General features: G+C 36.7%; 3 protein-coding genes across 4 annotated transcripts; 1 reads left to right on the forward strand and 2 right to left on the reverse strand.

The window, feature by feature from the left end:
• The first annotated feature begins 3,455 nt into the window (after window positions 1-3,455).
• LOC149833836 (endo-1,3;1,4-beta-D-glucanase-like) lies at window positions 3,456-9,295 on the forward strand. Its single transcript, XM_090011051.1, has 7 exons — window positions 3,456-3,685; window positions 4,571-4,592; window positions 6,468-6,588; window positions 7,232-7,322; window positions 7,411-7,500; window positions 7,628-7,728; window positions 9,052-9,295. Exons 1-7 carry the CDS (start codon window positions 3,538-3,540, stop codon window positions 9,190-9,192), a joined length of 714 nt encoding a protein of 237 aa, XP_089867177.1. The 5' UTR covers window positions 3,456-3,537; the 3' UTR covers window positions 9,193-9,295.
• A 7,306-nt stretch (window positions 9,296-16,601) lies between these two features.
• On the reverse strand, window positions 16,602-24,292 carry LOC149833837 (sm-like protein LSM2). The gene is made up of 3 exons (XM_090011054.1): window positions 24,160-24,292; window positions 23,913-24,071; window positions 16,602-16,924 (listed from the first exon to the last, which is right to left on the reverse strand). The coding sequence occupies exons 1-3, from the start codon at window positions 24,160-24,162 to the stop codon at window positions 16,805-16,807; spliced, it is 282 nt and encodes a 93-aa protein (XP_089867180.1). The 5' UTR covers window positions 24,163-24,292; the 3' UTR covers window positions 16,602-16,804.
• Window positions 24,293-42,585: 18,293 nt separating this feature from the next.
• On the reverse strand, window positions 42,586-50,418 carry LOC149833838 (BTB/POZ and MATH domain-containing protein 2-like). 2 transcript variants are annotated; one of them, XM_090011052.1, is made up of 4 exons: window positions 49,621-50,377; window positions 44,500-44,848; window positions 43,393-43,669; window positions 42,586-43,084 (listed from the first exon to the last, which is right to left on the reverse strand). In XM_090011052.1, exons 1-4 carry the CDS (start codon window positions 50,028-50,030, stop codon window positions 42,909-42,911), a joined length of 1,212 nt encoding a protein of 403 aa, XP_089867178.1. In that variant the 5' UTR covers window positions 50,031-50,377; the 3' UTR covers window positions 42,586-42,908. The 2 variants fall into 2 exon arrangements, with proteins under 2 accessions (XP_089867178.1, XP_089867179.1); XM_090011053.1 differs by lacking the exon at window positions 42,586-43,084 and adding an exon at window positions 43,802-43,854 and having other exon boundaries at window positions 43,474-43,669; window positions 49,621-50,418.
• Window positions 50,419-72,089: the final 21,671 nt, after the last annotated feature.

The raw sequence follows: 72,089 nt of genomic DNA on the forward strand, positions 1-72,089 counted from the left end.
CCATAATGATTTTCTTTGTTGGTTCATATCGCCGACCCCAATTGTTTTGGGATGAAGGCGTAGTTATTGTTGTTGTATACTTAAAATATATATTTTATATAATAAACTTAATAATTCATATTTTACATATATAATTCATGGATTTTTTATATATATTGTTTGCATCTTTTTCTTTATTTATTAAACTTAAACCATATATATATATTATTTATCCTTGTGTTTGAGTTCAATCAAATTTGAATAATATGTAGGGTGACCACAAGGCAATTTCATTTTTAGTTGCTCACTTTATTCGATGATGATTGTGATTTGATGGCACTATTGCGTTAAAGGATCAGGTGCAACATGAATGCGCAAATATTTGTGCATCAAGCACCTTATCACCCTTCGTCTTGATGACAGGGCTTGTCAGGTGTGGAACCCTAGACCTGATAGACTGCGATCAGGTGCTTAATGTTCAAATTTTTGTGCTATCATATTGCACCCGATCCGGACTCAACTATTGCATGCCAAAAAGGCCTCAAGTATTAAGAACATGAGTGATGGTGCCAAAAAGAGGTGTTGAAAAGGAAAACAAAGCTTTTGAGAAAAAATATCTACCAAAAAAGTGATACCAATGTCGGTGGTATGGATCTGCAGTTTTTTTTTTTAGAAAAAGAAAACATATATTGATTTGCATTCATCCTTTATCAGCAGCCATTATTGGTAGGCAAGTGGTGATTAAAGATTTCAGTGGATTCAACATGGGGGGTGATACCACAGAGGTGGTATCCCATGTGGTAAGCGGGGTCCTGTGCCAAGCTGAGGTCTCAAGTTCGAATCCTTCTGCTACATAGGGCTTAAGAGATATTTGGTAGGAGTCCGCTTAACCACAGCTTGCCTTTAAAAAAATAAAAAAGCTTCGTGGGCCCCCCACCCAAAGTTTTCCTTATCCTAACAAATATTTGAATTTAATAACTAGCCATCAAGTTATTAAAAAAAAAGAAATTTCATATATAATTTTAGTCACTATATATGCTGGGCAGAGTGCTTATTGGATTTGTGCTTGGTAATGAATCTTATAAGAAATATAAGAAAGACATTGAAAATGGGGCCTTCCACCTTCTACAGGAAAAAAAATCTCAAAACATTGAACCTTCTAACGATGAAAATGATAGATCCAAAAAAGCCCCTTACTTTACAACTGCCAGCAGGGCATGACGTGACTTGATTAGTGAACCACTTTCAAAGAGTCTAACTGTCATAATTGCTATTGCTATTGTTATTGTCACAATGATTCGTGGACTCAAGGATGTCGGATTCGGGTTCAACTTGAAAGTTCTTTTTTTTTTTAAAATGGGGCACGAGGGCACATATTTTTTTTTAAAATTTTAATTAATAAAAAACTATTATTAAATATTTTAACATTAAATTGTTTTTTTGTTGAAATAAAATTAATATATAATATAATATTATTTAAAAAATTAAGATAAGGCCATAGTTGTCAGTGTTTGAGCGTGTCCGCTCATGTCATTAAGGGCTTGACGTGACTTGATTAGTGAACCACTTTCAAAGAGTCTAACTGTCAATGATTCGTGGACTCGAGGATGTGGGATTCGGGTTCAACTTGAAAGTTCTATTTTTTTCTAAAAAAATGGGGCACGAGGGCACATCATTATTTAAAAATTTTAATTAATAAAAAACTATTTTATTTTAACATTAAAATGATTTTTTGTTGAAATAAAATTAATATATAATATAATATTATTAAAAAAATAAAGATAAAACCATAGTTGTCAGTGTTTGATCGTGTCCACTCATGTCATTAAGCACCCGCAGTCAAAATGGTGTGTACCTGTGACATAGCATAATTGTATGTTATACCTAAGAACACGAAACTAAAATTTCCCCCATGTATTGCCGATGAAGGGCATGAAACGGGGATGAAGGTTAAAATCTATCCCCACTTACTCTTTTCCCCACCCCGTCCCCAATCCTTTAAGGAATGACTATAGACTAAGGGGAAACGAGACCCGCCTCGCTCCTGTTTGGACCGGGGATGGAGGACATGAAATGGGGATGAAGGTTAAAATCCATCCTCGTGCAGGAATGGAGGCAGGAGTGGAAGTTTGGATTTTGAAACGGGGCGGGGGTGGAGACCTTGTCTCCCGCCCCCGCACTGGTCCACTGCCATCCCTACTCATAGGTTGGTATGAGCGAACATTGTGGTAGCCTCAAAAGCCATGTAACAAGGACATGTGGACACGAGGAACAGTGACGAAAATTCGACTGGAAAGTTCAAAAAAAAAAATTGGGAAAGGGGAGACAATGTCATGGATTTTTTTTTTAATTTTTAATTAATAAGAAAGCTATTTTTTGATATTTTAATGTTAAAAATACATTTTTATTAAAATAAAATTTAAAATATTAAAATAAAAATGTGAATATTAAAATAATATTTAAATATGGACCTTATGTGTCAGTATCCATGTCCAAGTGTCAAAGCGTGTCTGCTTGTGTCACTAGGGACACTGACCTAGATCAAAAGATGGTAAATACCAAAGAATGCTATATTTCTTATTTTCATCACAAATATTAATACGACAAAACTACATTTTAATATTGTACAGTTTTTATTTTTCTATGTTTTATGTTTTGTTACTTTTTTTATGTTTCTATTCATTTTTTTTTTTATGATTGAAGGGAAAAATCCCTTATCACCGACTGCACATTGGCTGGTGTTCGGTTATCCCCTATGGTCAGGGATTACACCCAGCTTCAACGTTACAACAAGGGACACCACTCGTGGATTTTGAACTTGTGACGGCTCTTCAACTTGGTGACATTCACAGGCTGCTCTTACCAGATGAGTGAAGCTTTTTTAAGCTTTTTATTTTTAGAAAAACTGATTTTTTCTTAAAAAAAGAAACCACAGAATTTTTATTTGTGACGTTTGTGTTTGAGTGCCACAGGCTCATAGAGCCAGCAACACGTAAGGTGATGAAGGGTTTTGAAAGGCGCCAGCAGCGAGCTGGCAGGACTTGTTATACGCTGCGGGCACGATGATTATAGGATTGGTTGAGCCAGAGGTCTTTGTGCCGAGTGCGGTTTTTTCAGGTTATAAATCCAAAAAAGTTAAGGGATGTCAATGAATCAGATTTTACCCGATATTACTGAATCTTATAAAAGAATTTGGTAAGCTAAAATGATGGCTGATTGTAATCGGATGCCAATATCGTTTTGATTTTTTTGCTAATGAATCCGGCAAATATTAGGGTTTGATGAATACCCAAATGATGCAGTATGAGCCTTTCACCAACGGAATCCGATTAACCAACATACGATTAGTCGAATCTAGTGTTTGACCACATTCGATCCGAATCCGAACCGTTACTGTTTAAAATGAAGTGATCATTTACGTCATCCCCATAAACCTAGATCGTTGGGGTCATTGTCATACAAAAGTATGACAATGGAGGGATGGGAGGCCTCTGAGAATCGGTGACTCTGTGACTAATTGCAGCCGAACAAGAAGTTTGGCTGGTTTTGAGAGAGAGGATGGCAGGCCCTCAGTGTTGTGAGAACCCACCTGCTCTCAACCCAAGCTGTGGGCAGGGGAGTGTGGAGTGCCTGGGGAGCATCAAGGCCTATGTTACTGGTTCCCCAAGCTCAAAAAAGGCAATCATCTTGGTTTCTGATGTCTTTGGCAAGTACCCATCTCTCCTACATTCTTATATGCATGTTTTCTCTCTCTTCTTTCCTCTTTGTTTGGCTTTGGTTTAGGCCTGGTCTCATTTGTGTTGATCTTTTTCACCTTTATTGTTTTTTTAACTGTTGTTGTCTGACCACTCATTTGATCGATACCCATGTCCTTGTTTCTTTAAAAACCACACCCACCCTTATTTTTCTTTTAAAGATTTTGTCTCATTGATATTTATGAATGTTATGAAAGCTGTGCTTTTGCTTACAACATGGTGAGATGTATGTGGATTTTATACGAAGATGGTTCCAGTTTGTTGCTTGAGACACTGGTCTGATTGTAGATGCAAACACAAGATGTAATTGATATTAGCATTTGTTTTTCCTCAATAAAGCTGGTTTGTGCCCACTGAAAAGTTGGGGACTTCCCCTTTGTGAGTGCAGTGGGAATCTTCTTGTGCTTATATTGTAAAAACAGCGTTCAACATATCATCTGCTAACAGCGCCATTATTTGTTGACCATGCCCGTGTTTGCTGGACATAGTACAACGTTTGTTGTGTTTCTGATCCTCTAATAAAGGTCAAGATTACGCTTCCTTAGAAGGGTATCACTGGTCCTTGGTTCAGGGTTATGTTGCTGAATGTAGGGAACCTTGATACTGAGATTGAAGATGCAGCTCTATTATGAGCAACGTTGGAGGGGTATCTACAGATTTTCTAGGCGAAGAAAAATTTAGTGAATAAAATATTGCAAAAGGATTATTGATACAGTAGAACATAATTTTGTCTTCTATTGGATGTGTGTATGCATTTTGATTATGTTTTCCATGACATTTTGTCTGACTGAATATCGACTTTGTTTCATTTCATGGTTTCCTGCTCATGCTCACAGGATTTGAAGCGCCTAACTTGAGGTATACCAAATTCTTTGTCTTTCTGCCCCGGGGAACTAGTAATGAACTTGTAGGAATTGGTACCTGCTGGGATTGGAAAATGTTCATTTTCATACATTTATATTAATTCTGTCATTTAGTTATTTTCTTCAACCTGAAATTATTGTGTGATATTGGGATGAGTGTTTTTTCAATTAAGATTATAGCACTGTAACCTACCTCAGTGTTCCCCCGTCACTGAAACATTACTGTTGAACATTCAATTGCAAAGCTTGTAATGATCATGCTGTTATGATGGTTAAACCGGAATGTGTGATTCTCCAATTTGTGACTTATTCTATGATTGGTTTATACTTGCAATTCTGCTCATGTTATAGTTGCTAACTTCATCCACAATTAAATTTCAAACAAACATGTATTCAAGTGTTTGAACTGGGTTCTCAGTTTAATACACAAAATCTGACCACTCATGCAAAACAAAAGAGGACAAATAAAGAGGGAGAAAACCATGTTCATGACTCAGCAGAATTGTTTGAGTTGATGATATTTTTTATGTGTTACATGAAGTGTTTTGTAGATTTACTATTCAGACCTTTTTTTCAATAGCAGGTACTAAGAAATGTTGGTTCAATTACCCTTATTCATCATTTTCCTATAAGATTGTTAAAGCAGAATATCATAGACTTTCTGGGTTAAGATGCAACATTATGAACATATCAATGATAACTATACATTTAAAATCTTGATTGGTGACAAGTAGGTGATCAGGGAATGTAGAATTACCATCTTTCTTTGCTTGATACTTAGTTATGATGATCTTGGTAAGCTAGTGACCTTAGTTAAGGAAATGCTTAGAGTTTTTCCTTCATTTTGCTTGCAACCTATGTCACATGGGTGCGGGTGCAACACGGGTGCGGAGCAATTTCAAAAATTTTGGACACGGGGACACGACTATATATATATATATAAAGATCACTTTTTTTAGTTTTTATACATCTTTTTTCCTAAAAAATGGACAAAAATAGACTCGGTCAAAGTTGACCGAGTTCAAAATGTGGACGGACTTGGCCCCGGTGCGTTGAACGAGTCCGACACTTGCCGTGTCCGCTCCGTGTCCGAAGCCGCACCCGTGTCGGAGCGTGTCGACACGGGTGCGTCGACCTCCTAGCCGAGTCCGTGTGACATAGCTTGCAACTGATAGCTTCTCTATGCAAGAAAACATTAGTCCTGTTTGTTAGGACTTTTATGTAAGAAAACATCAGTCCTGTTTTAGATCAAATGAGAGCTGTACGGTAAAGTAGGACCTTCATAAGCAAGGGATCTCAGGCCCGAATGCTGTGGGGCACAGCTTGCCTATTAAAAAAACTTTTTGCTTGTGTTTTACATTTGATTGGTGTAAATTCCAAATATGCTGGAGACTTCAACAAACTGTTCCCAAAAGAACAGGTTGACTAGTTAGCTGTGTATATGCATTATGTTAATAGTCAACCGTTTCGAATGAAAGAGTATATAAATGGATGCAAAAGGAGAAAAAGGCATGACTCTCCCCAAACACAATGAGTTCCAACTTCCATATTATACAAGTCTGCCTTATTCTTTGGTAAAGGCTGACATCTTTTATTCTACATTTTTCAATGCATTTATGCACCTATGAAACCCATCATTAAAGAGTACATTCTTTCTATTTGTCTTATTTAGGTAGTTGGCAAATTTGTTGCATGCTGAATTTCTTTCAAAACATAAAAGTAACATAACATATTATATTCCACACAGTTTCTTATCCATCAATAGATACTGCTCTCTGTTAATTTACTGAGAATTCACTTGGCATTCTGTTATTATCATGATGTCCTATTCCGACCATAATACTTGCTATATATGTGGTGGTGTTAAAAGGAAGCTTGCTGACAAAGTTGCTGCAACTGGATTCTTCGCGGTGGTTCCTGACTACTTCTATGGAGATCCCTACATACGAGAAAAGTCTCCTATTCATGAATGGTTCAAGATTCATGGTGCAGTAAGTTTTTATTATTTTCATCTACCCATAGGATGTGCACTTTGTCATCACTATTTTTTTTCTGTATATTTAAATCTAATTGTTGAGAAGGTCTCATCAGTTGGATATGTGCATTTTCTTCTGTTCTATTGTCATTCATCATTAACTACACACACTTCTTAGTATGCGTGAATGGGAGAAATTCGGCTTGGTTAGAGAGACAAGGTTGCATGGAGATACTGTTATGGTTGCTGATATATTGGATTCATGTGTTGGCATAAGCTTGAGACACCAACATGATTTATGTGATGGTGTTTCACCAGTTTCTTGGAAAGATTGATGACCTGATGGCTAAGGACGGCAACAAGTTCTGCAGATCAATGATTTAGGAAAAGACTAAACTGAACCACTCAATCCTTTCCTGGTCCTGGTGTCTTCATAGTTAGGCTTGGGAAGACTCTCAGATTAGTCTTTGACCTTGCCAGGTATTTGGGCCTTCAGGCTTGCAACTTGACCTTACCATGAGTCAGGTTTGATTTTCTGGAGAGGTGCTCATCATTAAACAATGTGTTTCATTGAGCTTGTAAAGTACTGCTATTGCCAGTCTTTGCTTTTCAAGTGGACCTGCATCATTAAATACAAATTTCAACTCCTGTTCTTACAGGACAAAGGATTTGAAGACACCAAACCTATCATTGCAGATTTGAGAAGTAAAGGGATATCATCCATTGGTGTTTCAGGTTTTTGCTGGGGTGGTAAGTTAATACTTTCAAATTAGATTCAGCTATAACTTATGCTTATGCTTGTTTATAGTATACAGTGTTAATGTTTAATGATTTTCAGCAAAGGTGGTCGCAGAATTAGCAAAGACTTGCGAGATCCAAGCTGCAGTCATGTTGCACCCATCACTTGTTAGTATAGATGATTTCAAGGGTAAGCATCACTAATTCTCCATTCAACTTCATTTTAATTTTTTGTTTTTGCAAACAGATACTTGGGAAATTTTATTGCTCTTTATGGGTGCCAACTTTGACATGAATGATGCATTTTTCTGCTGCAGAGGTTAAAGCTCCTATTGCAATTCTGGCAGCAGAAATTGATAATATCTCACCACCTGAACTGGTGAAACAGTTTGAGGAGATTCTGTCTGCAAAAGATGAGGTGAGAGTTATGTGTAGAACTTTCTTGACTAGGACTTCTACTTGTCTTACTAGGAAGTTTTAGTTGGATAATTAATTAGATTTCCCTTTTTCTTTTTAATATTTAATTACAAAGATTTCTAACTACATGAGGTATTTGTGAATTGTGATCATATGGTTATACCAATTTTCTACCGTAGAGTGCAACCAAGCATATTGGATTAGGGGAAAGATTGACTCAGTGTTTCTTCATTCTTTGTTTTACCTTTTGTCTACTTTACTTTTATTAAAAGAGAACTCCTTACCCTGGTTTGCTATATTGTACAAATAGCAATTGCGTGGGATTTTTTGAAACTTAAGAATGCTCCAGATGCTGGGGATGAGGCAATGATTACAACAACGGGATTTAGTTATTTCATATCTGAGAGATTTGTGGGCTCGAAATTCGTTCCAGTGAACTGAAATGTGTTCATTTTCATTTATTCTCTAAATTCATTTTCACTTATAGTATACCATACACAGATTTCATATAACTGAAGTTTTGTGTACTATAATAATTGTAATTTTATGGTATGGAATTTCTTTATAAACAAGATTTTTTTGTTTTCCTTGAACAATCTATAGCCATATGTTTAAGTAATAGTATTAGTAGTTACTAGTGATTTTCATTCTAGTTAGAATTATAGAAAACACAACTTCCTTATCATGCATCAGTTTAGGCAACTCTTAATAGAGCAACTAGATCTGCCATTTTCAAAAATGTGTTTTTGTTTGAGAATATGATCTTTTGGGAACTGTCCATACCTGGCCCACCCTTTGGAAGCATGTCACATCAAACTTCAATGAGCAAAAGGGTTCATAAACTTCACAAAAGTCTTGCTTAGTTTAGAATGACCAATAATTAATGGTTCAATAACTTTACAATTCAGTGCTTGAAACCTTACTAGTACGCTTAGAAGAATGGTGTCCAGCATGATTTAATGCATGATATGAGTGAATCTAGTGGCCACATAAATGTCCGATCACGTGTGCCTTTATGCAAATGTTCAAAGTATGGTTCCAGCATTATCTTTTACCCGCTGTAGATGCCACACCTTGCTGATGGTGCCACTTTCAGAGAGTTCATGAGAATACCACCAATTCGTACTTGTATTCTCACAAATTTTACATCCACCCACATGTTACCTTTCATTGCTTGCCCATGTCTATGCTCCTCTATTTGCTATGGGCACTGCATTGAATTTGTTATTTGTAATAACTTGATTCTTCCAGTACCATCTCTTTGAATACTCATTTTCATTTGTTTGAGAAAATCAAGATGCTAACCTCTTATCCTCATCTGCAGGTCAACAGTTTTGTCAAGATATTCCCAGGTGTGGCCCATGGCTGGACAGTGAGATACAGTACTGATGATGAAGCTGCTGTAAGTAGTGCGGAAGAAGCACATAAACACATGATTGAATGGTTCACTAAATATGTAAACTGAATGTCTGCTCAAGAGACCAACATAAAAAGATCTTGGATGCTATCTGAAGTAAAGCATGCTTGAGGATATGGTACTACTATTCATACACTGTCATGTTCTCTGAGTGCTATGGTTTCTTTTGTTGTCTAGGCCACCTTGGCTTCTCTTCCATGTGCAAAAATGATCTTGCATTAGACTGCAAACTATGAATTACATAAGCTTCTCTGCTAAAAATTGAGAACAAACTCTTTTGTAAGATGACAAAATGATCTTAAATTTCCGTCTGTCCACACTGAACCCAAATCACTCCAAAAACCTGACAGAAGTCCTATCTGATCCTTAGCTGATCCGATTTGGTCCTTACGATAACCATGCTCTCAACCTAAGCTCACCGTACTGCATAGGCTGAACAAACCTAGCTATCCCTTCCCATTGCCATTTCTACCAATGCTAGAGCTTGTGCCCTCGTCTGATCCTAAACCGGTAACCCAGTTAGACTGACTGGACCCATTTTGGCATTGGACTAACTCCCTTCACCCCCAATTCAGCCTATCTGATCTAACCCTAACTTGTCACTCCCTCCTTCTAAACCTGCCCAATTCTTTCCTACCATTGGGCAAAAACCGGTCCCTCCCTAACCAGGACCCATTCTCTAGGTTCGGAATTGGGGAAGACCTGCACCAAACCTAGTGATCCTAGATAGCAGATCCGACCCGTATGGACCGCTTGTATCAGATATTCAAAATCTGGCCTATTTCCAATATGTCGTGATTTTACTGCGATTTTCAATATTTTTATTTTAAAAGTTTGTAATCTAAATGTTATGTGGAATGAGATTTTCTTGATATTTTTCAAAAAGAAAATATTTAAATGCCTTCTGTGTTTTTGTATTGTTAAGAAAATGTGACTTGTGAGAATAGTTAAAAATATTGACCTTGACAAGGTAGAATCAGGCATAGCAGCAAAGATCAGATATGGGAAGGCGTCATGTTTAAAGTTGGGAACTTTGAGGACCTGTTTGTTTCATTTCCATGAAATGGAAGGATCTTTCACAAGAAATGACACGCTTCTAAAAAATCCTACCAGCTCAGCTTTCTCATGAAAGTTTCATGGGGGCGGAGATATGATGCGTCAGTTTAGACATAATTTCTTAAGGAAGCAAATAGATCTGCCATGTCCTGAAATCTCCCTTCTAGTTCAAAGTAACGGTGCAGCATGTATTTGCCAAAACTGTAATTCCACATGTATCCTGCTTTATTCTGGTCATAAGAATAGATGGAATAAATCACAAAAGTTTCATGGGGGCGGAGATATGATGCAACGGCTAGTCTAGTTGGCTAGCCCCTCTACTTTGTTGCAAATATGAGATCTCTCTCTCATATTGTCTACATGCTTTCTTAAGCATTGCTAGTGAATAAATTTATCTTTTTTAAGTTTTTTTTTGGCTCTTGTGCTTGCTCATTAGTGGCTATAGTAAGTGTATTTTGAACTCTTGTATTTGACCTTAAGTGGTTTGTGTATTGTCCTTTGGTGAATTAGTGCTTTGACACATTATTTTGTTTTTTGATTGCCCTTAATGGCTTTGTCATTTTACTCTTTCTTGTTTCATTATATGGTATTAGTGCCTTAAACTCTTAAGATTTTATTGTGCTTATCTAAAGCTCGTGATTGCAGTAAAGACATATTTTTTTTCTCTTCCAAAGATGGCCGAGAAGGAACCTATGATGGTGATCACTTTCAAACTCAACGAATCAAACTACATTATGTGGGTTGTTGTCATGGAAAATCACTTCAAAGGAAGGAAGCTTTAAGGGTACATGAGTGACTACTTGTGAGTCACAACTCATACTTATGGAGACCAAATTAGAGATCTTGATGACGATGAATGAGAGAAAGCTCTTAAAGATTATCATACTAGAATGAAAGATTGAGAAGATGAGAACACTCAAATTTTATCTTGGTTCTTAAATAACATAGAACTCAAAATAGCTGCCAACATTGTCAAGTTTAAAAAGGTTTGCGATGTTTGGGTTTTTATTAAAAGTATATTTGTGCAAAGAAACATATCACGACAATATTTTCTTCAAAAAAAGATTGAGACCACAAAACAAGGAGACAAGAGTGTGAGAGACTATTATGACTCTCTCCTCTCTATGGGATGAATTGACCTTGTTTGAACCTAAATGGGAGGGCTTGACCATTAAAATGAGGCAAAAATAATTAAAAAAAAATACCTTTTTCAATTTTCTAATCATGTTAAGACCTGAATTTTAGCAAATTAGACCTCTATATTGCATAGGACTATTGTTACCTCTCTTGATGAGGCATTTGCCTAAATATACCAAGTGGAAGTACAACTTGGCAAATCCAAATGAAGAGAGGATGTTTTCATGTCTAGGCCCTACAACAATATTAGAACATATAAGTCTCCTCAGTTTGGAAGAAACAAAAATGGTAGAGAAGAATCATATCATTTTTGTAATGAACTGGAGCATGTCAAATCAAAATGTTCCAAACTCAAGAAGAAGAAGACGACCGTTGAAAAAACATTCAAAAAGACTGATAAGACAAACAAGAAAGGAGAAGATATTAAGGATACCATTAACCAACTTATGAAGGCTCTTCAACAATTCACTAAGTCGTCTTCAACTCATACTTTCAAGACCGCCATGTCCACATCTTTTTCTCTTGGTATGCATTGTTAGATACATGATTTTGGTGCCTCTTTTCACATGATCCTCTTAGAGTCCCTTCTATCCGAGTACGCAAAAACTTTTACAGCTCTTGCACTTCTACCGTGGATGAAACCAATTTAAAAATTAAAAGCATTAGGACTTTTAAAAATATTTTAAAAGATTTTCAAGTTCTTAAAGTTAGAGTTGTTCCCAAACTTATGAGAATCGGCTCCCATCATATCCAAATGAGGTTTCTCTTATTATGTTATATTTATTGATGATTGCATTCAATACACTTGAATTTATTTTCTTAAGCTAAAATCCGAAGTATTTTTCTGTTTTAAAGAATTTCATAAGCTTGTGAAAAATCAATTTCAAACAAATATTATCATTTTTCAATCTGACTGAGGAGGACATTTATTTAATGATTTTAAAAACTATTTAAAAGAAAATAACATTACCCATCAAAGATCTTGTTCAAACACTCTGCAACAAAATGATTTGGTTGAAAGAAAACATCGTCATATTATTAAAACTACAAGAACTTTTTTTATTTTAAAAAATATTTCAAAAAGCTTTTGGGTTGAAGTTATACTTATCGCAGTGTACCTTATAAACCAAATGTTTTCATCTTCTTTACAAAATATTTTTTCATTAGAAAAACTCTACCAAACCATTACGACTTAAGTAGAATAAGAGCTTTTGGATGTAAATGCTTTGTACTTATTGAAAGAAATGATAAGCTCCCACATAAAGTCATTGAATGCTTGTTTCTTGGTTATGCGGAAAATAAAAAAGAATATAGATGTTGCGATTTAGAAAAAATGACAAATTGTATGTTTCAAGAAACATAATTTTTTAAAAAGAAAATGATTTTTGTATAGATAAGCCTAAGGACGACACCAAGTATTCTTTTTTATTTGATTTGTTGCCAAAGAATGATAGATCTAATGATAATTATGAATTAAAAATTGAGCATGATAATGATGAAATTTTACATATTTGTCGGTTTGTGATGTTCAAACTTATTATAGAAGAACGATTGAGAATCCTCTATGTGCATTTGACAGATATACTCAAAACCAATTATGTGAAAAACCCATTATTAAAAAAATCCAAACAAACTTCTAGGTCTCTCGATAGATTTGTATCCTATGAGTTTTTTTCACCTAGGTATAGAGTGTGCCTTTTGTCTATTCACTCATTTTATAAACCTTCCCCCTACACTAAGGCCAAGGTTATTATTGAATGAGGTGGATAGCATAAACCTAAAATTAGAAGGCTCATAAAAAAAAACTTACAAAATTCAATCTCTACCTAAATGAAAAAAGACTATAAGATATAGGTGAATTTATAAGGTTAAAACTAAGGATAATGAATCTTTAGAAAAATATAAGGCTAGGTTAGTGGCCAACGGTTACTCTCAAGAGTATGGTATTGAATATGAGGAAGCATTTGCACTTGTAACACGTATAACTAGTGTAAGGACTCTCATTGCCTTAACATCTATTAGAAAATAACTTGTCTACCTACTAGATGTTAAGAATGCTTTCTTGAATGGTGACATAAATGGTGAAGTGTACATGGATTCTCCTCTTAGTCTTGAGATAGAGAGAAATAAAAAATTTTCTTTGAGAAAAACTTTATATGGACTTATGCAAGCTCCTAAAGTTTGATATGATAGATTTAACAAGGTTATAAATCTTATTATAGTAGTAATGCTCTTTTTGTAAAAAAATAAAGGTTCTAACATTGTCATTCTTTTATTGTACGTGAATGATATGATCATTATAGAAAGTGACAAAAAGGGAGTCGATAAAATTAAAATAATTATTAAAAATAATTTAACATGTCTGATTTTGGTTATTTGAGATAGTTTTTCGGTATAAAAGTGACTTACACTCTCATAGGATATATTTTATTTCATTACAAGACCAGACACTCCTCGTGTTGTTTATTCAGCAAGTGAGTTTCATGATGCACCAACCATAGTGCATATGAGTGTCATCTTGAGGATAGTCAGATACAACAAATATACTATATCCAAAGAACTTCTTATCTTCATCTTTCTTAGAGTTAATCGCTTATACTAATAAAAATTGGATAGAAACTTCTAATGATAAAGTCTTAACTATTGATTTTTGTATATTTTTAAGAGACTCTCTAATATCTTGGAAGCGCAAAAAGCAACAAAAGAACTTATTATGTTCAACAAAAGATGAATACCAAATTATGGTAACAACAACTATGAAGATTATTTGGTTAAGAAGTATCCTCAAAGATATATGGGTCATCTCTAATCCAATGAAGATGTATTACAATAACAAGAGTGCTATCTATAATGCGAGCAACCACATTTTCTATGAACAAACAAAGTATATAGAGATGGATTGCCTATGTTAGAGAAGAATGCTCGAGCGAAACAATTGAGTTGCCCTACATAACTTCTGAATGTTAGGTGACAAACTTTTTCACAAAGGTCTTACCTTCATTTCATTTTATTTCTCTTATTGTCAAACTTTTGATTATCACATTGTAATTTTGAAGAGAAGTGTTAAATTATATAGGTATATATGTATGTATATATAGGAAAATGGGTCCGTGTAAACCATTTTGGTGCTAAACCGCATGTTAAATGGGTTTTTGGGGCTTCTCCGGTGCTTTTTATACGACTCCGGCCTCATAAATGCGTTGGGCATGGTTGATTTACTAAGAATCCACACTTGAATCATGTGTTTTCAATGAAAAAAATTATGTTTGGAGCCTAAAAAATTTACAAAGTTTTGGGACCGTTGATTTTTTGAACTTTATGAAAACCCACCAATGTGTACATAGAGCACATCTGTACGGTCAACATTTAAAAATAAAATGAAAAAAGCCCAAAAAACCCATTTAGCATGCAGTTTAGCACCAAATTGGTTTAGCACGGACCCATTACTCTCTCTATATATACTATATATAAATATATTTTATCGATTTGCATATGTAATAGGTTATGCCCATTAGGGGGCATTTTTGTTTTTTCACTATCATGTAATATGCAATGTTGTTGATATATATCGGCCCTGAATCGTTGGGTTGCCGACTGATACCAATACTCAGCTGAATTGTTTTGTATCGGCCAAAACATAATAAAAAGTTATTACGTGATACATGTTAAAACCATTAAAATAATTTTAAAATAATATTAAAAATACTTTCTGATATTTTTTATATTTATTAAAAATTAGCCGAATTGGCCCTGCAGCATATAAAAATTCTGCTGATATGATGCGTATCGACCGATAAAGGCCGATACGAGCATATCAAAGCATATCATCCTACTACCGATACTAATAACTTTGATAGGTGGTGTCCATTAGAAACACTTTTGTACATTTTTTTTTTAATTTTTATATTTTTTATTATTTCTTTCTAGCCGAGCCCATAGTGCTGCTAGTCAAACTACCCAACTGCTAATTGGCTAGCCCCTTTACTTTGTTGTAACCTCTATAAATATGGGATCTCTCCTATATTGTATACATGTTTTTACTTAAGCATTGTTAGTGAATAAATTTATATTAGCCGGCCCTGCAGCGTATTGAAATTCTGCCGATATGATGCAAAGGCCAATCCGATACGACCGATACTGATAACTTTGATAGGTGGTATCCATTAGAAACACTTTCGTACATTTTTTTTTTATTTCTTTCTATCCGAGCCCATAGTGCTGCTAGTCAAACTACCCAACTGCTAATTGGCTAGCCCCTCTACTTTGTTGTAACCTTTATAAATATGGGATCTCTCCTATATTGTCTACATGTTTTTTCTTAAGCATTGTTAATGAATAAATTTATATTAGCCGAATAGGCCCTGCAGCGTATCGAAATTCTGCCGATATGATGCATATCGACGGATAAGGCCGATACAAGCATATCAGCCTATACGACTGATACTGATAACTTTGATAGGTGGTATCCATTAGAAACACTTTTGTAGATATATATTTTATTTTTTATATTTTTTATTATTTATTTCTAGCCGAGCCCATAGTGCTGCTAGTCAAACTACCCAACTGCTAATTGGCTAGCCACTCTACTTTGTTGTAAGTTTGTAATCTCTATAAATATAGGATCTCTCCTATATTGTCTACATGTTTTTTCTTAAGCATTGTTAGTGAATAAATTTATATCTTTTATGTTGTTTTTGCACTTTCGTGCTTGCCCTTAGTGGCTTTGTCACTGTACTCTTTCTTGTTTCATTACAAAGAGAAACACATATTCATCTTCAACAGATCAGGGCCAACTTCTGCAAAATGAATCTTTGGTTTAAACTCAACAGGGTTGAGCGATTTGAACTAGTTTTTAGGTGTTATCGACGGTCTCTGAACGTTCAAACACATGATCCCAGTTACTAAACGGCCCATGGTGATACAACCTGTTGCTCCAATCAACGACAATCTTTAGATTGATAATAGTCTTGATTAGACAGTAGAGATGGCTTGAAATTATCACAAACAGATGCCAAAACATGCAATCCATAAAAATAAGAATTTGGACCTATGGACCATAGTCTGTGCAACCAATTAATGACAGTTACGTGCAATCTAGTACGGTAGAGATGGTTCCAAATTTATTCAGGAACACATGCAGAGTTGCATTTATAGATGGACATACATATGAAATGGTCTTTGGCTAAGAAGTCTGGCTACAACAATGACCAATCAATTCAACCCAGCAACCAGATTCATTCATTCAGTTATGGTGACTTTGATCATGGACAAAACCAATCTAATCTATTCATCTGTGAAAAAATCTCACCAAGTACAATTCTAAAACCTGAACAAAATTTCATCGGAAAAGGATCATAATCAATTGGAGTCATTAGCAAGAACAAAACGCTGATTACACAACTAAACCGAGTCCATCAATATATGGATACAAAGTCAGAGAAAGTGTTTGGAAAAATGGGGGAAAAAATCAACCACCCCGAGCTTCCCTCCTTGTGGCATCATGCAGGATATCAATGTCCACTCCATCTGGGGGAAGTTGAACATATCTCACCACAGACCCACGGATGAAACAATTCCTCACAGAGAGCTGCAAAAACACAAAAAGTAAAAAGTTAATTAGAAAACTCTTGGTTGCACATGATACAATTTTATCTTGTTAAATGCCTATGAAATTTTGGATTTACAGAAACCATACAAGATGTTGCAATCCTTGAAATGCAAGAAAGAATGTTATATATACAAGCAAACCCAAATGCTAGAGGATGAGCTTTACAGACCAACCAATGCTCTTGAACAAATAACAGAATAAATTTCATAAACACAGGTTAGTCAACCGGCTTTTCTGGTCCAACTCAGAAATCATAAGTAAAATATTTCCCTTTATTTTTCTTCTCTGGCTTTGAACAGCCTATAAAAACGAAATATCAAGGTATACCAAGTATTTTCCAATTTATTGGATAAGCTTCAACTCATAGCTGGGATGAAGCAAACTGAACCAGCCTGTAAACAGAAGCAGCATGCATGAAGAACCCTCATGAAAAAGAAAATGAGAGAAAGAGAGATGAAAAACAAGGAATAGTCACCATCAATTCTTCATAAAAAAGCAGTTGACTTGGCATAAAATAATAGGGAAGATGTCATAATGCATTAGAGGAGGCTCACACACATACAGCATGGTCAGACATTTTACACTTCATTGGAACTATATTTGCTTTATGTCTACTCACTTCATTGGTACTATCCAAAATATACATGAAAGTGTTAAGACAAGGAAGCTGTACACGATAACTCACGTACAAGATTTTTGAATTTCAGCTAAGGCAATGAAGAAAGATGAAGAGAATTGAAGAATTCGTTGAAGAATCTGTGAAGACAAGTGTGTAAATGTAAATTTCTTTAAAAGTCTTAGATTCTTGTAAGAGCCTTACTTTGATTGCATATCTTACTTGCATTTCACCTAAAAATACTTAGAAAAAAACTTTTCTAAAAGAACCCTTAACGAAAATCCTTTTAAAAAGATCTTTACTTATGTTTTCAGGTTTATCAGTCGACCAATAGACTCATCAGTCGACTAATTTTTTCGCGTCAGTTTTTTAAAGCAAAACGTCAACTTTTTGATTAGTCGACTAATCGACTCTTAGTCGATCAGACAGAATATTCGATTTTTGAAAAATTTGGCAGAGACGACTGAAAGTTTTTTCAATCTACTGATGATTTTCATCAGTCGACTAATTTTCCTTTAGTCAACTAAGTTTAAAAACCAGAATTTAAATATGTTTGGCTAAACACAGTAATCGAGTGACTTTAACTGTCAGTCTGCTAATATTTTATTTCAGTCGACTAATATAGTCGTTTTCTGAAACTTTTTAAAGGTACGTCTTTTCAATTTTTCAAATGATTTGACGGTTCAAAACTTTAAAACTGACTGTTTTGACACCCTTTCGTACCTCCAACGTATGGAATTCCTCAGCTATAAATAAGAGTGTGATCTATATTCAAAACAATCGAATTGAATCAAATTACATTGATTTGAAAGATTGAATTTCTTGTTTTTTACTCTTATTCATTCAAGTATTTGTTTTCTCACTCACTGAGTATTTTCACTCTGGTTTTTCACTCCAATTCTTTTTGTGAGTTAGTGAAATTGTGACTTGAGCATTTCAGCAACCTTAGAAGCCTATTTCACTCCATTTGCATTCATAAGAAAAGCTCGTAGGTTGATTATAAGTTGATTATTTTTTTCTGTAAAAGGAAAAAGGTCTCCTTGGTTTAAATGAGGTGTTTGCTTTCAGCAGGGTTGTTGTTGAAAGTGAGACCGGTTTTGGTCGGTTTGTTCTTGTGGTGACACAAGTGTGATAGTGGAAATCTCAAGCAGATTTTGCTTGGGGACCGGATGTAGGTCTGGAAGACTGAACCAAGATAAAATTCTTGTGTTCTTTGTGTGTGATTGCTTTGCAGTATTTAAGTTCCTTAAAAATTCAAAAACGAAGATTAAAAGCACTATTTACCCCCCCTCTAGTGCTTGTTGTATCGATCCTACAACACTTTCAGAAAGGAACTCTCCATGTTCTTGCAATAGATGAAAACTTAGATCCAGGTTCATACTTTAAGCCTACAGTGTGCGAATGGCAAAAACGACAAAACTAGAGTAGCTAGGGTAGAAGGAAAAAAATGTTAAAAGAGTTTAGAAACTTAGAAAGAAACATGTGCACTTGTGATAAAGTTCTTGGCTGTTTAACATTAGAGATATATTTGCATTTTGTAATCAAAATCCTTTGTCTCCAAGGAAGGTCAAAAACTTCTTTACGCATCTCCTGATATTAAGGACCTAAGTCAATAAAAAACTTACACATCTCCTGAGATTAAGGGTCTAAGGCAATAATCAACAAGGTTGAGTCTAAAAAAATGGCAGTCACTGAGACCTCCTGTTATCACTAATTTTATCAACATGGAGATCGCTAAGAAATTCTTGAAACCATTAAGTCTAAAAAACACATCAACAAAGAGCTTAATCAGTATTCAAAAGCGAAGGTACAAGGAATTCTAGGCAACTCTGTTCCATGTCAACATCTATCAAAAGGTTACAATATTTAAACTTTAAAGAACACTTCTATTCAGACTAAGAAAGGAAGCAGCTGTGTAAGTTTTACACTAACTAATACAATAGCCTCAATATCAGTTGTATAAATTTCACACTATCTAATACAATAGCCTCAATAATCTCGGTAAAAAATTCATTTTTAACAGAACTTGTACGCTACCAAACTCAAGACATATACTAGCATAAGAATTAACTCCAATCATGCTCCACTAGAAAAATATGCCAAAAGTGAATTCTAATGATTCAAAATATGCATCCAAAACCCAACATATTGCAAAAGACATCTAAACGAATTGAAGGATAATGCACAGAAATGTAACTTAAAATTTGAAGGAAAATGAGAAAAGGTGGTAGATGACTTTCCACCCTAAGCACAGAACTAGGGGCTACTGATTCAAAATCATATTAATATTCATAATAAATTGTATGTTCATCAGGATTCAGATATTTTCAAGAACACATGCATATGTGGGCTGGGCAGCCCACAGACCACGTGCTGCATGGCCTGGTCCAGATTTAAGTGTAACAGTTAACCAACTCATCCACACAACACATACATGCACCCGCACCCACACACAATAACACATACAATCAGTCCCTGATGTGCCCTAACCCCAAGCTACCGAAGCTTTGAGCATGGCACATCTGATTTAGCAACTAGTGGGTATAAAGAGCATAAAGGGCGAGCCATGGACCGGCTCATTGGCCAGCCCTATGTGTATACAAAGAAAGCCAAAGGTGAATCATAGTCACACCAGAAGGATTAGCCTCACATGCATGCACCACTCCTATAGATAAGTCACAACCAATTAAGTCTAAGCATGGTGGCAAACAATGCCACAAGCATCCTAAAAGATGCAGTGATGAAATTAGTCTACCCCTCTATATATGACACACTTGCTAAAATAAGCTAACAACAATTACCATTTTATCAAATCCGAAGCAATGAAGTTGCAGACGTCATGAGTTGAAGCCTGAAGGCCTAGTGTAACAACCCATAAGCACAAGTGGCCTTATAAATCTAAGAAATTGTAGGTAATTGAGTGATCACACTCTTCGTATTACTTATAGATATGTGATAGATATCTGTGATATTTTGAAAATAGTGTGATTTTATTGCAATGCATGATATTTTCAAAGATTGGTATTTTTTTAAAAATATCATGTTTTTACCCGACATTAACACAATAAAACAAGGAATGTTTGTAGAGCGGGTAGTTAAAGAAGTTGATTGGTGTCTCGAGGAGGATTCATAATCTATGTGGAATAAGATAACGGGTGACATGAGAAAGGTGGCTAAGGAGGTATTGGGTGAGTCTAAAGGCAGTGCACCGCTAGGTAAGGATACATCGTGGTGGAACGAGGATGTCAAATTAGCTATTAAGGTTAAAAGAGAGTGTTATAGAAATCTAAGTAAAAGTCGTGATAATGAGAATTTGAAGAAGTATATGATAGCAAAGAAGGAAGCTAAAAAAGTAGTTCGGAACGCGAGGGATAAGGTATATAAGGAGGTTTATGACAAGTTGGATACCAAAGAGGGCGAGAAGGATATTTATAGGCTTGCAAAGATGAGAGATAGGAAATCAAGGGATCTGGGTATGGTTAGATGTATCAAAGATGAACGCAAAAGGTTTTAGTCAAAGATGAGGAGATTAAGGAGAGATGGAAAGATTATTTTGATAAGCTATTTAATGAAAGTCATGCTCAGGATCTTGGAGACTTTTCCATTCCTTTTCATGAGATGAATCGTGACTTCATGCGCAAGATTCAAAAGAAAGAAATTGCAGAGGCTTTGAAGAAAATGAAATCAAGAAGGGCAGTTGGCCCAGATGGTATACCTATCGAGGCTTGGAAATGCTTGAGAGGGAAAGGTTTAGAATGGTTGACAAATCTTTTTAACAAGATTTGGCGGACAAATAAGATGCCTAATGAGTGGAGAAAGAGTACTTTGGTGCCTCTATATAAGAATAAGGGTGATATACAAGATTGCACAAACTATCGTGGTATAAAACTCATGAGTCATACTATGAAACTTTGGGAGAGGGTGATTGAGTCTAGGTTGAGGAAGGTTGTCATGATATTGGAGAATCAATTTGGTTTTATGCCCGGAAGATCAACTATGGAAGCTATACATCTTCTTAGACAACTTATTGAGAGAAATAGAGAGAGGAACAAAGATTTGCATATGGTTTTATTGATTTGGAGAAGGCTTACGATAGAGTACCTAGGGACATTCTCTGGTGGACAATGATGAAGAAAGGTGTTTCTCTCAAGTGCATTAGTATAATTAAAGATATGTATGAAAGAGTAGTAACCAATGTCCGCACTTGTGGAGGGGTGACAACCAATTTTCCTATAACGGTTGGGTTACATCAAGGATCTGCTTTAAGCCCTTTCCTATTTGCTATAGTGATGGATGAGCTTACGAGATCAATTCAAGAAAATGTGTCGTGGTGTATGTTGTTTGCTGATGATATTGTTTTGATTGATGAGTCTAGAGCTGGGGTTAATGCTAAGTTAGAATTATGGAGACAGACATTGGAAGCAAGAGGTTTTAAGTTGAGTAAGAGTAAAACAGAATACATGGAATGTCGATTTAGTAAGCAACGAAGTAGTGATGGGAGTGTAGTGAAGTTTGGTGAGCAAGAAATATCGGTGGATGATTCTTTCAAATATTTGGTATCTATCATTCAAAAGTATGGAGAAATTGATGGAGATGTAAATCATAGGATAAAGGTTGGGTGGATGAAATGGAAGAGTGCAACTGGAGTGTTGTGCGATCGTAGAATGCCATTGCGGTTGAAGGGAAAGTTTTATAGGACGACTATTAGGCTCGCTTTACTATATAATACGGAATGTTGGGCTGCCAAGAGACATCATATTCAAAAAATGAGTGTAGTTGAGATGCGTATGCTGAGATGGATGTGTGGAAATACAATAAAAGATAAGATTCGGAACGAGGAGATACGTAAGAAGGTAGGCATTGCACCCATTGAAAATAAGATGAGAGAGAATCGTTTACGGTGGTTTGGACATATTCGACGAAGGCCTAATGATGCTCCAGTTAGAAGGATGGAGAAATGGGAAAATATATTAGTTAAAAGAGGTCGGGGTAGGCCTAGGAAGACATGGATGGAGGTGATAGGAAAGGATATGAATGCTTTGAACCTCACCGAGGACATGGCATTGGATAGAAATGAATGGAGGAGAAGGAATCATGTGGAAGACCCAGAATGATTTTCTTTGTTGGTTTATATCGCCGACCCCAATTGTTTTGGGATGAAGGCGTAGTTGTTGTTGTTATTAACACAATAAAACACCCTTTTACTAATGTTTATATTTAATATTTTCACACACACACATTCTTATGTTTTTCAAATTTTGACATACAATGATATTTTCTGAGAAAAAAAATAATTTTAATTTATCATGAGATCTTCCTCGCCAAGATTTTCACAAAAACAAGATTTGTGAATTGACCTATACAGCATTGCCTATGATTTTTCATGTACAAAATACAAACTTCGCCTGTAATTACCAACTTGCAGAAAAGAACCTGAAGGAGCTAGTTCCAAATAATATAGAAAACTAGTAAAAATATGCATACGCACAAAATAAAGCACGGAAACACTGAAGGATCTTTGTTTTTATGCACAAAGAAGACCTTTTCTTATTTCCAGATATTCCCTACATGTAGTAACTGATGTCACTGACTTCAAGTAGTGACTTCTTAAAGCCATCAACAGAACCATAAACTAGGCACAACCGAGAACCACCCAACCCCACAATCACAAACTTCTTCCTGATGATAATAAGCACAAAACACAAGCTTCGAGGTTTGTAAAGTACCTAACAAAAAACTGATGCCATGTGCCAGAGAAGAGTTAATACAAAAATAAAAAAGGAAGAAAAAGTAAAAGAAAACAGTTCATTACCAACAATGCCAAATTCATCAAGAGAACAAAATAAAAAGAATAAAATCCAATGAAGAAAAGAAAAAAAAATATTTTTTTCCACAAAAGAGTAACTGGTTCAGAAACCAAAAAACGCAAGAAAACTCTAGCGCCAAGTCACAATAAGATCAACACATAAATGCCACAGAATCTCATTTAGAAGGCAAAACAGTCGACTGGCTCCACCGGAACACGAATAGTAGAAAATGCTAAACCCTAGTTCTCGACCAAGCAACAAAACCCTACACAACAAACATCAATTCCATTCATCCCGTCTTCGCTCACATAGAGCAACAAAGAATCCCTAAAAGGTTCTCTCAAACACCACAACCTACTGAGAAAAACCAAAAGGAAGAACCCTCATCATAATTCGATCAAAACTCTAAACACTAAACCCCAATTCTCCCCAAAAAAACAGACCCCCAAACCCAAAATTCTCCTTAAACCGATGCAAAAAAATCTTCATTTACACCATAAAATTCAAAAAACAAGAGGGGGGCAGGAAATAGGGGAAGAATTACCATGTGGGGATACTTCTCCTGATCCACAACCCTAGTATTCTCCAACTTGATATTGAGATATTGGTCCACGGAGTGCATGGTCCCTCTGATGGCGAGGTCATTCTTCAGCTCCACTGTCACCTCTTTGCCCACCAACTCCTTGAAGTATGAGAAGAACAACTGCAACATATACCCGATCAAACCCAGGGAACAAACCCCAGAAAACACAAAAGAAAGGACGAAATTCGAGAAATCAAAAGATGGGTACCATAGTTTCCTCGGTGGAGAACAAAACCCAGAAGGGGAATTTCTTGGCTTGAAACGATCGGATTTATATGAGGAGTTCTTCGATCGCTCTGATCTTCCTTTCCGCCGAGGGAAGGTAAAAGGAGGAGGGAAAATTCTTTTTGATCTTTTTTCTTTTCAAAATATAAATAATAACTCACTTTTCCAAAATGACTAAAATGTCATGAAAAGTTGCAACATTAACACCAGCCTCGGACTCACTGATAGGGGTGCAAACGGACTCGGGCCGGATCTTGCCAGATCCGAATCCGAATCCAGATCTGAATCAGATCCGAGGAGGTAAGGTTGATTCCGAATCCAAAATACATGTGATAATATTGGATCTAGAAAAAACAGAACAAGAACAAGTTATTTATATGTAAAAAAAATGCAATCAGGTCGGATTTTGAATCATAGCAATTTGAGATTAGAATCCAACCTGATTCTAAAAGTGATCGGATTGAACAGATTCAAATCCAATCGGAATGTACATTCAGATCTTAATTAAAAGATCTATATTTAAAAAAACATGGTAGACTGAGATCAAATATCCTACCATATCCAATCCGTTTGCTGCCCTACTCACTGACTTAGCCACACGGCTGGTCTTAGGTTAGCTTAGGAGATGTAATTTGGTCGATATAGCATACCTACTTGAGAAGTAGGTCTGCTTTTGCATCCTCTCAACTAGAATCACAAAGTTGAATTTCAGATGACATGAAGAAAAACACCAGTTTTTTTTTCATGTTTTTCTAATTTTTTGGTAGATAAAACCTTACAAATGTGTTCTACATAGACTACATGGTTTGCTTAATAGAAAACCCCGGTTCTTAATCATGTGATTATGACGTGCAAGTAGGTTTTAGAAGAGCTTCAAAAACAACTTGATTTTTTTTTCCTTTCACGTTTGACTGCCTTAGACTTATGGTTTTAGCTACTTGGAGGTGGTCCTTGGGAGGGGAAATGTGCTTTTCTCAAAGAGGGAAAATTCACTTTTTTTTTTTTTTTGGAAAGTCTAGCTGAGGTTAGGTAGACCTTATCAGATTTCATTCAATTTGTAAAATCTTCTTACAGTAATTTATCTCACTCTTTTCAGGGAACTAATCAGGGGGGTGATCTTTCCACTAATTTTGAATTCTCCCTTTAGCTAATTTTGCAAGAAACCATGCTATAAGATATGAGTTAAACCTAAATTTCTGTACAACTAGTTTGTTGAATCTGTACAGAAAAACACTCACCTCTAGTGGAATGTTTTGGAGAGGATCCTTCCCTTCCAAAACCTTGGGTACTCTAGCCACCAGGTCAGCCCTACCAGATTCCAAAACGACCTTGGCATTTTTGTCAGCCAAAGTCAGAATATTTGCCCAGCCACACCACTTTTTGTCCCCCAAGCCCCTTCTTTTAGGGCACTTTTGGAAGAGAGAAAAACACATAGAAAAAGAAAGTTTTGCCTATAAAAGTTTTTTATATGAAAAGTTTTCCAAAAAACAGTTTTTTTCTTGTTTGTGTAGCATGAGAAAAACAGAGTTAGAAAATGTGAAAAATAAGAGAGAGGAGGAGGAGGGTGATGGTGATGGTGAGATGGGTGGTGGAGAGTGTAAAATTATTTTTTTTCTTGGTAGAAAACATTCCTCCACCTCCCTGAGTAATGTTTTTTATAAAAAAAGTGTACTTTTTAGAAAAAATTCCCTCAGCAAAAAAGTCTCTCTCGTTTCAAAGGGTCAAAAATTTTGTATGAATTTTTCTTTTTGCATAACTTTTCCTACATCTTTCTCGCTTTCAAATGTGCTCTTAGCTAAGCATCCTGGTGCAAACAAAATACCCTATATGATTCCGGATTGTATTGCCAAAATTCTATGAATTCAGAAAGATGCCACATATGTTGATCTGAATCCATTCAGGATGGGGAGGGAACCAATAGGCCAGGCACCTCTATCGCGTCGCTACAACATCCTCCGAGTTATTAAGTACACATATAACATGTTCTCTTACTGTGGTAATTCCTTACCGTAGAATCTGTTGCATTGTTTTCTTTTCGACACCAAAAATCTGAGTGTTCTGCATCCTCCACGTAATTCAAATGATAATTTGGAATGTTCTTCCCCCAACTGCCTAACTGCCTTCCACTCACTTTAGCTGCAAACCACGATTTAATGTTATTGATACGATTATCAGATGGTCTCCATTGAATCTCGTATAGATTGATTGTCATTCTCCATATACCTGTGATAAAGGACACATCAAAAACAGATGTGTGGCTTCTTCACCAGCTGACGCACATAACTCACAACGACTGGAAAATTGATAACTGTCAGTGTAGTCTATCATCATGGGTGAGAAGTCTGTCCTCCAAGGCCCATCTAAGGGTTATTGTGATCCTTGGGAAGGCCTTTTTAACCCAAACATAGTCTAAAATATGATTATTTTGCCCATGTGATCTGGTGACTTCCCATGCAGATTTAACTGGGAATTTGTTACTATCCATCCAAATGAGCCGGTCAGGCACTCATGGACACCATTTTTTATTATTGACGATTTGATTTATCGAGTCTGGAAACTTTTTGTCTCAATATAGCACCAATGAGGATCTTGGATACATAACATGTTTGGTGTTTGTGGTCGGGAGATTCACAAGAGGGCCTTAGGAGTAGCATGGGTCAAACAAAAATTCAACTTGATACACCCCACTGATCTCCCACTCACTACAAGAAAAATGTTATTTAGCGACAAAAAATTGTGACGAAAATAATCTGTCGTAAAGTTGCGACAATAATAATCCATCGCAAAGTTGTGACGGATTAGCGAGAGAAAATTATTGGTCCTTAAAATTGGAATTAGCGATGGAAAAATTCTATCGCAAACGCCATCGCAAATTTGCGATGAATTAGCGACAAAAAAAATCTGTCTTACACTCCATCGCAACTTCGCGATGGATGAGCGACACCATTTTTCCATCGCTAAATTTTTTGTAAAACCTTAATGTGATGGCGTTTGCGACGAAATTTTGCCATCACTAATCCGTCGCTAAATTTCTGGTAAAACCCTAATGCGAGCCCCCTTTCTTTTCTCTTTCTGTTTCATTCATCGCACACCCCCATCCTTTCTCTCGCCCCGTTTCTCACCCTCCCTTCTCTCCTTTTCGGCGATCGCCTCCCTCTTTGGCAGCTTTGTCGGCGACCTTTCTCTCGCTTCCTCTTGCTCGTCTCCTCTCTCCTTCCCTCTTGCTCGTATGCCGACGTCGGTGACCTCCTCCCCCAAGTACGTCGCCTCCCTTCCCTTCCCTTCTTCTTTTCCCTCATCTCTCTCTCTCTCTCTCTCTCTCTCTCTCTCTCTCTCTCTCCCAGCGGACCGACGAAAGGGTTTGGGACCTCCCCCCCCCCCCTTTTTTTCTTCTTGGTCTGGCAGGGACCATCGGCCCCTACCCCTCTTTTATTTTCGGTAGGGGTCGATGCCCCTGTCCCTCTTTTTATTTTCGACAAGGGTTGATGCCCCCGCCCCTCTCTTGCCCCCGCCCTTTCTTGCACCCTTTCTCACCTTGCTTGCTCGATGTAACCCCAACCTCTGTCTTGCTTCGCAGCCGACCTGCGATCGGATCCCCTTCGCCAATGAGTCTACGGGTATACCGCCTCTCGCTCTGTCAGTTGGTGGTGGAGCCCCTGCTGCCTCTTGATGGGTTGCTACCCCTGTCGTATATAAATGTGCTTTGCAGGTGCGTAGCTGAGGTAATTGCGCGATGCTTAGTGTTAAGCATCGCATGCGGCTAAAAATGAAATGCAAAAAGAAATAAGAGAAAATGCAAAGGCAATAGCATGCAAATCAGGTAAATACCTGTGGTGAGTAAGTGATACAAGCGCATCACAGGTTATTTAATTTCTTGGATGCAATAATTTTTAGTTCACACACTCACTTAGTTGTGGATATCTAGGACTGCTTTGATGGAGTTCAGAGATCATGTTGAGCATGATTTTAATGTATGAAAATAGAAGTGCTCTTATTTTTGGAATTCAGATTCCATACTAGTCATGGTAGTAGTTAGCGGGACATTGGATTGCGTTTGCTGCATGTACACGTTTGATATTCTTTTGATATGAATGATTTGAATGTATTGTAATATTTAGTGTGACTGTATTCATGCTTACATAAAGTCATTTTCAATTTGATTATGCCTTCCATGTAAAATTGTATCATCAAAACATGCTTCAAATGAATGTATCGTGTTATGAATGGATTTGAACATAAAAATGAATGATAAGTTATCAATATTTTAAACATACTTCAAATGAATGGTTTTGCACATAAAAATATTAAGTTATCAATGCATGCATCATAGTTCTTGTGATTGAATGACATCATATATATATATATATGTGTGTGTGTGTGTGTGATATATATCGAATCATTACATCTACCATGAATGCATGATAAATTAGATATTTTCTTTATCATAGCATTCTTATGATTTTATTTTAACTGGTTAGGATAATATTTGTAACATCATAGGACAAAATGACTGCAAACCGTGAATGTATGTACCATAGAATAGTTGATAATGTGGTATCACTTGAATATATAGATGGTGTTGACAGTTTTATTGAATTTGCAATGACAAGTGTCAGTACAGTGGATCTCACAGGTCGGATCAGGTGCCTCTGCACGATGTGTAAAAACAATCAATTTGTAGAACCTCATGGCCTTAGACATCACCTATACAGGAAGGATTCTGTGAGTGATTATAAGAATTTGACGCTTCGTGGTGAAGAATTTTGGAATAATTTTGACGCATAGATGGATGTGATGCATGATAATTCATATGTGAATTTGATATTTGTTGTCGCAGGACCAGAACTGGGTTCTACTATGGGTCCTAATGATATACCAATCAGGGTAGAGAAAGAAGCAGCAAACGATGCATCTAGTAGATTTTATTATTTGCATAGAGATACTGATGAGCCACTTTGGAATGGTTGCGAGAGTCACACTATCTTGTCTGCAGTTCTTCAACTACTGAATTTGAAGTCCAAGTATAATTTGAGTCAATCATGTTTTGACCGTCTCTGCTCTATTGTGAAGAGTATGTTACCCAAAGATGAGAAATTGCCACAAAATTTCTATCGTGTGAAGGTTATGGTCAACGCTTTAGGTATGGGGTATCAAAAGATAGATGCTTGTCCAAATCACTGCATGTTGTATTTCAAAGATCAAGAAAATAACAGATCATGTTCGTCATGTGGGCATCCTCGGTTTAAGCCAAAGACAAGAGGTAATGGTAGCACGAGGTCAAAAGAAGTGTCATATAAGTCATTCTGTTACTTTCCTCTCACCCTTAGATTGCAATGATTGTATAAGTCTTCGAAGAAAGCTAAACACATGAGATGACATACAAATAAAGTTCGACATGATGAAGATAAGATCACGCATCTTGTTGACACAGAAGCTTGGAAGTACTTTGATCGTACTCATCAGACCTTCATAATGAAAGTGAGAAATGTTAGACTCGGTTTATGTACAGATGGATTTAATCCATTTTCGGGTAGATCAACTTCATACTGGTGTTGGCTAGTATTTGTCACCCCATACAACCTTCCTCCAAGCTTGTGTATAAAGCGTCGAAATCTTTTCTTGTCTTTATTGATCCCTAGTCTGACCTCTCCGGGCTAAAATCTTGATGTATATTTAAGGTCATTGATTGATGAACTAAAAATACTATGGGATGACGGTATTCTCACGTACGATGCCCATAAAAAACAAAACTTTAATATGAAGGTTGTTGTTCTATGGGCAATATGTGACTTCCCTACATATGGTATGTTATCTGATTGGAGCACATGAGAGGTTGACATGTCTGTACTGCATGAATGATATAAAATCTTTTAGATTGACGCATGGAGGAAGCCGTACTGGTTTGATTGTCACCATCGATTTCTACTCAGCGACCATTTGTTCTGACAACAAAAAAATATGTTCCGAGTAGGCACAAATGAAATGGAATGTCCACCTACACAGTTGTCTGGCATAGAGATTTTAAAATGATTGTGATACTTTCCATATGGACTGACAGATGCCCGTAGTCTGATGCTCTTCCTTGGATTTGAGAAGGATCACAATTGGACAAAGAAATCTATATTTTTTGGAACTACCATATTGGCCGACCTTATTGATACGACATAATTTGGATGTGATGCATCTGAAGAAAAATGTGGTTGATAATGTGTTCAATACGGTAATAAATGTCAAAAAGAAAATGAAGGATAATTCGAAGGCCCGTATGGATTTAAAAGTAATATGTAAAGACCAGAATTGGAACTCAAAGAGTACAATGGCAAAGTACTGAAACCAAAGGCAAGGTATGTGCTTGGACCAGATCAAGTAAAGCAGATATGTCAATAGTTGAGACAGTTGAGATTTTCAGATGGATACGTCTCTAACATTGCTCAGGCTGTGAAGATAGCCGAGAGACAATTATATAGGTTAAAGAGCCATGATTGTCATGTCATTATGCAACGATTGATTCTCCTAGAATTTCATGATATGTTAGACAAACCTATATGGGGTATTATCCGAGTTGAGTAGATTTTTTAGAACATTGTGTGTATCGAAAGTTGTAGCAACTGAGGTAAAGAATCTCGAGGATTCTATCGTCACTACTATTTGTCAGCTAGAGAAGATATTTTCGCCAGTATTTTTTGATGTTTTGGAACATGTGATCATACGTTTTGCCATATGAACTTAGGGTTGGTGGTCCTGTGCAATATTGATGGATATACCCATTCGAAAGGTATAAGTTTTTTTATATTTTTCTCTTCAATTCCATTAAGAATTTATTATATTACGAGATGTATATTGTTGACAGATGCATGTTTGACCTCAAAAAAAAAGTTTGAAATAAAGCAAGAGTGGAGGGTTCTATTTGTGATGTGTACACTTTATAAGAGATTTCAAATTTCTCATCTATGTACTTTGAACCTCACATTCCAATACGTTACACTTGCCCACCTCGTAATGATGATGAAAAAAAATTATTGAGCTGAAAAACTGTTGATATTTCAACTACTTGGGCATGCCTTTGGCAGTTGCCGGTCAAGACTCTTGGAAAATCGAGAGTAAGATGCAGCACAAATCTATATCCTTTTTAATTGCTCAGTGATCGACCCCTACATTGAGTAAGTATATTTAATATGTAACCCTAAGTTCTATACGCGCGTACATGGTTCGGTAACATAAATATTTGTTAAGTGCAGACGATTTGATCTGAAGTTGTGAAGCGAACTTCCACATCTCACTGATTCAAAAGTATAAAAAGAACATGAAAATAAGTTTGTGTCATGGTTGAAAGAGTTAGTAATGATGATGACATACATTCTTTTTTGTGTAAACAATAATAAGTTACTTAATTGATCGTGATCATAGTCATTCTTTATGCTTATAGGTCCATCATGGTGATGTTAATGACCAAGGAATATGTGATTTACAAAATGGCCCGACCAAAGTTGTGCAATATTACAACGGGTACATTATAAATGGTTATCGATTTCATACAAAAGACTATGGTGTAAACAAGTCAATGATGAATAGTGGCATGTGTGTCAAAGGTAACAGCTACGGTGAAAATGAATATGACTACTACGGTGTTATAGAAGAAATAATGAAGTTGACTTACTTAGGCATAAATAATAGGGTAACTTTATTCAAGTGTCATTGGTTTGATCTCACAGCAACAAGAGTCGACAAAGTATCAAGCATTGTGGAGGTGAATTATAAATCAAGGTTTGGAACATATGAACAATTCATATTAGCCTTGCAAGCTCAACAAGTTTACTATACTTCATATCTGAATACAAGGAATTCAGATAGAAATGAATGGTGGGCAGTTTGCAAGGTGAAGTCTAAACTATACCTCGAGTATGATCAGTTATAAGAAGACAAGATTGTTGAAGAGGGTGATTACTACCAATCAGATGATATGTATGACTTTTCTTATGGTCATAATGTCGCACATGGTATGCATGTCATACCTCCATTGTCCAATGACACACGTATGGAAGAATGTGATCCAAATGATATACCAAGTAGATGAGCGTCCAATGAAGAAGAAGAGGACAAAGAAGAGGAGGAGGAAGAAGAAGAATATGAAAGTCAAACAAGTGATGATGAAGCATACTCGAGCTAGTGAAATAGATCTTGTAATACATGCCTTATGTTTGAATATATTGCAATATTTGATGTAAATGATTTGAATGTATTGAAATGTATTACAATGATTTCAATGATTTGAATGAATTGAATAAATTGCAATGTTTGATATGAATGATTTGAATGTATTGCAATGATTTGAATGCATTGCAATATTTGAATGTATTGCATGAAGTTATTTTCGATTTGATTATGTATTCATGAAGATATAGAGTTGTGTAACTGATCCAAATAAAATTTTTATTTGTTAGAATATGGTTCGTGGAGGTCACAGTGGTCGAGCACTCAGTGGTAGCGAGTCTTAGCCTTCATCTTCAAGGGCTGCTTTGATAGGTATATCATTTAACTAATTATATACTTGATTAGTTTAAATGTGAATTGTATGAATTTCTAACTCATTTTTCTATAAATGATGTTTCATCTGCACATGACCCACCTATACCAGCTATTTATACACTTCACGAGACACCGTCGGATGCAGGATCTTCTCAGTCTGACACACGATGATTGATTCAAATAGTGTATATCGATCAACCGTAAGTATTTTATTTTCACTTATCCAATACTTATCTTATAAATAATGTATATCGATAGTTAATGTGTACCAATTCATGTGCAGCGCGAAGTTCGAGCCACAAAAAGTAATACGAGAAGTTAGGCAGTCACTAGTTCAGCATCTTCTAGGACCGGTCACTCAATGGAAAGAATACCTGAAGGAGGTGTTGGACAGATTGTGGTCCTTATTAATGGTATATAATCGTTTATCATAACTAATGTGTTTCATATTTAATTTTTTGTTACAGTCATGTGTACTAACTTTCTAAAATTATTTGTAGGCTTTGAATTGCTCCGCGACTATGAATAAGGAGCAAAGCATGAGACGAGTGTGGCAGAAGGTGACTATCAGTCAATTTGCAGACATGCTGAACAATATGAAGACTGCAACAATAAAGGCATCTGGTGGGATAGATGATCCACTGCAGTGAAAGGGCAATGACCCTCCTACTATCAGGTCAGATTATTGGGATGCTATGTGCGACAAGTGGGCGTGCTATGAATTTTGAAACCACTCAACAAAGACCTCACAAAATTGAGCGAAGATGCCTATCTACACACAGATGGATTCAGGACTTTTGAGAGCCACCTGAAGAAAATGGTAACTCATCAATATATATTGTCAAATTTATAGGTATTGTTGCATACTTTGTAATTGATTTTTTTATCATTTAACCTCACAGAAAGCAGAAAAATGAGGCATTGCGCCTTACAAGGATGTGTTTGTTGAAACACATAAACGTAAGAGCACGAGAGAGTTCGTATCAGAGAAGGCGAGAGCGACAACGGTATGTATTTATTGTATTAATAAACATTATAATAGACAAGTTACCATGAATATTGTAATTCTTAATTATTAATTCATACTGTAATCATTACTTTGTAGGAGTCATACGAGTAATAGATGGTAGAGCAATATGACGATGACTTCACTCAGCATCCGCCTTTTGATCCTGCAACATGGGTGACAACAATCGGTGAACCAAAAAAGGGTCATGTGTTTGAGTTTGGGAGTAATATGAACATCACACTAGTCGTTGCCTCCTCTAGCTAGGGCACTCAGAGTTCTCTTGCCAGCATCAACTCCCAACGTCCGATTGACCTTGTTAATTCTTGGGATGGTGTCCGCTAGCTTATTAAGAACACAGTGTATGACTATTTACATTAAGCCATTTCCGACATTGTTCATAATGAGTTGTGCAAATTTTTCTGGGACAGGGGAACTTCGTCTGCAGGTGCCCGTCAGGTATAAAAGTTTCATGTCATTTGTTTCATGTCGTTAGATTTCAAGCTAGTATATGCATGATTTCATCACATATGAGCATGATTTCATTATTATAAAAGTTTTTTTACTGCCTTATAACACATATATGTATGATAGAATCACTATGAAAGTTTTTTTACAACCTTAGAACATATATATATAAGCATGATTTCATCATTATGAAAGTTTTTTTTTACTGCCTTAGAACACATATAAGCATGCTTGAATCACTATGAAAGTTTTTTGACAACCTTATAACACATATATGCATGATTGAATCACTATGAGCATTTTTTGACAACATTAGAACACATACAAGCATGATTTCATCACTATAAAAGTTTTTGACAACCTTATAACACATATATGCATGCTTGAATCACTATGAAAGTTTTTTGACAACCTTAGAACACATATATGCTTGATTGAAGCACTATGAGAGTTTTTTGACAACATTAAAACACATATAAGCATGATTTCATCACTATGAAAGTTTTTGACTGCCTTATAACACATATATGCATGATTGAATCACTATAAAAGTTTTTTGACAACATTAGAACACATATAAGCATGATTCCATCACTATGAAAGTTTTTTTACTGCATTATAACACATATATGCATGATTGAATCACTATGAAAGTTTTTTGACAACCTTTGAACACATATATGCATGATTGAATCACTATGAGAGTTTTTTTGACAACATTAAAACACATATAAGCATGATTTCATCATTATAAAAGTTTTTGACAATCTTAGAACACAAATATGCATGCTTAAATCACTATGAGAGTTTTTTGACAAACTTAGAGCACATATACGCTTGATTGAGGCACTATGGGAGTTTTTTGACAACATTAAAACACATATAAGCATGATTTCATCATTATAAAAGTTTTTGACAATCTTAGAACACAAATATGCATGCTTAAATCACTATGAGAGTTTTTTGACAAACTTAGAGCACACATACGCTTGATTGAGGCACTATGAGAGTTTTTTGACAACATTAGAATACATATAAGCATGATTTCATCACTATGAAAGTTTTTGACTGTCTTATAACACATATATGCCTTATTGAATCATTATGAAAGTTTTTTGACAACATTAGAACACATATAAGCATGATTTCATCACTATGAAAGTTTTTTCACTGCCTTATAACACATATATGCATGATTGAATCACTATAAATTTCTTTTGACAACCTTAGAACACATATAAGCATGATTCCATCACTATTAAAGTTTTTTGACTGCCTTATAACACATATATGCATGATTGAATTGCTATGAAAGTTTTTTAACAACCTTAGAACACATATAAGCATGATTCCATCACTATGAAAGTTTTTTTACTGCCTTATAATACATATATGCATGATTAAATCACTATGAAAGTTTTTTGACAACCTTAGAACACACACACATATATATATATATATATATATATATATATATATATATATATATATATATATATATATGCATGATTGAATCAGTATGAAAGTTTTTTGACAACCTTAAAACACATATATAAGCATGATTTCATCACTATGAAATTGTTTGACTACCTTGGAACATATATATGCATGCTTGAATCACTATGAAAGTTTTTTGACAACCTTAGAACACATATATGCATAATTGAATCACTATGAGAGTTTTTTGACAACATTAGAACACATATAAGCATGATTGTGATACAAAAGATATTTATTTGATAGCCTTATAACACATATATGCATGCTTGAATCACTATGATATTTTTTTGACAACCTTAGAACACATATCTGCATGATTGAATCACTATGAATTTTTTTCTGTCAGTCTTCGGACACATATCTGAATTCTGTTAATGTCCTTCACTTTATTGCTAGCTAGTCTATGTGTAATTCATTCATGTTACTTTGATTGCCTTAGATTAAGTGCATTGCATATAATTTATTTCATTATATTTTGTTTATCAATACTAACATTTCTTTTCTCTTATAGGATGCTGAAGATAATCAGCGTAGAGGAGCTGATGGAGGCATGGATGAAGGGGCAGATCGAGACAATAAAGAAGATCATGCCCATAATCTTGGCGATGATTAGATTCATGTGTTGAATTTGTTGCACCTTCTTGTTATTTTAAAAGAAACTCTTTGTAAATGTTTACTTGTAAATAATTAGATCTCGTGGAGGATTATAGTGGATCGATAAATTTTTTTACCTTGTATCTTGTGTTAAATTTGTTTCAGCTGCTTTGTATATGTATTTTTTATGTGTACTTTATTTTTTATACACAGGATATATAAATTGTATAACGAGGAAATTTTCTTAAAATTTATATTTAAATTTTTTTTATTTTTTGTGATGGATTAGCGATGGATATTATCTGTCGCTAATTAGTATCAGCCTTCAATTTAACGATGAATTAGGGACGGATATTTATCCATCAAAAAATTGAATCGGCCGATGTTTTGTGACGGATTGTAATCCATCGCAATTTCATCACTACATTAGCTACAGAATTAGTGATGGATGCGTATCTGTCACAAAACCAAATCTCTGCAGATTAATGACCACCTTACGATGAATCATGACATTCGCTAATTCATCATAAATTAGTGACAGAAGTAGCAACAAATATTTTCCGTCGCTAATTAGCGACTAAAAACTTATGATGAAAGTTATTCATCGCTAATCCATCGTTAGTCTGTCGCTAAACTATTTAGCGACGGATTACAATCGTCGCTAATACCCAAATTTCTTGTAGTGTCTCCATAATAGCAACAACTCCCATCTTCACTCCCTTCAACAGATATGAGCCCCGCCTATATTTATATGATGTGAATGTCTTTGGTATGTCGAGCCTTGCCAAAATAAATTACAAATGATTTTCTCAATAGACTTGGAGATGTTCACTGAAAGGAGAAAAGCCCCCATCCAATACAAGGGAAAGGATGGGAGGACCGATCAAATTAGCACCGTTCTGGCTGCCACTGACAGTTGCTTTCCATTCCACGACTCCATTTACATTGAAACTTGTTTAAGAGAGGTTCACACATCACCCTCTTTAGCCTACCTTTGAACATCGACAACCCTTAATATGTGATTGGTAGTTTCTTTTGCTGTCACCCACTTCTTCTAGCTATAGAGCATCAGCCCTATTAAGAGCAATGTTGCAAGTGGCCGTTATAGATTTTTTTTTGCTCACAGGGAGGCCTGATGTTTTCTTGAACAATGCCCTGTTATCAAGAAAGTGGTGAATTCAGTGGGTGCAGCCACACAAGAAGAACAACGCATCATCTACGTAGAAAGAGTGGTGCCATTAGATATTAAGTGGTTTAAGTGTCACGTAAGTCTTTCCATAATCAGCAAAAACAAGTATGGGGGACATGGGATCTCCTTGGTGGGTCCCCCTACTTCCCCAAAACTGGTGACTTGTTTCCCCCCGTTGATAATCACAACATATGATTGAGTTCTGACACACCTCATAAACTTATCCGTCCAACTCTATCAAAACCGAAGAAAAGGAGCATACTTTCGAGGAAGTCCCAATCCATGATCTATCGTATGCTTTAGCAAGGTTCATTTTGAAGATAACAGCTTCTTCTTTTTTTGGTTGAGAACATAGAGTCAACCGTTTCATGAGCCTCAAGAATACTTTCTTGTTTACTGCGACCATTCATGAAAGCTTGTTGGTTGTGGCTTATAGTGCAGTCTAGTATCCCTTTCAGCCTATTAACCATGATCTTTGTTACGACTTTTTACACAAAATTGCACAAACCGATAAGCCAGAATTGAGAGAGTTTGTTCGCTCCTTCAGTCTTGAGAATAAGAGCTATGTGAGCACAATTTACTCTCTTTAAAAGTTTTTCAGTTTGAAAAAAATTCCTAACTGCTTTTGTGACATGTTTCCTCACAATAAGCCAAATTTTTTTTATAGAAAAAACCCGGGAGACCATTTGGGCCCAGTGCACTGTTGGCATCTAATTCAAAAATTGTGCTCTTGATTTCGTCCCCTAATACCTCTTTGATTAGCAGTTCATTTTCTTTAGTTTTAACCCTCGGTTCCAACTCTCCCAAGAATGAATTTGGGTAGGTGGTGGTTTTCTGAAAGAGGCTTGTGAAGTATTTGATTGCCTCTGCCTTGAGTCCCTCTTGATCTTGCACTGAAGAACCATCCTCCAAGATATGGGAGGTGAGACAATTACTCTTTATATTCATGTTGTATAGAGAGTGAAAGAAGGATAGTTTCCCCCTTCCAGGAGCTTTCCTGAAGGTCCATTATCACCTCACCTCCATCCCTCCCTTCATCAGACTGTTGTTGTTGGCCCTCCTCTGGCCTTTCCTTTTTGCCTGCAAAGCTTCAAACTGATTGTCGTGGAGTTGACTGTCTGGTACGACGTGCAACCTTCGCTAAGGTCCATCCTGACTGAGCAACCTCGTCATTTTCCTCTCTTGCAGACGGTTCAAGATTGCAATGGTCTGATATATGGGAGATAGATCCACATGCCGAGCAGTATCTAATACTTATCTCGTAAATGATTTCTTGAAAGTAGTGTTGTGGCCTGTGCAGAAGTGAGACGAAACATACATGAAGTGGCCATGTTTGTCTGATAATGGCCGTAGAGTGAAACCTGTCACGAGTGGTCTCTATGATGTTTGTCTCCTCAGCCGGTCGCAGCCCTCAATGAGTGCAGGCCCTTCAGTGACGGTGAGCAGGATCGGATCCCAGGGAGAGATAATGACTTGATTAAGCTTTAATTAGCTTGATTTTCTTGACTTACTTGGGGTCTCTCATCAATATCTCTTTTATATCATTAACCCTCATTAGGAAACAGTTAAGACAATTGTTCCCTCCAAAATGATGATGTTTGTATGATCTTGAGTCCCATGTTACCTTCACCAGCAGAGACGTAATTTTTCATGAACACGTTTTTTCTATTTTAATTTGATACATATGCACCACCTAATGATGGAGATGTTACCCATTCCTTTCTTTGATTCCACCCCAAATGGTCCACTTTCACTCCAAGAAATTGACGTTGCCATTCATAATGACACTACACCAGACTCTCTAAATCAAAGCATGTCAAGTTCACATGATTCTATTAATCCATCTGAACCTATTCCTCCATTCTCAGTCAATCCAACTCCTTCTAGTTTGCTCCAGCCCGAACCACCTGTTTTTGTTTCAATCAAACGATACTCTAGGGAGAGAACTCAACCTCCTTATTTCAAGGATTATAAATGTTACGCTGCATTTTGTCTACCCACATTGAACGCTCAGAGTGACAACCAGAAAGGTACAAGGTATCCCCTTATTCATTACCTCACATGTGAAAATTTCTCTCTGTCTCACAGTGCTTTCCTTGTAGCCATTAAAAATACCCCGAACCTGAGACTTTTGCCCAAGCTATAGGGTGTGCTCATTGACGGGAAGCGAAGCCAGCCGCAATTCGAGCCCTAGAAAACAATCAAACTTGGATGGTTATACATCTTCTACCAGGTAAATGTTCTATCGATTGCAAATGGGTTTACAAAGTAAAGTATAAATCTGACAAAATCATTGAGCGTTATAAAGCATATCTTGTTGCAAAAGAATATACACAGATAGAGGGCCTTGACTACCATGAAACATTTGCTCCCGTGGCTAAGTTAGTCATTGTTTGGTGCCTTTTGGCAATACCCGCCGCCAAAAATTGGGTCATTAATCAATTTGATGTCAATAATGCATTTTTACACGGTGACCTTGATGAAGAAATTTATATGAATTTGCCTCATGGTTTTAGTCGATAGGAAAAACAACGAGTTTGTCAGCTTAACAAATCTCTTTATGGCCTCAAACAGTCATCTTAAAACTGGTTTGCAAAATTTGTGAGTTTTTTTTAAGGGGATTGGCTTTACCCAATCTAAGGTTGACTATTCATTGTTTTCTTGCTTCACAAAGCATGAATGCATTTTTGTTCTCGTATATGTCAATGACATTATCATTGTTGAAGACGAAACTGCAAAAAATGGTCAAATAAGGGTCCTCATCAATAATGCATTTCGCATTAAGGACTTGGGAGTACTTAAATATTTTTTGAGAATCGAAGTGGCAAGATCTAGCAAGGCCATTTTTTTATCACAGCATAAGTACACATTGTACATAATCGAAGATCATAGCTACTTGGGGGCTAAGCTGTTGAATTTTCCCATGGAGCAACATAAGAAACTTAATTCAGAGGAAGGAGAGCAATTGAATGATCCAAGCAATTATCGTTGACTAGTAGTAGGTCGACTGATATACGTTACTATAACATGCCCTGATATAGCTTATTGTGTCAATATCTTAAGCCAGTTTATGCACACACCAAGGAGGCTACATCTTGAAGTAGCACAGAGACTTTTACGATATCTCAAGTCTGTGTTGGGCCAAGGCATAATGTTGTCATCCAATAGTGAGCTCTAATTATCTATTTATTGTGATTTAGATTGGGAGTCATGCTCAGAAACTCGAAGATCTACTTCGGGGTATTGCACGATGTCAAGAAAAAGTCCAATATCTTAGAAAACAAAGAAGCAGATAACCATATCAAGATCGTCAGCTGAGGCAGAATACAGATTGATGACTCTTGCTAGTTGTGAGTTAACATGGTTGAAATATTTATTGAATGACTTAGGAATCAAGCATCTTCAACCTATGTTAATGTTATGTAAAGGCAGCCTTGTATATTGTGGCAAATCCAGTGTTTCATGAGCGTACTAAGCACATAGAGATTGATTGCCATGTTATAAGGAAAAGAATTCAAAATGACTATCAAAACTCAGTTTGTTAACACAAATCTGCAGTGTGCATATATGTTTACCAAACCTTTGGGACGAGATCAGTTTCTTTAGCTTAAGTGCAAGTTTGGCATCATTAATCCCCACGCTCTAACTTGAGGGGAGCATGTTAGAGATAAACCAAATCTGCTGGAGATCTTATCAAGATCCCACATAATTGGTTAAGATCAAATGGATAAACCAAATCTTCAAGCTACGTGAATGCTGTTTTTTATAAACCAAATGCACAGTATGTGGATTCTGGTGAGCTATGTAAAGTTGTTAGATTAGAGTTATCCAAAGGTCAAGCTCATACTATATAAAGCATCGTAAGTGATAAGCAAACACATACAAAATATTTCCTCTCACAAATTTTATTTTTTTCTCTTTTTCTCAATCGTTATTTCACAGTTCTCCGGTGACCATTCGATGGTGGCTGCCTATGTATGTAGGACAGCACAAGGTTGAAAAGAGTGCCACAAGGGGAGGAGGGTCGGCAGCGTCTGGGGTGGAGGCTGGGCATCGGGTGGAGAGAGAAAGGTACAGATCAATTTGGACCATCTAGTTGGACTGTCCTCTCTCTCTCTCTCTCTCTCTCTCTCTATATATATATATATATATAGAGAGAGAGAGAGAGAGAGAGAGAGAGAGAGAGAGATAAAACTGAACATATTAGACCGCATTTCGTATTTTGCCTCATAGTTTTGAAGTGTCTTATGATATATCTGAACCGTTAGATGTGTTTAACATGCTCTATTTAGTGAAAATCGACTCTTGAGTCATGTTTTTTCGATGAAAAAATATGTTTTCATGATCGGAGAAAAACTGATACCTTCATAGCCATTGATTTTGAATCACTGGAAAAACCTGTACACAGGTCAGATTCCGGTGATCCCAAAGCCGGTTCTCACTAAACAAAACCTAGAGATCACATCTGTAGTGTTAGATGTCAGAAAAAACACAAAAAAACTGATTTTGAAGGTGCAGAACGAGAAAGTGAGCAAAACCAGCACATTATATATATATATATATATATATATATATATATATATATATATATATATATATATCATGTTTTCATGTTTCACATGGATTTTAGAAAGCCTCATTCCCAGTTTCCGTTTTCCATCCTGGCAACCTTGTGTTGAATGCTTCCCCGGAACCCAGAATGAACACATTTCTTCCACATTGGGGAGGCCTAAAAGACATTTTGACACAACCACTTAAAAGATCCAATATCCCTGCCCTAATGCACTTCTCCCAAACACAGGCTAAGGGGTCATTTGAACCCCTCGGATCGATCTTGAGGTGTGTGCAAGCCCCATGACAAGATCCACGAGCCTCAACCGCAGTGGGGGTTGGACGAGAGATCCTCGGATAATCGGAGGATCTGAGATTAGAGGGATTCAAACTCGCCTTAAGAGATAAAAACAAAACAAACGTTTACAACCATGCACCAGTCACCAATGGCTGCAACAACACACCCGGTAGGAAACGCTTGCACAGTAATACCGCAGCAGGATCAAACCAATTCTAAGTAGTCAGTCACGTCCAAAGATATTCAAGTTCCTCGAGTTCACACGAACTCCATGAGCTGCTTGAGTAGGGCCAGAAATGTTGCAAATATGTCGAGTTTGCGTGTCTATACAAATCCAAGCCAGATACCAGTATTGATTAAGGCGTCAGATGTTCTACCATATACAATCACTAGTTTAGTAATAAATGGTGAAGGACAACATTCTACTATTCTGTAAAGGCATACACCAGATGGCAGTAAAAGATTCCATGAAAATTTTCCACTTTTCATGAAACCTCACACTACATTGTTCATGTTAAGGACAAATTTTACACATGAAAGAACAAAAGAAGGCGTCAAGAAGCACCGGGCTTGGAACAGCAGGTGGGCATTCTTACAAGTCTAAGTCCGTTGCTTCACCCTTCTTCCATTGTTATCGCTCCCATCCAATGCTTCACTGTCATGCCTACAGCTGATGATTGAATGCTCCCCAATTTTTGCGACATACTCCAAGAGCTCGGTTAAAACAGATGGGCAACTCTCCCTCAAATACTTGTAACCCTCATTTTGCATAACAGCTGCAACATTACGACAGAAACCCTGTTAATATAATGGAGACCACAGTTCTTGATAGAAATAAATTATGGTTCATCCAGAACCTCTTTTTAAGCTTCCCTTTTTTGGTAGGGAGAATCGAAATCTCATTACAAAATCATATAAAAATGGTGAATCTCACACAACTGATTCAGCTAACCAACCAAAATCCATAGCAAATCAAACTTATTCACAACTTTTCCGCAACAACCACAGTTGTGAGACCTTGGGCCTGACTCCGTCCAACATGCACAAAATCAAGTGGACAGAAATAAGTCAGGAGGCAAATTACCTCTTAGATTTGCCGGCATTGCAATAAATTTGAGACAAACTATTTTAAGCTGAACACAGTGGTGTTGCTCTGCCAGGGCTAAAGTTGTTGCAACTGTGTTTATACTGACTTCCTCACAGAGCTCAACTTCACAAAGCAGCCTTAGTCTCTCCATGCCATAGCGGTCGGCTGCTGCTAGCAGATGTTGTGCCATTAAAGTTGAAGCACATTTTGACTCTACACCCACGAGTTCGTGCATATCAGGAAGTGAATCCCAGTATATAAAGTGGAGTAAAGCCTGCAAAAGCCACAACAAAAAGAACCCATATTGATTTGTTAATTGGAAATTCTAAGACCTATGGATACAGGGTGGTTACCAGATCTGTTTCTGATCTCACTGGGGCCACCAAAGTGTTCCACTCATAGTTACCTGAAGCGGGAAGAAGAATTGGAAATAGGCTTTTGAAATGTGTGTTCTTCAACCTTACACAACATACATTCAATTAACATTCACACTAATGCAAAATGAAAGTATGTATGCATATATTCAATTAACATTCATGCCAATGCAAAATGAGAGTATAGCAGGAGCAGCAGTGCCAGTTGTGGTGGTGTGGTTTTGATGCAATATGATCATGACTCCACATGATGATGGTTACTATCTTGATTGGTACGGTGAGAATGTGTGTAGTGGCACTGACATAAAAGGCACAAAGGACACATAATGGTCACACTCATGCACACCAGGAGGAAAACATGAGTGAGAGTGACCTCAAGCATGCCTCCTTAATGCTATAGTTTATGAGAGTCAAAACCATCACAATAAATTGCACGCTAGAAAGAGCACAAACAAAAGTTCAGGCAAAAACTGTGTTCCTTAGACTATAAGAGATGAAAATCAAAGTATAAAAAAAAGGTTGTGTGTTAAAATAAAGAATAGCAAAAAATGACAAAAATAGCAATAAATGACCATGTTCCTTGACAATAAGGGTGTTCTCCCTTACTCCCAATCCTGTGTGTGTGTGTGTGTGTGTGTGTGTGTGTGTGTGTGTGTGTGTGTTGAAAATGTAAAAAGAGGTCTCTGATAAAAGGATAAGAAAACAGGGCTCCATGGGGACAGTTGACAACCTTAAAAACTGGTGCTTGCATGTCTTCAATCTCTATATTACTTGTATTCCAATCTTTCATTGGTCCAAAAAGCTGAGCTCGGAATACAGGTGAACGGGCAGCAAGTACCAACTTGTGGGCTGCAAATGTCTCCCCATCAACCACAAAGTTCACATCTGCACCCTTTCCGCTCTCCAAGAGGTGTCCAAAATGTTGTCCGATGTCAGAGGGTGGTACTGAAATGGTACAAAACTTCGGTCCCTCAGTGTGTGATCGAACAACACCAACACTACAGTGAACTGAAAGGCAATCATCTTTAAGGTAGTCTGACACTTCTAAAATAGATCTCTTGAAGAAATGCTTGTAACCCCTGTGCATTACCAAGAATACTCATCATAACTAGTTGTTTAGAGAAAGTGTGCAAGGCTCTTTTCATGTATAATGTAATCAACAAATTAGCAATTTTCATGACACATCAGTACCATGAGACAGGAAAAAAAAAGAGGTAATAAAAGAACAAAACTATCATACAGCAAAAGAACAGCTCGCCAACAAACAAGAGACATTTTTACTGCACAGAAAAAGGAAAAAATAGGCTAAAAACAATAAAATTAAGGAAATATATTAAAAACTAAAGGGAAATAAATACTACATGAATAAGATACAGGTGTTTAGTCACAAACACAAAGACCCTTCTTCAGGCAATCTTAAACATGAAAACCTGTACAAAGGACAAAGTAAAGTAGTCAACAAATTGATTCAATTGGTTCTCTCCATATGAACAGGTATTTAATAACTCACAAGGAAATGTGGCAAAAAAAGCTTAATATTTCCTGGCATGGTTGTCCAACCCTGTTTACAACAAGTTACAACATAAAAACAAGATGTTGATGCACTAAATGAGTACCATGACTGCAGTTCCTATCTTGCATTCTCTTTCAGCCACAAAGTTGCTCACATAGGGTTCCACATTCTTATCTGCACCTCCTAGTTAAGCTGTTGAATCAGCCAGAGGCATACAAGACATGTTTTTCAATATCTTTTATATTTTTTCTATATAATTGGTTTCCTTGTGACATGCATAATGAAGGTTGTCAATGTAGTGGGCTTTAAATTTATAGAGAAATCTCAAATATGACCATTAAATTTTTTTATTTAATTACTTTTTCTCTCTTTCTTCAAACTTTAAACTCTTTTTCCTATAAGTTTAACAGATTTGTTGTGGCATGGGGACAACGATGATCAAATTAAAAATAAATAAAAAACAATCAAATTGAAAATTGCGTGAGGAAGATATCTTATAATGTGTAAGCCTTGCAAACCCAGATTGGCATATAAGACCAAGAGTATATTTTAATTATTGAATGGTAGAATGTTAATATATGCATACTAACCCAAGATAGGCCAACAATAACTGCAGTTAATTTCAAAAAAGTTTGTTTCTAATATACATAAACATAATTTTAGTGCCCTTTTGAAAATTTCCAAAAGATAGGTACATTTTTGAATTATGCCAAAAAGTTAGGTGCCATTTTGAATTTTTGCCATCTTTTTTTGTCATAATGTAAGAAATACAAATACGCTTTTGCAGAAAAGTGCACATTTAAAAGGAAAAACTATATTTGAAAGAAGAAAAAAGCTTTATCCAAATTTCCACCTGATTTATAAAATCTAAACTGAATTACACCTTCAGATCTATGTCACCGGGACACGGCATAAGAGGCCACGTACCCGTGTCGACACAGCTGGACACATGTACGGGTACCGGGTGCGGCACGGGTACGTGGGCCTGTGGGTTGGATCGGGTCCAACTAAGACCCAACTCCAAATCCACAATCTCTCTTTTTTCTGTCTAAACCCTCCCCTTCCCACCCTCAGCAGCAGGAGGGAAGAAGAAGAAGAAGAAAAAGAGAGAGAGAGAGAGAGAGAGAGAGAGAGAGAGAGAGAGAGAGAGAGGTACCTTATTCTTCTTCTTCTCTTACTCACAGAGAGAGAGAGAAGGTGGTAGGGGTTATGAAGGTGGAGAGAGAGAGAGAGGCAGTGTTGGTGGGGGTTACGAAGAGAGAGAGAGAAGGAGAGGGGTAAACGGCTGAGGGTTACGAACAGAGAGAGAGAGAGAGAGTTTGGGACTGGATCTAGATCCACACTTGATCTAGACCCAAACTCTCTCTCTCTCTCTCTCTCTCTCTCTCTCTCTATATATATATATATATATATATATATATATATATATATATATAGCCGTGTCATCGTACCCTCATTTTTTGAAATTGTCATGCTGTACCCTCCGTACTTGTACCTGCACCCAGATGACATAGCTGCAGATGTTATTTGTTAATTTTTTTTATCTCATTTTTTGTCATTTTTATCTGTTCGTTTTGAATGCAAAGCATTTTTAATCATGTATTCATTACTTAAAAAATTCTCTCACATATTGATAATTATGAACATCCTTTGAAGGAAGGTCAAAGACAACATATTTGTGGCAGACAGCTTTCAACATAAAATACTGAAGCTGGCCAGTTGAGAACCCCTTTGTTTCAGGTTCAGCTGGGTAGTAACTCTATCAAGAGAAAAGGCATAGTAGTGGATGCTTGGCATCCATATGTGCAACAAAGGTGAGAAAGAAACTCTATCAAGAGATGTTAACCATGAGAAGATAATTGCCCTCCTTGAAGGACTTGAACCCCATACGAAAACTTGAGGAAACATGAGCATTCTGGGTTCTCAAAGGGATAGACAATACTATTTTCCCTTAAAAGTTTCACGCTTGCTACATTTCTAATGCAACCCATACTTCACAACACTCGTATTTTTATGAGCCAGCACCTACATTAGGTCTTCCCACTCTCTTGACTCACTGTAGGATTCCTCCTTAAGTTCATATCCCAAACACCATTTCCTATATAACAGTCTGTCACTGACACTTATTTATAACCAGTAAGTATACCCTCAGGTAACTTCTTAAAAGAGTTTCTCGACCTAACTGTTTAACCTTCCAAAACTTAGCCTGCAATCTCCTTATTCTTCCAAAACTTAAACTGGGATCTTCTCCCTAGTCTAATAATAATTCTTTCTAAATTTCTCCAGGAAAACCATACGCCATACAGCCTCTCTGCATCATATCTGAATCCACTTACCGATCTCAAAGATCACATTATTGTCAGAAAAAGGCAGAGGAGTATGATCCAGAATGCTTGGAAGCTGAGTTATTTCAATAAAACTTGGTTAAGTGCCATCCTTACTAAAGCATTGGTCCTTCACACACTGTGTTGGTCCGTTGGATAAAAATGGAGATATGGAATGTGACCTATGTCATATGGATACTCCAGTTTGACCTTTGCTCATATCCTCTTATATAGAAGTCATTGAGAACTTCATAAAAATGGCTGTATACCTATATCCATGTGACATAGGACGTGATATGCTGAAAAATACTCCCACATCCCCATCAACAGAGATTGAGATTGTGGCCTAGTTTAGCGTACCCCTAATCTATTGGATCTATATAATTTCAAACCCATTTTCTCCAAACATAATAGAAGGGAATTCCATTCAACTGCGCAAATGATTTTTCCAAATCAAATTTCATGGTTTTCATCATGAATGCACTCTTTTCTTTTCTCCTTTTTTAATGTAAACTTATAAACTTAATTTTGTATCAAAACAAGAGCGAATGTCATTAAACCAAAGAATAAAGGAAGGCATAAAATTATCCAACCTAAAGCCCTAGGGACACAATGGACAAATCCTAAACCTCAACTCATCAATGGTGGTGCAACAATAGAATAGGTCATGTACCTAGGTCAACCAAGCATACATCATAATAATATCATCATTGAACCAAAATTTGTGACTTTCACTTGTATGTTTTCATATACCTGACCAGAAAAAAATAAATAGACTACAGAGACATCATTGGGTAGCGGGAGCACTGTAGGCTTTGTAGAAAAATTCTCCCCATTCACAAAGAATGACACCTTCAAACACCATAAACTTTTCCAATGCTCATAACTTAATTTGCAAAAGAAAGGTTCCCAACTATGGTATTTCATATGCTTACTTCAACTGCACTTCTACAAAAATGAGAATCCAACCGCAACACTTGCTTTCTCCATTCTAGAATAAGATCTAACCCAGCATGTCAGATGAGTTTTGTCGGATACAGAATCATCAAAATTAAGGCGGAAAGTGGTGGTGGTAGTAGGCTCACAAACATAAAAAAAATGGCATAAAGGAAAGCAAAATATTGAGAAGGCTGCATTGTAATGCTGGGGGCCCTCTTGTTGCCCAAGAAGCGAAACTTTATATGGTATGTCAATAGAAAACCTCATCATCCTTCACGCAATCACTCACAAATACGTAAAAACCAATATTACAAGATCATGGTCTCCAAGACCTACTCAATAATCAAATACCAAAATGAACTCAGGCACACACAACCAAAAACCAGAAAGGCAAATTAACTCTGCTGAAGAATACTCCTCAACCGACAATATCACCTATTTAGACACTAAAAACTTCAGCCAGGACATCCATCTCCAAACCTTCCACATCAATAAGATCAAAACCCATTGAACACGAATGCTAATCAAACACAATAACAATGACATGAAACCATACTTTTTCACAAAATCCCAAACAAATGCAATCTCATAAGCACGACGATGATTGACATATCTGAAAAAGAAAACATTATATTCAACTACTCATTCTAATTGTTGAATGGAATAATAAAAACACCAGAAAGACGCATTTTCATGCTTCCCACGTCAAATCCAATTGACACCCATGTAACAAACAAGTAGTTTTTTAAAGCATATCAACCAAAACCCCAAAACGAGATCATTAACGTATTGGGCACAAAAACAGAAGCTGGAAATCACATTGCCTATCAATTAAATACCAAAAACCCGGAGAAAGAGATCTAAAAACCATCGGGTGCAAACACAGAACCCAGAAATACACGTCCCCAAATCAATCAAATCGTTATGAATCGTGTAAAACCATAAAAGAATTCAAATATAACAGCACTAAATACCTAATAGAAGATCTGAAACTCCAAAAATTACAACAGCCATCATTCCAAAATGATCAAAATTTGCAGATACGTGAAAACCCAACGATAGATTAAGACCATACCACATGCTTCCTCGATATTTGAGCGTGTACGGACCACTCTCCAGTGTCCTCCCAAAGTGGCTGTGAACCTTGTGCTTATCCTTCCCGCTCTGATCCAAGAGGGTCAATTCGAAGAGGGCTCTAACGTCGGTCCCCTCGCTGGCAAGAGCGATAAAGAGGGAGACGTACGCCGAATTATCCTCCGGGCTCTTCCCGTCCGGGTAGAAGTAGATCGCCCACGAATACCCGCCGACGACGAACGTATCGGACGCTATGTATTTGCCGACGCCCATGCCCTTGGACAAGGAGTAGCCGTTGATCTTGAAATGGTGGGAGCCATTGATGGTGTGGGTGAGGGAGGTGGATGTGGTAACGGGAGGGGAGGAGGAGGTCTTGGTGATGGATCCCTTGCAGTTTTTGCCAATACCCATATCCTAAAATCTTCCTAGGGTTTGAGTGGGGGAATTGAATTTTTGGAGTGTGGGTGTTCTGCTCTTCCTCGTGGGTGATTTCTTGGTGTTCTGGTTTTCTAGGGTTTTGATGGGTGGTGGTGAAACGGGAGAAACAGAGGAGGCCTACGGGTGGATTCAGGCAAATTGGGGAGGGGGGGAGGGGAGGGGGACAGAATGGATGTATTATATACACGAGAGAGGAATGATTTTCCTTTTTTTAGAGACGGAAAGAATTAAAACAGAGAGAGAGAGAGAAGGTAGGTGTAGGTGTTTATAGAGGAGTTGAGATCAAAGGAGGTCTCTCTCTCTCTCAAAGGATGAACCAACTTTAAACGAATTAGTACTATAACTGAACCTAGATGAGCAAAGCTACATATTAACCAAACTGAATGCTTTGTTGGTAGGATCTGGCTTTCAGTTTTATGGTTTCTGTCCTGATATTCCTTGGAAGATGGTCCTTTGTCTTTCTGTTTTCTTTCTTGCTTGATTTTTTAGTTTCACGCTTATATTTTTTAGTTTTTAGGGTGAGCATAAGAATTGGAGCGTGTCTTTCTCTGAAAAAGGAGGATTTGGAGCACCTGCAGGTAATTCGTGGTAAGTGGATGGATATGAGAGAGAGAGAGAGAGTGGAGTCATAATAATGTGAAGAAAAACCGACTGTTTTATATCCGTGTGTGTTGTGTCTCAATTTAGTAAGACATATCCACGATGTTTGATTGTTAGCTGACACCGTCTAGTCGGGAGTTGAGGCATCGTGATCAGATTAGAAATATGACCTCTCTCTTTCTCCGCACTGCTATTTTAATTGTAACAATAGTGTTTATAATGGCCATCTTAAATTAATGAGCTAAGCATGTAGGTATTATACGTGTGCCCTATGTTGTGCCCTAAATGTCATGATATTTTATCAAAAGTTGAAATATCATGATATTTTCAAAATTTTCATGATATTAGCATTTTAGTAGCAATATAATGGCTTTGACCATAGTTGTCTGGTATAAGTATGGGGTACTGTTACTACTTTACTAATATAATGGTTTGGAATCCGGATATGCTTTATAATTTGTTTGTTTTCAAATCTTATTAATATATAGGTTGGGGATGGCCTTGTATTAGATCAATTTTTATAATGAATCAAGTTGAATTGGATCAGATATTATTTTATTGGATGCTTAGATCAATAAAACAAACATGAGATCGGGTTGGATCAAGTTCAATAATGTCAAATTCTAATAAACCTAGTTGGATATGATAAAATTATATTGGATCTGAACCTGAATGAATATGAATACATTCAGTTGAATATTAATTTTTAAATCCAAAAAACATCATTGGACATGAACCTAGTTATGGTCTAAATAAAATTTTTATATGAGACAAGTGAGTTGGATCCATATTGGCACTATGAGATCTAAAAATGCTTATATGATTGCATATTACTTTACTACATATGCTTTGTGGATGATCCATATTTTAGATCCAATTGTTTTATAAGTGATCTAAGGTCATGTGATGGGTCTGAATAGTTGGATTCTATGTGACCTATATTTTTGTTCCAGCTTTCATGTAAATGAATTTTTTTACTAAAGATCATGTTGGACTTGACGATAACATCTAAGTCATTTTTTAATATAAATTCTAATAAATCCAATGAATTTGGATATAATTTTTTGTTTGGATTGTTAATGGATCTTATATGTTGACATGCTTAGAGTTTGTTGCTTATTATCATATTTGATAGATTAATACCTTAAAAAATAAATGGGCTTATCATTATTAGCATATTTAAATGGTTATGGGACAAAGAAGATAACTTTTATTGATTATGAATCTACTGCATATTCAAATTGAATATAAATATAAAAACTTAAGCTTTATTATTAATGCATATTGCTTCTAATTTGTGATATCTTAATGCACTGCATTAAAAAAGAAAGAGTTTAATTATAATTCACATATTTATGTCGATATTTATTTGCATATGATGATAAATAATCATAATAAATCATGCTTCTTATGGTTTGCTTGTATGAATGTACGAAAGATATTTTTTATGCCTTAAAAGCACATGATATGCAACATGGTGGTATTTATATTTTTAGAAATTATATTTATGACTTATTGAATCTGAATATATCGATCTAAAAATGGTCAGTTGATAATTAACCTGATGAGAGTTAATGCATGTTGCATGTGATTATGACACACATGGATAATGAGAGCATTATCTATGGTACCATTTTAGAAAGAAAGAGTATTTGCTATATCATGATTTTATATAAATTCATGGATTGATGAAAATCCATAATACTTCGCTAGTTTGCATAAGAACATAGATGATGTCTCATGAAAGAGACATAAAACCTCCATGACTAACTAATAAAGTGAAACTCACAATATGATATATTTGTTTGAATATAGTATTGCACATTAAATATTATGATTTAAATTGTGATACGATGAAAACTCATATAGTTATGTGAAATGAATGCATGACTAAACCTTTACCATATGTAGAAAGAATCATAGTTCATGTGATGATGAAAATATCACATGAGTATGTGAGAAATAACTCATAATATGTGTAAAAAATATCATACTTGAAAATGAAAGAAAGTGCACATAGCTATGTGAAAATAACCCAAAGCATAATCTCATACTTAAAAAATAAACGATGAAAAACCCACGTGGTTGTGAAAAAATAACTCTTAACATATAAAAAGACATCATACTTAGATATTGATATAACCCAAAAAATTGTGCAAGTTTATTTGATGCATGTTTTGTCATAAAGTATTATATGTGATACATGATGCACCAGTTATGATATAATATGTGTGTTCGCTCTATATAACCAAGTGAGAGATGTTGTATCTAGGTAATAGATCCAATGTGGCCATATACGCTTACAAAGAAATCTAAGAAGCCACACAATACAATGAGTTCGTAACTCATGGGAACACAAAACACATGGACTAAAATTTATTCAAGACTAAAGAAACAACTACCCAAGGAGGGCCATTTATGCCCCAGCCCAGCCCTTGCGCACTGCAAGATTATCCAACCAAGCAATAATCTCCTTTGTAGCAAACTATTTACAAGAAACCCTTCTCTCTTCCTTTTTTTGGTTCTCCTCCCTCTCTGCGCATACCCTCGATCCTAAAACACAACACTTAGTACACTAAAGTGTGGCGACTCCCTGGAGGCAAGGGTTAAGCCCAAGAAGTTTTATGTTGTCAAGACTGTGACCATATGTACGGCAAGCAACACTACATATCAACTTTGATTTAGATCTACAACCAAGTACATGCAATACTTAAGCTTATACACATTTCTTGAAATGACTTAGCCACGTTGAATTTATTTCTATACGAATGGGAACGATGAACAAGACCGTAGAAGACTTCAAGAACTTGTCTTTTATTATTCTAGAAATGTTGAAGAATTGAAAATTTTCCCTTCTGTAATTGACACCAAGATTTCAGAACATGATCGCCTCAATCAAGTTGCTTAATTTAATGAGAAACCATGAAGAAAGATTCCAATTACCAATATAACATTCTTAATCAAAGGTGTATAGTAGTCGGGGATCAATATGTGTAAAAACATAACTTCTAGTGGAAATGATTATGACTAGACTTGCACATCCGTCAGCACCCATAGTGCACCACCTGAACCGAACTCGGTTCAGGTGCTGCAGCGCATGGCTCAGGTCTGATGCAGACCTGAGCCCTAGCTCGGGCCCTAAGCATGGGTTCATACGGTGTGTCCAAACCTGCAAAAATGTGGGCCGCACCACACGCGAAAAAAAAGGAGTGAGACGCTGCAGACCTGCGCCTGCTACCAGGGAAACCGCACCCCCAGCCTCCTGACTGCACCCACAACACTCGGTCTGGCCAAAGCGCCATGAAGATTGGATGTCAAATGGGACTGCAGACCAGCGTCCACTGCAAGGACGCCTGCATGCAGCAACCTGAGTCCATTAGACACTCAGTTGCTGGTCCAGGCATGGCTAAGACCCACACTAGTCCAACCCCACATGTTCGGACTAGGGTCGGCCTGACACACCCTAACTCGACTGATTTTGGTGATGTAGGCCCAACAACAGCTTAGAAAGGCAGCCCAAACCCATCCTCGAGAAGAGGGAAAGAGGCGACAGAACCGGGCTACAAGTGAGCCAAGTCTGGTTCCTCTACACCGTGAAGACTATGGTGACTCGGTTGCATTCCTCACCATGATGAGGAGCAACTGCAACGAAGGGCCCATGACCCCAAACCCACAACAAGCATAAGGAAGAAGCACTTGAAAAGAAGCATCTAAGGGCAAAACTTATGAGGGAAAAGCAAGAAACAAGGTAAACACTTATTACAACTTGCATTAAGGAAAACCGACACACCATTACCGTGAACCTCCTTGCATTCCATGAAATGGAAGAAGGAAGTTCCGGTGGTGTGCGATCGTTGCTCCATCCCAAGCTCCCACACCCAAAACAAGTGAAGAAGAGGTACAAATACAAGGGAACAAAACATTTTTCATGCTCAAACTGACATGCAATACAAAATTTACATCTAATCCGCCGAGGAACCTCTTGCAAGCACGGTTGCAAGGTAGGTTTTTAGGCTTCATGGTTGTACCGAAATGCTATCCTTAGAAATGGGCATCATAGGAATGAGGATCTCACCTTGAATCGGTTGGAGGTGGAGGATGGAACGACTCTTGATGCTAGAGGAAGAAGAGCCTCACACAAGTACTCACGCACTTCACAAGGGAGAAGTTGGATTTTTGGTAGCTAGAGAGGGAGAGAGGTTGGAAAAGAAGAGAGGAAGAGAGAGCGGAGAGCCCAAAATTTGTCACTTTTGGCTCCCTCTTCTTTTCCAAAAAGGTTATATATGACTGCATGTGAAATGAAGGGCCATGATCTCTTTGAGAGATCCTACGGCTAGGGTCATTCTCACACCCCTCTAGGCGGTGGCAAGGATGTAATATCCTTGCATGGCCGCCCAAAATAGCCCATTCACCACTCTGAATTCGAAAACCTTGACAAAAATTGTGGAGATGCCATGGGGTGCAGCCCCATGCCTTACTTCTTGAGAAAAATGCCCCTCATCTCATGATGATGCTTTAAGCCTCATCATGAGGCCTTGAGCCAAGGTCTTGGCCAATCGTGGCCTCCCCTTTTCTCAAGTCTCTACACTCTTACAAGAGTGTCACCGCCCCAGCTGGTCAACTTGACCAGCTGGTCTTTGTGGTTAGGGTCATCCAACATTGCTAAAAGTGGTCGACCAAGGGCTTGGTCAACCACTAGTCGAACCTAGATCAAGAACGATTTACAAATTTTTTTATTTATATCATTAATTATAATTAAAATATCATGACATATTTTTATTTTAATTTCTCAATTACAATTAAATTCTCAAAGCACATTTTTTTAAATTTTCATCTCTTGCAAAAATTGCTCGCGTTATGACTCACATTCTATTGATATACGTTTTCCGGTAATTCACATGAAATAACGATGTTTTTTCTTTGTTTGGATCCCAAATTCGAAGATTAATTAGTTATATATATTATAAATTTAATTTAGGATTCTTGAAAATTAATTCATCATAAATTATACTCATGTCTCTTCGTACATCTTACTTACGTGATTTAGGACCTCGCTTATCGATATATATATATATATATATATATATATATATATATATATATATATATATATATATATATATATATATATATATATATATATTATGAAAAGACCTCATAATCATACGAGAAATTTCATCTACTGAAACACATCAGATATTTCATTATCTCAGAAATATCGTGGGCCTTACACCCCAGCTGCAAAATACAAGCTCAATTTAACTTGGGTCAGACTCAATTCAGTTAAGTAATTGGGCCTGCTAGGATTAGAACCATGTGTAAAATACACAAGCCCCAATAGCAGCCATCAAGTTATTGCAAATTGGCAACAGTTGCCAAATGGCATTGCACCATATTTATAATCAATAAATGACTTTAACTTATAATTATAGTGGGTTCTAGGCCCCCAATATGAATTTAGTTTTCAACCACACATGGTTTGTATGTTTTGAATTTCTCCATTAACTCTCTCAATCTAACACTCACTCAGAATAGACTATAACACTAGGTTGACTATACTGGTCATAGTCGTCTATGAGCATAGCAACCCGCGTAGAACACCTCAATTTTACAGTGTTGACTAGACTATGAACCATATGCTCCCAATGATCCCTGGATCACCAGGCACTACAATAAAACAATAAGGGAGACTCCTCTGGTACCGAGGCAAAATGTCAGGCTTAAACTTGACATGGTTTACACTATATCTTAACGATAATGACTTTCAACCATCCATGGTTGTCTAGATTCTTGGGTATTGTATTAATATAAAACCCCAAGTCATATCTTAAGTCTATTACATTGAACCTTACTCTCAAGATCATGTTTCACTTGTTCTCCCACAAGTGTCATCATCAAATAATAATGACAGATCTCATTCTCATTTTCATTCTCATTCTCAATCTCAAAATGACATTAGGGTTCACACTTTATATCATACTAAGCATGAAACAAGGTAGAGTCTCTACGTTGTTAAATCACTGACGACACACTCTTAATGGTGGCTGCACTCTGGTCGCGAACTAGGTAGCCCTTTCCACATGTCACCACTTTCAGGATTTTAAGGAGTTAAGCATGTTAATCTCAATTTAAATTAAAATGACATGACCAGATTAAAGGGACTCAAGGCTAATCACAATCTCATCACAATGCATGTTATTCAAAGATTATAATATAGATATTTTATCATAAAATAATATATTTCTAATATGCATTACATATCACCACTGGCATGTGCATATAGTCATCCCATTGCAATTAACTCATTCTATGCATATCATGTTCACACTCAAGAGCTACATTTCTAAACATGCTAATATATAATAACAATCATAACATGCAACACAGTATAATTTATTCACACTAAGATTACTTATAATAACTCTTACCTCGAATACAAATATTGTACTCTAGTCGCAATCGAGTCTCAAGTAGCTCTAACAATAGAATATGATCATCACACAAACTTATCCATATTAATACACATACCTTCTTTATATTTTAACAAAATTATCAAAATACCTCTCCCGAGTTGACTCATCAAACTTTGATTTTGGTGCTCCTGATTTGACCAAAACCATAGGACAAAAAGATTCTTCTCTACGATACAAGTCTAACACACTGAACCTCACTTAATTATGAGTTTAGAGTGCAAAGTTATGCTAGTATTACTTAATTGGATATTAGGTACATACAAGAGTAATTTGGTTATTTCAACTCTTATAATTTGACATAACTCATCCTAGGTCAAAATAGGTTTAGTCTGAGTTTAGAGTACTAGGTTTACTAAACCTAGTCTCGACCCAATTGGGTTTGGTTTGAAACTCAATTGAATTCTCAAAATTTCATAATAAATTACAAACTGAATCTAGACCCAGTTCTGATGAGGATCTAGAACTTATTTATCTATCTATGGGTTGAATCCAGATTCAACTATATATTGGATCCAAAACTGATCTGAACAGTCTCGAATTGGATCTAGATCCAGTTTTGACCTGGATCATGTATTGTTCTATCTACTTCATACCAGATTCAGACCCATTTTTGTTTGGATCCGCTTCAACTTGGATCAGTGCAGAAAGATTGGATCAAACTGGACCCAGATTCGGTCTAGCTAGCCTAGATCAACAAATCAGAGAACTAAGACCCTAACAGACCTGACTCAATCTGATTCATTCAGAACCGATTCGATCAACCAAGTCAAGTTTGAAATTGTTGACCAAACTTGGTTTGGACTGAATCAGACGAAGTCGGTCTTGTTCTGACCTGACCCGGTCTAGGTGGTCTAGGTTCACACCCAGACCAGTTCAGTCCAACCGAGTCAATTCAATTCGGTACGACAGAGTCAGACCAGTTTGGTCGACTGAATTTTTTTTACTTGGTCCGGTCTGGGTTGCACCTAGACCGACCCAGGACTCGACAAACCCAACTCAGTCTAGTTTACCAACCAGACCAAGTCGGTTATGCCGACCCGTTTGGGGTTTAAGGCTGAAGGGGCACAACCCCTTCCTGTCCTCCTTGTCGTGGGTTGTCGAAAACCTTTGGTTGCCCCCCCCCCCCCTTCTACAGAGGTTGCCAGTAACCTCTGGTTGTCGGCCCTCTATCTCTATCTCACTCTGTAACAATGTCGACGACTGCCTCCCACCAGCTTGACCCTCTTGAGGTATGCTCTCGCTCTCTGCAACTCTTCCTCTCTCGATTCCCTCTTCTCGTGGGTAGAGAGGCTCACCATGAGGGCTCTTTATAGAAACCTCACGGTGGGTGAGAATAAACCTCACCCTCCCACTCGATGATCATGGGGGGTGAGGTTTATCCTAACCCCCTTTCCACGATGAGTGGGGGATACGGTTGGAAAATCGTCTTTCTCATTCGATTGGTTCTTTTTTTTACCTTCCCTCTCACCTGACTTCATCGGATAGATTTTATAATTTTATCCTCCTTAAAAAAAACTATCTTGAATCTTATTTTAAAATAATTACGAAAATTGGGCATGGATGTTTGATTCATGCTTCCATATGGCCTTATTCTTGTTGTGATGACCCCATCTGACAAATATCGGCGATATATCTTTATTTTGTAGCTTCTACATTTTCTGATATAAAATTTCTATGGGTTTTTGCTCATGCTCAGGTCATTCTAGATTTTCAATATTGACTCCACTATATCCAATATATGGGAGGGATCAAGCACATACTTCTACAATATAGAGACATGAAATACATTGTGAATTCTAGACAAGAAAGGTGACAAAACCAATCGGTATGTTGTCTGAGTAACTCTCGTGAGTATTTCAAAGGGTCCAATATATCTTGGACTCAATTTTTGTCTCTAACCAAAACACATTACTTCCTTAAAGGAAGATATCTTTAAGAACACATGGTCACCTTGCTTAAATTCTAACTCACAATGTCTTTGGTCTGCATAACTTTTTTGTCAACTTTGAGATGCTAATAGCCGCACCCAAATAAATCTGACTTAGTCTGGCATACGCTGCACCAATTCAGGCTTTAACAATCTTTTCTCTCCGACCTCATCTCCCAACACAAGGGTGTTCGATACTGTTGACCGTACAGTGCCTCAATGGGAGCCGTGCCTGTGCTTGCCTAAAAGTTATTGTTGTACTCAAACTCCATTAGAGGTAGAATGTCAATCCATGAGTCATTATACTCTAAAGTACATGCTCGCAACATGCCTTCTAGGGTCTGAATGGTTCGCTCTGACTGTCTGTCTATTTGAGGGTGGAATGTCGTGCTCATTTTTAATTGTATCCCCATTGCCTCCTAGAAACTCTGTCAAAATTGTGGAAAAAACTTGAAGTTTCTATCTAAACAATCAAATATGGTACTCTATAAAGTATGATTATCTCTCTAATGAAGAGTTGGGTTAATTGGTCACAAATGTGAGTTGTCATACATGCTAACAAGTGAGTTAACTTAGTTAGCATATCTATAATCATTCAAATTTAATCAATCTCATTCCTGGTCTTTGGAAGTCCTGAGACAAAGTCTATAATAACATTCGCTCATTTCTACTAAAGTATGAAAAGTAGTTGTAGTAGTCCTCTGGGTTGTTGGTGCTCAATCTTCATTTGTTGGTATATTAGACATTGCTTACAAACTCAGCTATGTTTCTCTTCATTATGCTTCACCAAAACGTATCCTTTAGATCTCGACACATTTTGATATTGTCAGGGTGGATGACATATTTTGATTGGTGTGTTTTATTCAACAATTGATTCTTGATGTAATCATCCTTAGGAATGCACATTCTATGACAAAATCTGAGAAGACTCTCATCATCCACTATAAAGTCTGACTCTTCACCCTCAGAAATTCTCTTTCTAACTTTAGCCAACTTCAAGTTTAAGGGTTCCTTTTCTTTAATCTGCTCCCACAATTCTGACTTCAATATGGTTTGCACAGACAATAATCAACCTGGTAAGCATTGAGCTTCTGCTTTCATATACACGACTCAGAAAAACAAATCTCAATATGATTTATAGAGCCCTCACCCTCCCACCCGATGAAGGTGGGGGCTAAGGTTTATCCTTACCCCCTTCCCACGATGAGTGGGAGAGACGGTTGGGGAACCGTCATCCCCATTTGATTGGTTTTTTTTTTCTGTGTGTGCAATAAATACTCATGAATGCCACCAGCCTTGTCGATACAACACAGGGCATGTATTGTGACCTTGGCACAAATGTGCCGATCAAGGATGTAACTGAACAACCGCTTCTTTTGCACATTCGGTTTTCATGTTCACCCTGTCCTATGTTGCAATAAAGTACATAAGGGTTTTCACAAGGTAGTACTAACAATTTATATTCATGTTATAACACCTCAATTTGGGACGTTTAAAGTCTAGGTCTAATTGGTATTATTTCTCAAAGGCAAAGCATACAAAGTTCACACAAAGAAAATGTGGCTAAATATTTTTTTTTGTTTTTCTATTAGACTCAATTTCTTTAATAAAGTTCATCATTCATAACATACAAAAATAATAATTACATAAGTGTTCAATGACAAGAAAATAAAATAAAAAAATACTTTACTACATAGTCAGAGCAACTGATCATGTCTTGCCTGCACTAGTGTACCTAAAGCCTACAGTAGTAATTATACAGAATGTGAATCTATAACTCAGTAAAGAGTATTTATAAGCAATCAATGACTTTAACTTATAACTGTAGTAGTCTCTAAACCCCTAATATGAGTTTAGTTTTTGACACAACACACAAGGTTTGTATATTTTAAATTTCTCTCTTAACTCTCTTAATCTAATACAAACTCACAACATACTATAACACTAGATCGGTTATACCGGTCATAACCATTTATGGGCATTGCAACCTGTGTAGAATACCTCATTTTAATATCGTTGGTCAGACTATGAACCATACACTTTCAGTGATACCCAGATCACTAGGCACTTCAGTGAAACAACAACGGGTACCCCACCAGTAGCTAGTCGAGAGGTCAGGCTCAAACTCGACATGGTTCATACTACACCCTAACTATAATGACTTTCAACCATCCATGGTTGTCTAGAATCTAATATATTGTGTGAATATAAAACCTTAAGTCACATCTTAGGTTCATTACCTTGAACTTTACTCTCAAGCTCATGTTTCACTCGCTCTTCTATGAGTGTCATCGTTAAATAATCACGATGAATCTCATTCTCAATCTCAAAATAACAATAATGTTCATACTTTGTATCATACTAAGTGTGAAACAAGTTAGAGTCTCTACGATGTGAAATCACCGATGACCCACTCTCCATGATGGTTGCACTCTGACCGCAAACTAGGTAGCTCTTTCCACAGGCCGTCACTTTCGAGATTTAAGGGGTTAAGCATGCTAATTTTAATTTAAATTCAAACGATATAACTAAATTCAAGGAACTTAAAGCTAATTACAATATCATCATAATGCATGTCTTTCAAATATTATAACATAGATATGTTGTTATAAGACAAAATCTCTTTATAATATGCATGACATATCACGATTGGCATGTGCATATAGTCATTTTATTGCAATTAACTCATGCATGATCATTCTATACATATCATGTTCACACTCAAGAGCTATATTTTTAAACATGTTAATATACAACAACAATAATAACCTGCAACATAATATGATTTATTAACAACTAAGATTACTTATCATATCTCTTACCTTGAATGTGAATGTTGCACTCTAGTCGCAATCGAGTCTCAAGTGGTTCTAACAATAGAACATGATAATCACACAAGCATATTCATGTCAATACTCACATATTGTTTACATTTTGACAGAATTATCAAAATATCCATCCTGAAGTAACTTGCCATACCTTAAATTTTATGCCCTTGATTTGATCAGAATCATAGAATAGAAAGTTTTCTCTCTACGATACGAGTCTAATACGCTAAACTTCACACAATTCTGAGTTTAAAGTGCAAAGTTATGCTTGTATTACTTAATTAGATATTGGGTATACACAAGGGTAATTTAGTTATTTTAACTTTGATAATTTGACCTGACTTATTCTAGGTCAAAACAGGTTCAATCTGAGTTTAGAGTATTAGGTTTACTGAACTTAATCTCGACCCAAGTGGGTTTAGTTTGAAACTCAATTGAATACTGAAAAATCCATAATAATTTACAAGCTGGATCTAGATCCAGTTCAAAACTGGATCTAGAACTGTTAGACTGGATCCACACCGAGTTTTGATCTAGAACAAGAATTGATCCAAACAGTCTTGAATTGGACCCATATCCAGTTTTGATCTGGATCCAATACTGTTCCATCCAACTTCATACCAGATTCAGACCCAATTTTATTTGGATCTTATTCAATTTGGATAGGTCCACACCAACTGGATCAAACTAGACCCAAACCTAGTCTGGTCTAGTTCAAACCATACCCAAATACGAAACTGAGACCCTATGAGACCGACTTGATCTGGTTTGGTCAACCGAGTTGAGTTTGAGATTGTTAACCAGACTCGGTCTGGACTAAACGAGACCGAGTTGGTCTTGGTCAGATCTGACCTAGTCTGGATTCACATCCAAGCCTATTTGGTCAGACCGGGTCGATTAGGTTCAGTACGAACAGGTTCGATCAATTGATTTTTTTTCTTATTACCTGGTTCATCCTAGGTCGCACCCAGACCAACCCATGGTCCTTTTACCCAGCGATTGTCGGCAACCTCTGATTGTCGCCCACTCCCCCTCTCTCTCTCACTTTGTAATAACACTAAGAGGTTGTCAGCAACTATGCTATTGCCAGCTTCCTCTTCTTCTCTCTCACTCTCACTCTCTCTCTCTCTCCTCTAAAATCCCTCTCTCTCTTTCTCTTACGATGTCGGCATCCATGGCTACCAACTATCGCTCCTCAAACTTGGCCTCTTAAGAAAAATAAAAAAGAATAAAAATAAGGGTAAAAGAGGTGGTTACCTGTGGTGGTCGTCGACGGTGCTCCGGTGACCACCTCCCTTCCTTTTTGTCACTCTCAAGGTACTTCTCTCTCACTCTCTGTAGCTCTCTCTCTCTCTCAAGTAGGAGGCGCACCGTGAGAACTATTTATAAAGTTCTCACGATGGGTGAGGATAAACCTCACCCCACCTAGTGATCATGGGCGGTGAGGTTTATCCTCGCCCACCTTACATTAAGAAGGCAGAAAGGCGGTTTCGTAATTGAAAGAACCGTCTTTCCCTGTTCTTATATCAATTTTTTTTACCTTCCTCTTGACTTTATTAGGTGGGTTTTGCAATTTTACCCTCCTTAAAAGCAAATTCGTCTCGAATCTTACCTAAAAATAATTATGGAAATTGTGCACATATGTTTAATTTGCACTTTCATGTGACCTCATTTCTGTTGTGATAACCCCATTTTACCAATATCAGTGATATATCTTTGTTTCACAGCTTCTGTACTTTCACATATAAGATTTATATGGGTTTCTCACTCATACTCAGGTCATTCTAGATTTTCAATACTGACACGACTGCATCCAATATGTGGGAGGGATTAGGCACATACTTCTACAATATAGAAACATGAAATACATTATGAATTTTGGACAAAGAAGGTGGCAAAGTCAATCGATACATTGTTTGATAAATTCTCATGAGTATCTCAAATGGTCTAATATATCTTGGACTCAATTTTTTTGTTTAACCAAACCGCATTACTCTAAGATATCTTCAAGAACATAAGATCGCCTTGCTCAAATTCAAACTCATGACATCTTTAATCTGCATAACTTTTCTATCGACTTTGCGATGCCAGTTGATGCTCCTGAATGAATCTGACTTAGTCTGCCATACGTTGCACCAATTTAGGCCCTAACAATCCCAACACAATGATGTTAAGCACTGTTGACCATACAGTGACTCAAAAGGAGTCATGCCTATGCTTGTCTAAAAGCTGTTGTTATAGGCAAACTCTATCAGAGGCAGGATGTCATTCCACGAGTCACTATACTCTAAAATACATGCTCACAACATGTTTTTCATGGGTGTGAATGGTTCACTCTAACTATCTGTCTGTTTGAGAGTAGAATGTCATACTCATTTTTAACCGTGTTCTCATTGCCTCCTGGAAACTCTATCAGAATTGTGAAGTGAACTTGGAGTCTTTATCTAAAACAATCAAATCAGGTACTGGATAGAGTCTATTTCTAACATTGGCCAACTTTGTGATGAATTTTGGGCATTGATCACAAGTGTGAGTCGTATTGAAAGCTAAGAAGTGAGTTGACTTAGTTAGCCTATCTATAATCACCTATACCGAATTTATCTCAATTTTGACCTTTGAAAGTCCTAAGACAATGTCCATAGTAACATCCGCTCTTTTTCACATAGGTATGAAAAGTTGTTGCAGTAGTCCTCTGGGTCATTGGTGATCAATCTTTATTTACTCGCACACCAGATACCTACTTATAAATTCAATGATGTCTCTCTTCATTCCACTCCACCAAAATGTATCCTTCAGATCTTGATACATTTTGGTACTGCCTGGTGGTATCTTGAGTAGTGTGCCTTGTCTAACAACTGGTTCTTGACATAATCATTATTAAGAATGCATACTCTATGATGGAATCTAAGAAGACCCTGATCGTCCACCTTGAAGTCCAACTCCTTACCCTCAAATTTTTTATTTCTAACTTTGGCCAACTTTAGGTCTAAGGGTTGTTTTTCTTTAATCTGCTTCCATAATTCTGACTTCAATGTGTTTTGCACAAACAATAATTGACCTGGTAAGCACCAAGCTTCTGCTTTCTGATGTGTGACTGCAGAAAATAATTCCCAATCTATGAGTTTGGCCAATGCTCCTGACTTTCTGCTAAGAGCGTCAATGACCATATTAGCCTTTTTCAGGTAATATTTTAGTTTAAAATCACAATCTTTTAGAAATTCAAGTCATTTTTTTATCTCAAGTTTAAGTCTCTCTACGAAAATAGGTACTTGAGGCTTTAATGATTCGTACATACTTTAAACGTCGCATCACATAGGTAGTGTCTCCATATATTAAGGGCGAATATAATCGCTACTAACTCCAAGTCATGTGTCGGGTAATTAACTTCATGCATTTTCGGTTGGCAAGATGCATAAGCTATCACATTACCATACTGCATCAGAACACAATACAAACCCTTATGAGAAGCATCACTGTAAATAATGAAGCTCCATTTCCATAAGGTAAGAGTAAAACTGGAGCAATAGTCAAACACATCTTTATTTCTTGAAAATTCTGCTTACACTTGTCATTTCACTCAAACTTTATGTCTTTCTTATTGAGTTTGGTCGTTGGAGCTGTCAGTATAGAAAATCCTTCCGCGAATCACCGATAGTACCCAACCAATTCTGAGAAATTATGAATCTTTGTAGGATTCTTGGGTCTAGCCCAATTGATGACTGTTTTAATCCTCGCAGGGTCTACCATACTTCTCTCTTTGGATATGATATTACCAAGGAATGACACTTGCTCTAACCAAAATGTACCCTTTGAAAATTTTGCATAGAGTCGATGTTTTCTAAGTGTCTGCAAAACTATCCTTAGGTGTTCTTCATATTGCCCTCTCATTGTTGAATGAATAAAAATGTCATCGATAAATACCACCATGAACTTATCTAAATACAGTTTAAAAACTTTGTTCATCATATCCATAAAGATGTTAGTGCATTAGTCAGACCAAAAGGCATGACTAAAAACTCATAATAGCCATATCTTGATCAAAAAGTTGTATTAGCCACATCTTCTTTCTTAATTTTTAGCTAATGGTAACTTAATCGCAGATCCAACTTCGAGAAGTATGTAGTGCCTTGTAGTTGATCGAACAAGTCATCAATCTAAGACAATGAATATTTATTCTTTATGGTCACTGTGTTCAATAAATGATAATCTATACACATACATAGTGATCCATCTTTTTTTTTACGAACAGAATTAGAGCACTCCAAAGAGATACCAATGGTCGTATAAAACCTTTCTTCAATAATTCTTGTAGTTGCTCCTTAAGTTTTTTAAGTTTTGTAGGTCCCATTTGATAAGGGACCTTTGGAATGGGTGTTGTTTTCTGGACAAGATCGATCTAGATCTCAATCTCTTGATCAAAAGATACACCTAGCAGTTCTTTTGAAAAAATATCTACATATTCTTGAACTATATCCACATCTGATATGGTGAGGTCGTTTCTCCCATCAATTTTCATGTAAGCCAGAAATCCAATGCATTCTTTTCGAATATATTTATTGGCCATCCAACATAATATGATAGTCGGCTGACTAATTTTCTAACACCCTGATATGTGAAGGATGGAGTCTGGGGGGTTTTGAATACAAACACATTTCCTTCTACAATCAATAGTGGCATGATAATTCAACAACCAGTCCATACATAGGATAACATTTATATCCTTGAAGTCGAGTTGCAATAAATTCACAGGCAACTCATGGTTTTCTATTCTCACTACACAATTATTATACATAGTGTCCACTATGGTGGATTCTCCTATGAGTGTTTCTATCAAGAAATGGTCAACCATGAAGGTATAACTAGTAACAATTTTTCAAAAGTTAAGGTGGTGAAACTATGTGTAGCTCAAGAATCAAACATCATATGTCCTAAAATACCAGAAATAGGGAGTGTACCTTCAACCACCTCAGGGCTGACGAGAGCTTCTTAAAGAGCAGTCGCATATGTGTGACCTAGTATTGTGGGGTTTTGCTTCAGAGCTGCATTATTCCTTCTATTAGGATGTGAGCAATTGTTGGCATAGTGACCCATCTGCTGGCAGTTGTAGCACTTGATATTCTTTGGGTCGCACCTGCCTTCATGCCTCTGAAGACTACAAGTCCTGCATGAATTATCAAATTAGGCTAACTTTTGAGTCTTCTACCTCTTAACTTGATGTCCTCCTGAATTCTTGACTTGCTTACCTTGGGTCTGACTACTGGTTTGACCTCTGTAGTGCTTCTTGTGCTCTCGCTGAAACTTTTCCTTATACTGAAACTTTTTTTGAGAGGACTCATCAACATCATTGTCATTGGGTTTAGCCTTCTCTTATGTTCGACATTTTTTTTTCTGTGGGCTTTTTCTTCATCCTCAACTCCCAAAATTCATACATTGAAGCATGGTCCATGAGCCAACTATATTTCTTTATTTGCAGTGGCCCTACCAACATTAGAACTTTGGGTCTTAAACTCCTTTCAAAGCGTCTGCACTTCTCTTTCTCGTTTGCCACCAAGTACTTGGCAAAATGGGAAAGAAAGTTAAATTGTGTAGTATATTGGGCTACACTCATATCCCCTTGCTTAGCTTCCTAAATTCTTCCTCTTTCTTCACTTTCTAACACTTTAGAAAAAATAGACTGCAGAACCTTCTTATAAAGGTGGACCAGAGCAAATAGATCTCCTGCTCTAGAGTGTCTCAGATGGTCCTCCACCAGTGTTCCACATCATTGGTCACGTTCGACACTGCTATCTATACCTTTTGATCTCCTGGATACTGAATGACATCTAAGACTTTTTTCACTTGCATAGGCCAATTTTTTGCTAGGATACCATCAAGAGTGTCATCAAAAAGTGGAGCTTGCATATTCTTGAACCTTTTGTCCCAAGAGATGATGCCTGAAATGACTATTTGGGTTGTTCTTATTGGGCTTGAATGGTTTGCAAGAGCTCATACATGATGCGATTTGTATTATATTCAAGAGGTATCAACGTAATATCTTCTTCTGACCTTTCAATCGGTGATCCTTGTGAGATCTCTATACTCTCTTCTCCACCATTGCGTGGAGCATGCTTCTTTGGGATACGAAAAGATGAAGGTGCTCTCTGAGCTGGTATACCTCCCGAAAGTGCAAGATGATAAAGGTACTCACCATCACCAGTCACTACATGAGGTTGCCCCATCTCGTGTCTGGCGGATAAGGTGTCCTTAGATAGATAGGATATTTCCCTATGAGTAGCCTTATATACTGTATTGAAATCATCACATATTGTATGGGGGCGAAGCTAGAGTGTAGGTAGGTGAGGCGGGGGTAATAGTAGGATCTTCATTCTCACCTTCTTCACACAAACTTTTCAAAGTTGTTTGTTCTTGTACTAGTCCTAGGCTGCCTCTATTAAGTTGTACAATGTTTCATGCTGACTCTATGGCCTGAATTGTCGTCCTCCTAGTTTCTTCAACAAAAAACTCCATGAATGAACCTGAAGCTTCACTATTGGTTATGCTCATGGCAGTCGCATAGCTAGTTTGAGACATTATCATCCTTGTGCACTAGTTATCCTAGACCTTCCCTGAGACACAGAGTATGCACTAAGGGATGTTCTCCTCTTCGAACCGTCATCCAGTCCCTCACTGTTCGCCCACATACATAATAAGCTCTCTGATAGTGGGACTGTTGAGTCCCTCGCTCATAGAGTTGTGGTTGTCGTATATGAATAGTATTAGGGTAGTGTATCAGAAGGTCATTCCTTCGGTACACATCTCTTTCTCCGACTATGATATAAATTGATAGGAGTCATGGTGTCAACTCTCATACGATTTGAGTCATGCTCAACATGACTTTAATAGCCATCATCATTGCGGTGACAAATTTGTATCTCTTTATAACTGGCGGCACAGAAGGTCCTTGCATCCTAGGCTCTCCATGATTATCACGCTCGCTAGTCATTCCTAATCGCAAAACAATCTAGCCACTATCGTGTTTTTAGAGAGTAGAAACTTATATTATATTCTATATCATTAAAATTGTTATAAATAATATACTTTTTATATGAACTTGGCTCTGATATCACTTTATAATATTCTGATCTTGTACCTCTAGAGTCCAGGTTTGATTGGTATTACTTTTCATACGAAAAGCATACATAGTTCACACATAGAAAACATGGTTAATTTTTTTTTCTTCTAATAGACTCAATTTCTTTAATAAAGTTCATCATTCATAACATACAAAAATAATAATTATATAAGTGTTCAATGATAAGAAAATAAAACTAACAAATACTCTACTATACAGTCGAAGTAGCTTATCACATCCTGCATGCGCTAGTGTGCTTGAAACCTATAATTGTAATTATATAAGAGGTGAGTCTACAACTCAGTAAGAATATTTATAAGCAATAAGTGACTTTAACTTATATTTGTATCGGGCTCTAAGCTCCTAATCTAAGTTTATTTTTTGATACACCACACACAGTTTGTATATTTTAAATTTCTCTTAACTCTCTCAATCTAACACTCTCTTACAACAGACTATAATAGTAGGTCAGCTATATTGGTCATAGTCATCTATGGGCATAGCAACCCATGTAGAACACTCAAATTCAATATTGTTGGTCATACTATGAACCATACATTTCTAGTGATCCCTTAATCACTAATCACTGCAGTGAAACAACATGAGGGACCCCACTGGAAGTTAGCCGGGAGATCAGGCTCAAACTCGGCATGGTTCATGCTACATCGTAACCATAATAACTGTTAATCATCTATGGTTATCTAGAGTCTTACATATTGTGTGAGTATAAAACCCTAAGTTATATCTTAGGTTCATTACATTTAACCTTACTCTCAAGCTCGTGTTTTACTCATTCGTCCACGAGCGTCATCGTAAAATAATCACGATAAATCTCATTCTTAATCTCAAAATGATATTAAGGGTTCACACTTTGTATCATACTTAGCATAGAACGAGATAGAGTCTCTACATCGTTAAAACACCAGTGGCCCACTCTTCATAACGATTGCACTCTGGCTGCGAATCAGGTAGCCCTTTTTATAGGTCACCACTTCTAGGGTTTAAGGGGTTAAGCATGCTAATCTCAATTTAAATTCAAATAACATAATCAAATTTAAGGGACTTAAGGCTAATCACAATGCATGTTATTCAAAGATTATAACATTGATATGTTGTCATAAGACAATATCTCTTTCTAATATGCATGACATATCATGACTGACATGTGCATATAGTCATTTTATTGCAATTAACTCATGCATGGTCATTCTATGCATATCATGTTTACACTCAAGAGCTACATTTCTAAACATGCTAATATACAACAACGATAATAACATGCAATGCAATGTGATTTATTCACAGCTAAGATTACTTATAATATCTATTACCTCGAATGTGAATGTTGCACTCTAGCCGCAATCGAGTCTCAAGTGGTTCTAGCAATAGAAGTTGATCATCACACAAGCATGTTCATGTTAATAGTCATGCATTGTTTATATTTTGATAGAATTACCAAAATACCCCTCACAAGGTGTGAATTTTCTCTTAAAATATGCGATTTTTTTCCAAAATATGCAAATTTCTTCCTAAATATCGCACGAGTGAACCTTCTGAGGTTGAAAGTTATCAAATTTTCTTAGAAAAATGCACACAAAATGTATGCCTAACTTGTTGAAAGTTATCAAATTTTCCTAAAAAAGTTAAAGTGTCAGAATATTTTCTAACAAGTGTTTTCAATTATATCCCTAAGCTAAAGCAAGTAAATAAAATACTAAATTCTACATAAGATATCTACCTATAATGCAAGAAATAAATACCAAAAAATGTTATGATTTTTTTAGTAAGGATTTTATAGAAAATATAAAAGTGATTTTCACGAAAAACTAACATTCTAATTGAATTGGAGATTGGATCCAAAAGAAACTTTTATCCAAGGATTTCTTTGGATCAACACTCAACACATAAACAAGAACAAAATAGGGCTAAGGGTAATGGGATTACAGGATCCTGGGGCTAAAAAATTCAAATCCGATAAAAAAACTAGAGTTTTTCAAATTTTCTTGAAATTCAATATCTGTATCAGATTTTAACATTGTTTTTAAACTAAGAAAACAAAGAATTTCAAAAAAACTTCAAAAATAACAAAGAAAGTGGATTCAAATATCTTTCTAATGTTACCTTATACATTAAAAAACAACAAACGATCGTTGAGATACAACCCCAACAATGTTCCTAAAATAGAAGAAAAATAGGCATTAATGCAGCAAACCTCACTCAGTTCTGAGTTTAGAGTACAAAGTTATGCTCGTATTGCTTAATTGGATATTAGGTACATATAAGGGTAATTTGGTCATTTTAACTCTTATCATTTGACCTGACTCATCCTAGGTTAAAACAGGTTTGGTATGAGTTTAGAGTACTAGGTTTACTGAACCTAGTCTCGACCTAACTGAGTTTAGTTTGAAACTCAATTAAATTTTCAAAAATCTATAATAATTTATAAGTTGGATCTAGATCTAGTTCTGATATGGATCTAGAACTGTCAAAGTAGATCCAAACTTACTTTTGATCTGAATTCAGAACTGATCCAAATAGTCTCAAATTGGACCCAGATTCAATTTTGATCTAGATCTAGTATTGTTCCATCCAACTTTATGCTAGATTGAGGCCCAATTTTGTCTGGATCCAGCTTAACTTGGATAGGTCAAGACCAACTTGATCGAACTGGACCTAGATGTGGTCTGGTCTAGTTCAAACCAAACTCAAAAAAGGAACTGAGACCCAGTCAAACCCAACTCTACCCTGTTCAATCAGAACCGGTTCAATCAACTGAGTAGAGTTCGAGATTGTTGACCAGGCTCGCTCTGAACTGAACCAGACTGAGTCAGTCTTGGTCAAACCAGACCTGATCTGGATTCACATCCAGGTCAGCTTGGTCCGATCGAGTTCAGTCCAGACCGAATCGGTCGATTGAATTTTTTTTATATTATCTAGTTTAGTTTGGGTCGCACCCAGACTGCCTGGTTCGGTCTGGGTCGCACCCAGACTGACCCAAGGTCCTTTTACCTAGAGGTCTGCGGTGGTCGTCAACAGTGCTCTGGCAACTGCCTCCCTTTTTTTTGTTGCTCTCAAGGTACTTCTCTCTCTCTC

Source organism: Nuphar pumila, chromosome 6 (assembly GCF_984573655.1).
Source record: "Nuphar pumila chromosome 6, dmNupPumi1.hap1.1, whole genome shotgun sequence".
NCBI classification, from domain to species: domain Eukaryota; kingdom Viridiplantae; phylum Streptophyta; class Magnoliopsida; order Nymphaeales; family Nymphaeaceae; genus Nuphar; species Nuphar pumila.

Coding starts and splice junctions, on each gene's coding strand:
- LOC149833836 (XM_090011051.1), top strand. CDS start 3,538: ATGGCAGGCCCTCAGTGTTGTGAGAACCCACCTGCTCTCAACCCAAGC. Junction 3,686..4,570: donor CTTGGTTTCTGATGTCTTTG/GCAAGTACCCAT, acceptor TCATGCTCACAG/GATTTGAAGCGCCTAACTTG. Junction 7,729..9,051: donor TTCTGTCTGCAAAAGATGAG/GTGAGAGTTATG, acceptor CCTCATCTGCAG/GTCAACAGTTTTGTCAAGAT.
- LOC149833837 (XM_090011054.1), bottom strand. Junction 16,925..23,912: donor AGGAGAAGTATCCCCACATG/GTAATTCTTCCC, acceptor GTGTTTTTGCAG/CTCTCTGTGAGGAATTGTTT.
- LOC149833838 (XM_090011052.1), bottom strand. CDS start 50,030: ATGGGTATTGGCAAAAACTGCAAGGGATCCATCACCAAGACCTCCTCC. Junction 44,849..49,620: donor AAATATCGAGGAAGCATGTG/GTATGGTCTTAA, acceptor GGTAATGCACAG/GGGTTACAAGCATTTCTTCA. Junction 43,670..44,499: donor TGCAAGCACCAGTTTTTAAG/GTTGTCAACTGT, acceptor TGGCTTTTGCAG/GCTTTACTCCACTTTATATA.